Source organism: Mercurialis annua, linkage group LG5, assembly GCF_937616625.2.
Source record: "Mercurialis annua linkage group LG5, ddMerAnnu1.2, whole genome shotgun sequence".
In the NCBI taxonomy this organism is placed as follows: Eukaryota; Viridiplantae; Streptophyta; class Magnoliopsida; order Malpighiales; family Euphorbiaceae; genus Mercurialis; species Mercurialis annua.
The window spans coordinates 37,212,135-37,284,223 of NC_065574.1; the positions used below are offsets into that span (position 1 = coordinate 37,212,135).

Below are 72,089 nucleotides of genomic sequence, written 5' to 3' on the forward strand. Positions count from 1 at the left end.
GAAATTGTAACGCAGCACACTCCTTCAAACATAAGAATAATGCATGGGTTTAATGCATGAAAATTGTATGGGCTTAATGTATGGGCCAAAGTATGGGTTTACACTTTGCATTCATTATATAGGTTTAATAATTCAAACAAAACAAATTGCTCTTCCAATTTACTTATGAAACCTGATTTCTATGGGTTTAAATCAAATAATTTATTCAAACCACTAATCGGACCATGAATTCGTAAGCGACTTCAAATAATAACCGGAAACTCATAACAATAAAAAAAAATTACGGGATACTACAGAAACAAATTCTAACGTTTCACCTTTTTAACGAGTGAAGCCAAACGTTAAAAATGTTACGAAACAAATCCTAATGTTTAACCTTTTTAGTGATCTAAGTCAAACGTTCAAAACGTTACGAAACAAATCCAAACGTTTAAAACGTTACGAAACAAATCCAAACGTTTAAAACGTTACGAAATAAATTTGAACGTTTCACCTTTTTAGTCATTTAACACGAACGTTTAAAACGTTAAAAAACAAATCAAACGATTAAAACGTTACGAAACAAATCCTAACGTTTCACCTTTTGAACGAATTAAGCCAAACGTTAAAAACGTTAAGAAACAAATCCAAATGTTTCATCTTTTTAGCAATTTAAGCCTACCGTTTAAAAATGTTACGAAACTAATCCAAACGTTTAAAACATTACGAAAAAAATCCTTACATTTCACCTTTTTAGCGATTTAAGCCAAACGTTTAAAACATTAAGAAACAAATTCAAATGTTTAAAATGTTACGAAACAAATCCAAATGTTTCACCTCTTTAGCGATTTAAGCCAAACGTTTAAAGCGTTACGAAACAAATCCAAACATTTAAAACGTTACGAAACAAATACTAACGTTTCACGTTTTTAGCGATTTAAGCCAAACGTTTAAAACGTTTCGAAACAAATCCTATCGTTTCACCTTTTTAACAATTTAATCCAAACGTTTAAAACGTTACGAAACAAATCCAAATTTTTCAAAAACATTACGAAACAAATCCAAACGTTTAAAAATTCACGAAAAAATCCAAACGTTTAAAATGTTACGAAACAAATCCAAACGTTTAATATATTACGAAACAAATCAAAATGTTTCACCTTTGTAAAGATTTAATCCAAACATTTAAAGCGTAACGAAATAAATCCAAACGTTTAAAACGTTACGAAATAAATCCAATTGTTTAAAACGTTACGAAACAAGTCCGAACGTTTCACCTTTTTAGCGATTTAAGCCAAACGTTTAAAATGTTAAAAAACAAATTCAAACGATTAAAACGTTACGAAACAAATCCTAACGTTTCAACTTTTTAATGAGTTAAGCCAAACGTTAAAAACGTTATGAAACAAATCCTAATGTTTCGCCTTTTTAGTGATTTAAGCCAAACGTTTAAAACGTTACGAAACAAATCCATACATTTAAAATGTTACGAAACAAATCCAAATATTTCATCTTTTTAGCGATTTAAGCCAAACGGTTAAAATGTTACGAAACTAATCCAGACGTTTAAAACGTTATGAAAAAAATCCTAACGTTTCACCTTTTTATCGATTTAAGCCAAACGTTTAAAACTTTACGAAAGTAATCCATATGTTTAAAACGTTACGAAACAAATCCAAACATTTTCACCTTTTTAGCGATTTGAGCCAAACGTTTAAAGCATTACAAAACAAATCCAAACGTTTAAAACGTTACAAAACAAATCCTAACGTTTTACCTTTTTAGCGATTTAAGCCAAACGTTTAAAACGTTACGAAAAAATCCTAACATTTTACCTTTTTAGCAATTTAATCCAAACGTTTAAAACATTACGAAACAAATCCAAACCTTTAAAACGTTACGAAACAAATCCAAACATTTAAAACATTACGAAAAAATATAAACGTTTAAAATATTACGAAGCAAATCCAAACGTTTAATATTTTACAAAACAAATCACAATGTTTCACCCTTTTAACGATTTAATCAAAACATTTAATGCGTTACGAAATAAATCCAAACGTTAAAAACGTTACGAAACAAATCCAAACATTTCAAACATTTCGAAACAAATCCGAACGTTTCCCCTTTTTAGCGATTTAAGCCAAACATTTAATATGTTAAAAACAAATTCAAACGATTAAAACGTTATGAAACAAATTCTAACATTTCACCTTTTTAACGAGTTAAGCCAAACGTTAAAAATGTTACGAAACAAATCCTAATGTTTCACCTTTTTAGTGATCTAAGCCAAGCGTTTAAAACGTCACGAAACAAATCCAAACGTTTAAAACGTTACGAAACAAATCCAAATATTTAACCTTTTTAGCGATTTAAGCCAAACATTAAAAACATTGTGAAACTAATCCAAACGTTTAAAACGTTACAAAAAAATCCTAACATTTCACATTTTTAGCGATTTAAGCCAAACGTTTAAAATGTTACGAAACAAATCCTAACGTTTAACCTTTTTTGCAATTTAATCCAAATGTTTAAAACGTTACGAAATAAATCCAAACGTGTAAAACGTTACAAAACAAATCTAAACGTTTAAAACTTTATGAAAATTTCAAACGTTTAAAATGTTACGAAACAAATCCAAACGTCTAAAATATTACGAAACAAATCAAAACGTTTCACCTTTTTAACGATTTAATGCAAACAGTTAAAGAGTTAGGAAATAAATCCAAACATTTAAAACGTTACGAATCAAATCCAAAAGTTCAAAACGTTACGAAACAAATCCAAACGTTTCACCTTTTTAACGAGTTGAGCCAAACCTTAAAAACGTTACGAAACAAATACTAATGTTTCCCCTTTTTAGTGATTTAAGCCAAACGTTTAAAACGTTACGAAAAAAATCCAAACGTTTAAAATGTTATGTAACAAATCCAAATATTTCGCCTTTTTAGCGATTTAAGCGAAACATTTAAAACGTTACGCAACTAATACAAAAGTTTAAAACATTACGAAACAAATCCAAATGGTTAAAACGTTACGAAACAAATTCAAACGTTTCACCTTTTTAGCGTTTTAAGCCAAATGTTTAGAAACGTTACGAAACAAATCCAAACGTTTATAAGTTACGAAACAAATCCTAACGTTTAACCTTTTTAGCGATTTATGCCGAACGTTTAAAATGTTACGAAACAAATCCTAACGTTTAACCTTTTTAGCAATTTAAGTCAAATGTTTAAAAAGTTACGAAACAAATCCAAACGTTTTAAACATTACAAAACAAATCCTAATGTTTCACCTTATTAGTTGTTTAAGCCAAACGTTTAAAACGTTACGAAACAAATACAAACGTTTATTTTTTTTTAAAAAAAATCATAACGTTTCACCTTTTTAGCTATTTACGTCAAACGTTTAAAACATTACGAAACAAATCCTAATATTTCACCCTTTTATCGATTTACGCTAAACGTTTAAAACATTACACAACAAATCCTAATGTTTCACCTTTTTAGCGATTTAATCCAAACGTTTAAAGCGTCACGAAACAAATCCAAACATTTAAAATGTTACGAAACAAATCCAAACGTTTCACCTTTTTAGCAATTTAAGCCAAATGTTTAAAACGTTATGAAGCAAATTCCAACTTATAAAACGTTACGAAACAAATACCAGACTTTCACCTTTTTAGTGATTTAAGCCAAACGTTTAAAACGTTACATAACAAATCCTAATGTTTCACCTTTTTAGTGATTTAAGCAAAATGTTTAAAATCTTAGGAAACAAATCTAAACGTTTAAAATGTTACGAAACAAATCCAAACGTTTCACCTCTTTAGCGATTTATGGAAAACGTTTAAAACGTTACGAAACTAATCCAAACATTTGAAATGTTACGAAAAAATCCTAATGTTTCACCTTTTTAGGAATTTAAGCCAAACATTTAAAACATTACCAAACAAATCTAAACGTTTAAAACGTTACGAAACAAATCCAAACGCTTAAAACGTTACGAAATAAATCCAAACGTTTAAAACGTTATGAAAAAAATCCAAACATTTAAAATGTTAGGAGAAAATTCAAACGTTTAAAACGTTACCGAAAAAAGTCAAATGTTTAATACGTTGCAAAATAAATCCAAACGTTTAAAACGTTATGAAACAAATCCAAACGTTTAAAACGTTACGAAACAAATCCTAACGTTTCACCTCTTTAGCGATTTAATTGAAACGTTTAAAGCGTTACGAAATACATCCAACGTTTCCCCTTTTTTAGCTGTTTAAGCCAAACCTTTAAAACATTACAAAACAAATCCTAGCGTTTTACCTTTTTAGCGATTAAACCCAAACGTTTAAAACGTTACAAAAAAAATCCAAACGTTTAAAACGTTACGAAACAAATCCAAACGTTTAAAACGTTATGAAACAAATCCAAATATTTAAAACGTTAGGAGAAATTCCAAACGTTTAAAACGTTACGGAACAAATCTAAACGTTTAAAATGTTACAAAACAAATGCAAACCTTTAATATGTTACGAAACAAATCCAAACGTTAAAAACGTTACGAAACATGTCCAAATGTTTCATTTCTTTTACGATTTCACCTTTTTGGCAATTTAATCCAAACGTTTAAAATATTATGAAACAAATCCAAACGTTTAAAACATTACGAAACAAATCCAAACGTTTAAATCTTTAAGAAAAAAACCAAGCGTTTAAAATGTTAAGAAACTAATACAAACGTTTAATATATTACGAAACAAATCAAAATGTTTCACCTTTCTAACGATTTAATCCAAACATTTAAAGAGCTACGAAACCAATCCAAACGTTTAAAACGTTACGAAACAAATCCAAACGTCTAAAACGTTACGAAACAAATTCGAACAATAACCTTTTTAACTTTTTAAGCCAAATGTTTAAAACGTTAAAAACAAATTCAATCGATTAAAATGTTACGAAACTAATCCTAACGTTTCACCTTTTTAACGAGCTAAGTCAAACGTTAAAAACGTTACGAACAAATCCTAATGTTTCACCTTTTTAGTTATTTAAGCCAAACTTTTAAAACGTTACGAAACAAATCCAAACGATTAAAATGTCACGAAACTAATCTAAATGTTTCACCTTTTTAGCGATTTAAGCCAAACGTTTAATGTTACGAAATAAATCCAAATGTTTAAAACGTTACGAAACAAATTCAAACGTTTAAAATGTTACGAAACAAATCCAAACGTCTAAAACGTTACGAAACAAATCTAAACGTTTATAATGTTACGAAACTAATCCAAATGTTTCACCTTTTTAGCGATTTAAGCCAAACGTTTAAAACGTTACGAAACTAATGCAAACGTATAAAATGTAACAATAAAATCCTAACGTTTCACCTTTTTAGCGATTTAAGCCAAACATTTGAAATGTAACGAAACAAATCAAAATGTTTAAAACGTTACGAAACAAATCCAAATGTATAAAATGTTACACCTTTTTAAGCAAAATGTACAAAACGTTAAGAAACAAATCATAACGTTCCACCTTTTTAGAAATTTAAGTCAAACGTTTAAAACCTTACAAAACAAATCCAAACCTTTAAAACGTTACAAAACAAATCCTAATGTTTCACCTTATTTGCTGTTTAAGCCAAACGTTTCAAACGTTACGAAACAAATCCAAACGTTTAAAACGTTAAAAAAACAAATCCTAACGTTTCACCTTTTAAGCTATTTAAGCCAAACGTTTAAAATGTTACGAAACAATACCTATTATTTCACCTTTTTAGCAATTTAATCCAAACAAATAAAGCGTTACGAAACAAATCCAAACGTTTAAAACATTACGAAACAAATCAAAACATTTAAAATATTACGAAACAAATCCAAATGTTTCACTTTTTTAGCAATTTAAGCCAAACGTTTAAAACGTTACAAAACAAATTCAAAAAATTAAAACGTTACGAAACAAATCTTAACGTTTCACCTTTTTAACAATTTGAGCCAAATCTTAAAAGCGTTACGAAACAAATACTAATGTTTCACCTTTTTAGCGATTTAAGCAAAACGTTTAAAACATTACGAAACAAATCCAAACGTTTAAAATGTTATGAAATAAATTCAAATGTTTCACCTTTTTAGCGATTTAAGCCAAACGTTTAAAACGTTACGAAATTAATCCAACCATTTAAAATGTTATGAAAAAAATCCCAAAGTTTCAACTTTTTAGCGATTTAAGCTAAACGTTTAAAACGTTACGAAACAAATCCAAATATTTTAAATGTTACGAAACAAATCCAAACGTTTCACCTTTTTAGCGATTTAAGCCAAACTTTTAAAACGTTATGAAACAAATCCAAACATTTAAAACGTTATGAAACTAATCCTAATGTTTCACCTGTTTAGCGATTTAAGTCAAACTGTTAAAATGTTAAAAAACAAATTCAAACGATTAAAACGTTACGAAACAAATCCTAACGTTTCATCTTTTTAACGATTTGAGCCAAATGTTAAAAAAGTTACGAAACAAATCCTAATGTTTAACCGTTTTAATGATTTAAGCGAAACATTTAAAACGTTACGAAACAAATCCAAACGTTTAAAATGTTACGAAACAAAAGCAAATGTTTCACCTTTTTAGTGAGCCAAACGTTTAAAACGTTATGAAATTAATCCAAACATTTAAAGTGTTATGAAAAAGATCCCAACGTTTAACCTTTTTAGCGATTGAAGCTAAACGTTCAAAACGTTACGAAACAAATCAAAATATTTAAAATGTTACAAAACAAATCCAAATGTTTCACCTTTTTATGGATTTAAGCCAAACTTATAAAACGTTAAGAAACAAATCCAAACGTTTAAAACGTTACGAAACGAATCCTAATGTTTCACCTTTTTACCGATTTAAGTTTAACGTTTAAAATGTTACGAAACAAATCCAAACGTTTAAAATGTCATGAAACAAATCCTAATGTTTCACCTTATTAGATGTTTAAGCCAAATGTTTAAACGTTACGAAATAAATGCAAACGTTTAAAACGTTAAAAAACAAATTCTAGCGTTTCACCTTTTTATCTATTTAAGCCAAACGTTTAAAACGGTAAGAAACAAATCCTAACATTTCACCTTTTTAGCGATTTACGCCAAACGTTTAAAACGTTACGAAACTAATCCTAACGTTTCACCTTTTGTAATACCCAGTACTTTTGGTGATATGAAGGACAGTTCCACGAGGCATAATTATGAGGATTTAGCATTAAGAATGTCAGAATTAAGTTCAATAAATAAGAATTAGACCAAAGTGGTGTAATAAAATTATCGCAATATAATAATTTAGTTATTGTTCAATAAATTGGAATTTAGCGGAACTTAAATATCGGAATAAGAAAAATAAATAATTAATTGGATCCGAGTAAATACATAATGCGGAGTCTATTATTTATCAATAAATAAATTATCGTCACGCTTTCGTAAATTTACGAAACCGTTTTATAAATTAGACGCGACGATTAATTAAGGATTTGAGCTAAGGTGTAATTTAACCATTTTGAGCCAAATGGTAATTTATCATTAATGACTCACTAACCTTATAAGAGAGGGTTTGTATGAATCATATGATAAGGTATACATGCAAAAGGTTAATAAAACAATCGGACCAATCCGACAATCCAAGTACAATAACAAAAATGATAAACTAGTTCTACTGCGGTCTAAGAGGTAAAACAGTTAACTAGCTTTATTGACGTAAAAACCTCCGAGGAATCAAAGAAACGGAGATGACCAACGCACTCAAATCATAAGCCTGGAAAATTGGGAAAACAACGAGGTCAGATATACTGAGATGAGTTTATAATGCTATTTACATTTATTAAGTTTAAAACCCTTAAAACAGATCCTTTTATACTAATATACTTAAGTTTATGGAAATACAGTATCGAAATGATACCATTGTAAGCATGACGTATAATACTGAACCCAGAATAGACGGGAACAAATCCTCGTCATATACCAGCGTAAGGAAGACATTAGTCTGCCGTTTCCAGAGTACTTACCGGTGCACACAGTCTCGATACAAGCCTATCGAGTAGCTCGTTCCAATCCAGAACCATAATCGCTTAAAACAGTTTGAAACAGTTTATATACTAAAATAATTGGGGTATTTTATAAAGCGGTAAATAACACTACAAACTCACTGCTTGCGTATCCACATGAATCTTGGCAAACAGCCTAAACCTGCTCTGACTCCAAAGCACAAACAGTCGACGAGTCTGGAAACAAAACTTAAGTTAAAAACAAATCATCCCCTAACTCGAAGAATACTAGACACCACATAGGACTAGCATCTCAAACCACAACCAAGGTATACGCCCAAGCACATCATCCATACAAATACATTCCATATTCAAAGTAATACCAGAGTCAAACAATAAGTTAAGCATAATTGAGTTCCCGTTGAAAATATAATCCGGAGTACTTATATAACTTAGTTTAAAACTTTGAAACCAAGTGAAAATCCCAGAGTTGTGAAATAGCCTTCAAGCTTAATCTCACATGTCGGGCGACTCAAGTCTAACCCGACCCAATTATAAGCCAAAGTGAAAACCACAGTTTAAAACCAATCCTTAAATAAAACCAAAGTCATTTGAAAATAAGAACTTGATCCATAGCTTAACAATGCCAACCTTAAAAGCAATAAGTCATATAGCTTGCCAACACTTGGCAAGTTTCATCCAAAGTATGCATCACTTAAAAATTCCACCTTAAATGCAATCAATAGGATTTAAACACTTTTTAAATGCTTAAACTCAAATCTAAAATATTAACTTAGTTAGCCATAGCACCTTTGTAAAATTCACCATAACTTAGATGCCATAACAACCATTAATTTTCAAAACGATCCAAGGTAAACTATCATTTTATAAATGTCCAAAATAGTTTATAAAATGTATTTCCAGCCATTAACAATTTGATCAAAACCAAAATCAAACCAAATCACTCAAATAAACAAATTTGGCAATTTTGCCGAAAATTGCCTAAACTAACCAAACGATTCAAAACCAACAATCGATGAACCAAAGTATGTTACTACTGATTTAAAAACATCAAAACATCATATAGAAAATATTAGATCAGTATACATTGCATTTGAAAACCATTTTGCAATCGTAGCGTTTAACTTTCTAGAATTGTCAATTTCGCAAATCGCAGAGATTTTACAACAAACCAATTTCAATTCTCATTTACAAATAAAAACTTTTTATATCAGTAGCTATTGATATAAGGACACTTAATAATCAATCAATTTGGATTCAAACATTTAAATAATTCATTAAACGAATCCAATTCGCACAAGTCTAGAAATCGCCTAATCATTGTTTAATTACACCAATTCGTTATTGAATCATGCCAAACGCTTTCGAATACTTATAACATCAGATTATATATGTATATCCATCATTTAATCAAATAAGATCAGTAGCTTAAACATAGCATATCAATAACAACGATTTAATCCATCAAAATCCTATATTATGCATTTCTAGGCAAAATCACACAACAATAAATCCATAAATCAATTAGGAGTAAAAACATTACCTAAGAATGATGAACTAGATTATAATTGATGTATTAACTCAAGGTTCAAAGGGATGGACCGAAATCAATTGGATCCACAAGACACCAACGAAGAATATAACGTAGAAACGCGTAGATTTTGCGAGTATGATGAAAAATCAAGTTCTTAACGTAATGAATCGCATCCGGACTTGTAAGAACAAAGGAAATGTGCATTTTCTATGAATATATTCGTTTTAGGGTTTGTAGAAAAGAAAAGAGGGCTGCTCACATGAAAATAAGGGTCTATTTATAGACTTATGCGGGCTTTACATGGGCTTTGATAAATGCCACTGTTTAATTATCATTTTGAGAGTTAGAAGCATCCAAACAACGCGAAAATTGTACTCATGCTAGAAAATACTCTTATGAACAACATACCAAACAATGGGCCTGATCCAAAATTTCAATAGGGAGATATCAACATTTTACTAAAACAGGGCAGTTCTGGAAAACGTGCGAATACTGTTTTGATAAATACCCGAAAATAATTCGAATCAACATCAAACACTTACGAGATCATGCGATACATATAAGACACTCCAAAAGACACAACAAAGGTATCATAAGTGTTACTTCTAACATATAACCATTCAGAATCAAGTTCGAAACATAATAAGAAAAATATTGAAATATAAAATAACAACGAATGCAAGAAAACAACCAATTTGTAACGGATAACTAAACTGACAAATTAAGTTTGAAAACGCGGGGTATTACAGGTGAGGTGTTGAAAATATAAAATTCTAGAAATTTATTAATCAATCCACGAAGGCTACTTCGCCTATACAAACGGACCTCGAACCTTAGTAATCCTAACCCGAGACTGAGTGGGATAGATAGATAGCATTACATATATGAGTTTTATGAAAAATAATAGTACGGTTGTTAAGATAAATTAAAAATTATCAAGGTTCGAAGTTCAGTGAACAATCAGTTAATGATTTTCAGATTTACGCCTAATGAGAGGTTGCCTATGAGGCAAGATTTGAGGATGATAGACATGTCATATTAAGTTCGGGTCTGAATGAAAAACATAGGCGATGTTAAGAGAATATGAATACCAATTCTATTTTGGGTTTTGACGATAATACGTGCTCTGTTTCTGACCCTGAAACAGCAGTAAAAATGTTGGGGGTGTTTTGCAGCCAAAAATTATAATTAATGACCCAAATTTAGAAAGTTATTGTGAACAAACCATAAGTCGAAACTAGTTGAAGTCTTCATGACTTTTGTAGATGAGAGTATGGAGTTTAAGAATATAAAATTTGTTTTAAAAAATAACCGCTGTAAGTGTCCTGTTTCGAGGCCTGAAACAGCAGTGATGGGGATGTTTATGCAGCCATAATCGATTCTTAAACGTTGATAAAGGACAACTGAATGGATGAACGAATCAAAACACAACTCAGATTTATGCCTAAACGATAGAGATGTCAGTTAAGATTGGTAATGCGATGTAGAATGAAAAACAAGAAAAGCAATGAGAATTACTTACCGGATCTTGAATCGAAAGGATTAAGGTGAAAGGAAATCTCAGGAACGTTTGGAGGAAAGATGGCTAGGGTTTATTTTATGTGATGGAAAATTTTAAGTTTAGAAAAGAAAAACGTGAAACAGCAATATATAGGAGGAATAAGGGCTGGTAGGCTGAGTCACGATCGTGCCTCAGCAAAATATAAGGGGTCTCGTTTGAGACCCTTGTTGTCTCGAACGAGACCTCAAAAATAAACAGGGTCTCGTTCGAGACCCTTTGTGGTCTCGAGTTCGAGACCACAAACAAGGCAGGGTCTCGTTCGAGACCGTCTGGTCTCGAACGAGACCAGACCTACATATCTCAGGTCTCGTTTAAGACCTGAGATGGATCGATCGTGATTCAACCACTTTGGTTGAACCACAACTCAAATAGAACCTTAAATCGAACATTAACCCAACCAAAATTATTCAAACCATTAAATTGTCTCCCAAATCCACAAGCGACCCGAATTTCGTTGGCGCAGCGGGAGGCGCGGGTCCGGATCGTATATTTCAATTCAAAATCGAAATTCCAACAATCTGGATCCTAAAGTCTATCATATCAACAACAAATGGATCGTCGTATCATTTAGTAATTAAAGCACGCATCTAGGGATCAAAAGAAGAATACCTATGTCGATTCTCCAACGATTCTTGTAGTCCCAAAAGTACTGCGACCTCAAGCTCGTCCACGAGAGTATGTGTCCGATTGAATCCTCCCCTTCAAGTAATCTGCAAGAGTTCCTCTTGCCGAGTAGCCCTAAGCTCAAACTCTCGCCGTGGTTACGTTCTTGCTCGGATGTATGAAAAACGTCGCCAAGTTTTTCCCGTGATTGATGACTACTTGTACTCCTTCAAGTGCTTTCTCTCTCAACAACTTTGTAGTGAGATGTGTGTTGTGTGGTATATTTTAATGAGCAAGGACATGTTCTATTAATAGGCTAGAGCATGTCTTAAGAATGCAACACCTTACATGCTAGGTGTCACACACAAAGCAAAGGTGTTGCCACCACATGACATCTTTCATGTGGTAACATCACATAGGGGATATCACATAGGTGATGTCATCATATGACATCACATATATGACATAAGCTTATCTCATTACATCATCACCATGACATCATCATTCCATTAGTTTATGATTAATGATTTAAGTATCATTAATTACACTAATTAATTACTTAAGCCTTTTAATCATAAAACTTGGTTAAAATATAATTAGGTTCCTACTAATTTATAACTCTTATAAATTAGTCCCTAATTAACTTGGACATAGTACTATTAGGTTCCTACTAATTTATAACTCTTACAAATTAGTCCCTAATTTGTACTTGTTTTTCATCTTAGATTAATTTTCGAGATATTCTAGTATCCATATGAAATTTATCTTTCGCAAACTCAATTGGTTGCACACTCTATTGTGTGTGACTAACTAGGTTCACATCTACATGGCAACGAGAGACATATGAAACGCCTTTCCTATATTAAATAATTAAATCTCATTTAATTATTAAATCTCGTAGATCGAGAGTGACGTCTAGCAACATATCACGACCCCCAAATAGAGATGAATGTTTCGATGCATTCTTTTTTAACCAATGATCATAATTACCGTACACTCAAAATTCCCTTCATCTAAGATTCCAATCTCGACTAGTGTCACGATTAAGTCAAACAGTGTTTGTCTTGATTATATGACCTTATCTCTCAATTCTAATTCTTGATAAATATGACTTCCACTAGAAACAACTTTCTATGTAAGTCATATACACCTGCGCAGGTTTTATCATCCATCAAAAACAATTCGAGATAGCATAGAATCTTGTCTCTGTTCATCCAGAGTGATGAATCCTTTCTAGGTTAAACCCATATCTCCATATACAACTAATTAGAGCCAACACATCCCGCGACCCTAGCTCATGAAAGATCTAGGGTTAAGGAGTATCAAACTTTAATCACCTATATACAAGATAGTGTCACCGCAAGTCAAAGGACATATGTACAATTATGAACTAGATGACATTAAATTGACTTTAATGTATAAATCATCTAGCATCACTTGTTCGACTCACTCAACACCTTGAGTGTCCACATGTTTATTCTGATCCCCATCAAGTAGTATGAGACTCACTACTTCCTATAATTAGTAACTCTTTACTAATCAGGAGAATAAACAGAGGTGATGATCTTTCCGGGATAATGCGATGCCCTTATTCGTAGGACCCCATCGATCGTGAACGATTATTTAGATCACTTGTATAATAGAATTTGTCACTCATATTCTTAATAACTTAAGAACAGATTCTATCACAATGTGATAAGGACAATACATAATAAATGAACACTTAGTTGATGAGACACTTAGTTCAAATAGAACATATATATCTTTGCCATTGGGATTAATTCTACAAATATACATGATCAAATGGCCCTAGGGCACATACTAATGACAAATTTAATGCCGGAAGCTCATAAAATAAATTTAAAAATTTACGGGGTATTACAATTTCCTTTGAAGATAACCGTGTTATCTATTGGTTGGATAACATAGCAAGCCTTGGAATCGATGTTGACATTATAGCCCTTATCACACTATTGACTTACACTCAAAAGGTTATGTTTTAGACTATTAACAAGCCACACATTTTCTATAGAAGGAGACGAAGAATTACCTATCTTGCTTATCCCCACAACTTGACCTTTGGCATCATCACCGAAGGTGACATTTCCCAACTTTATATGTTCCAATTGGGTGAAGTTGGAGATGTGGCCCGTCATGTGCCTAGAAGAACCGCTATCTACATACCATTTGGTTTTATTCACCACGGTTTCTTTTAGCACCTAGAACAAACAAACTCAAACTTTAGGTACCCAAATCACATTGGGTCCTTGGAAGTTAGCACTATAATAGTCCAAGGGAATTAACCTCAATTGGACCTTTCTAACATAGCAATCAACATTCTTATGACCATATCTCATGTAATAAATACATTGAAGTCTAGGGGACATGTGAGCATAAGATCGATAAGTCTTGGCTCTAGGAGCCTTACATGTGTGAGAATAGCAATATGCACAAGAGTGATCATAAGTGTATGCATGATCATTGTTATGAGAATGAGCATAAGGATATGAATGAACATGATTATTTTTCATACTTCTCTTCTCCTATTTGTGACTATATTGAGAAGCATGGGTATTTCTAGGGGGTCTTGTACCCACTTTGCTCTTAGACTTAGGAGCCACAAATGGCTTAGCCTTGGGAGCTTGAGCATACCTCTTCTTCACCTCCTTTGGTTTGACCAAAGAAGAAGGGACATCTATAAAAGAAGTTTGAGGTGAAGAAGCTTTCACAAAAGTAGTCACACTTGAGGAAGAGGGATTGTGACTATAGCCAAGCCCAAATTTTATGGCTGGGTTTCTTTGGGAATCAAGAAGATTGTCCAAAGATTCCTTCCTTTTGTGAAATCTTGAGATAGAGCTATTTCGAGAAAGAATTTCACTCATTAGTGTTTCATTTTCCTTAGGCAAAGACATTGACATCTTCCTTAGGGATAGATTCTAAAGAAGACTTTAAGTCTTGAATTTCATTCTTCAAATTGAGCATCTGAATTTTAGCCATAGAGGCTTCCCTTTTAAAAATATTTATTTTGGCATGATAGTCACTACATTTGTTGGTTAACTCATTTATCATGTCATGGCATTCATCATCAATCTTATAAACCAAAGAGTCATCAACCAAAGCATTTTCAATATTGACAACATTAGTAGCACTAGCAACCTTTTTCATAACAACAATATCACTAGTACTGTCATGAGATTCTATACCTATGCAATCCCAAGAGATAAAGGGTGGAGTACTTACCTCGGATGGAGACTCATCAACTAAAGCCATGAAGCAAAGATTTTCTCTTGCCTCTTCTTGGCATTTCATCGGATTGATAATCACTTTCATCATCCCAAGTGGTGATGAATCCCTTCTTATCCTTTTGAAAGGATCTCCTATTCCCTTGTCGACATTGCGGTCTAGTATGACCCGGTTGCCACAAGCATAGCAAGTGACATCTCTATTAGGAGTAGGAGTCTCTTGCTTGAAGTTGGATGATCTCTTGAAGTTTGAGGACTCACCCTTTTTCTCATATTTTTGAACTTGAGACTTCTTCCTTGTTCTCCATTCCCTTACTTTCTTAGACAATAGCACCATCTCTTCATCATATTCTTCATCACTTGCATTAACATCCTCTTCAACCTTACTTTCAATTGCTTTCACCTTTAAAGCAATTCCCTTAGTTTTCTCTTCATGAGACTTCTTCAATTCTTGAATTTCTTTCATGTAAGTCATCTCATGAAGAAGTAAGTTTCCGATAAGCTCATCGGTTCTCAAATTCCTTATGTCACGGGATTCCTCAATGGCGGTTATCTTTAGTTTCCAATCAAGGAGAGGCAATGCGAAGAATTTTGCCATTGATTTCACCAAGAGTATAGTGCTTACCAAGCTTCTTGAGATTGGTGGTAATGCCAAAAGTTCACACCATCCATATCAAGATAGTTTTCCATACAGAATTTCCAATTAGGATAATCCGTTCAATCACAGAAAGGACGAAGAGTATGAGTGAAGTTTTCGGTAGCCATTTGGATCGAAGAACTCTCAATTAAGCAATAAGATGAGTAATCTGGCTTTGATACCAATTGAAATCTCAAATGCTACCTTAGAGGGGGGGGGGGGTGAATAAGTTGTTTTAAATTTAAATGGAGTTTAAGAGAAGAACAAAGACACGAGGGATTTAGAGTGGTTCAGATCACAAGTCGATCCTACTCTACTACTCAATCAAAGATTGAGATTTTACTAATTCACTAATATGTGTTTTAAAGCTTATCACAAACTAATACAAAAAGAGATTTTCTAAAGCTAATCTCAAACTTACAAAGTGATTTTTCAAGGCTAATCACAAACCTACAAACACTTAATGGTTAATCAAACAATTGATAATCAACAACAAGAAAGGAAAGCAATCAATGTAACTTGATGCACAATAAATGTTTTAGAAATAAAAAATTGAATGCTTGTAATCTTTGGTCGTTGATAAAGTGTCTAACCAAATAAATGTGGTAGACAAAGGGTATTTATAGCCCCAACAACCTTGCCTTGAAGCTTCTAGATCAAAGTACAAATTTGATCTGAAAAGGTCTTTGTCGCGCCAGTGATGAGGTTTGTCGCACCCGTGATATTTGAACTTTAGGGATTCTTCCAGTGGGTGCAAGCCAAGTGTCACCTGTTGGTAGGGGTGCTCAGAAAGAGTCGTTGGACCTCCAACGGTCACATGCATCGCGCCCGTAATGAATGTGTAGCGCCTGTGATTGAAGTTAAAACCCTAAGGGGTTTAGTTCTGCATGAGTATCACGCCCGTGATGCTTCCTATCACGCCCGTGATGCCAAAGGCATCTCGGGCGCGATATGCTACTTGAACTAGTCGGAATTTGGATTTTTCGATTCTCGCTAGAAAGCTCTGATTCGACCCATGATGGTTTCTATATGTTCCTACACACTAATAAACATGATTACGCTCTTTAATTTTGGGAAAACAATAGGGTCAGATTTACTGAGTAGAGTTTATATAACCATTTACATTTATTAAGTTGAAAAACCTTTAAAACCTTTAATAAAACATTTGTTCATTATGGATTATCAATGAAACCCTAAACCACAATTCTAAATCCATTATCGTGTCGGTGAGATGTATCTCAATAACCAATCCCCGACTACCACTTAATAAAATAGTGAGCCCAAGAGACATATCTTTCACCGGTGCCCTCATTAAGGTGAGACGCATCTCAAACCTACCTCGATACCATAATAATCATACCGGTGCGCACGCAGTCCCGATGATGCCCCTCGAGTAGCACGTTCCAAATCAAATCCACAATGCCGAAAAACAGTTCAAAAGCAGTTTATACATATACATATACAAAATATAATATTTGCTTAATAAAGAGGTAAATAGAGATATAAACTCACTATTTGCTATTCCACGTGATCCTGGAAAGCAACCTAACTATGGTTCGCCCCTGAAGTACGAATAGTCGACGGGTCTAGACAAGGTATAAAATAATAATTAAAACAGACTCTAACTCTAGAGAGTACTAGACACCACGTAGGACTAGCACAAACAACAAGTCAGGTAAAAGTAAAGCTAATCAGAGTAAACGCAAAACTCAAAAAATTATAAATTCAAGAACGAGTCAAGCCTATTGAGTTCCCGCTTTAAAATATAACCCGGAAGGATAAATCCAAATAAAATAAATCAAAATATTATATCCAATTTAATAATTCCAACGTAGTGAGTCAACTGAGTCAACACGTAGCTCAGTTTCTTCTCACATGTCGGGCGACCAATGTCTAACCCGACCCAAATATTTTATCAAAAATATAATCCACAGATTATAACATTGAAAATAATAATAATTTTGATAAAATAATAATTTTGATAAAACAATAATTTTGATAAAATAATAATTTTGATAAAATAATAATTTTGATAAAATAATAATTTTGATAAAATAATAATTTATAATTAAAATAGGACTCAATAGCTTTAAAAACAAGTAACCAATATCTAAAATTAATTATCTAGCCAAAATAATTTACAGGATAAAATATAAATTAGTCAAATTGGCACATCAAGCCAATAATTTAAAATTGACAAGTATCCAAGTAAGTATTCGCTTAAAATATCACGACTAATCAATTTATATTAAAGCCAAAATTATTCAAATTAAAAATTTATAAAACAACTGTCGTTTTCAAATAATAATATCGAATCAAATCAGGTCTTAACCACTTTTTTTAAACCCAAATTAGATTCATCAAAATTTGCATTTCAGTTCGCTAGTTTCAAATTCATAATTCAAAACTACCATTTTGAACCGATATCATATAAACCTTAGAATTTAATTTGAATACGGCTTGCTGAATAAATTTAGGGATTAAAACATTCCATTAAGAATTAGAAATTTAAAATAATTTAATATCATATTCAAATATAATGTTGATATTTGATCAAATAATATTATTAAATATTACAGACTATATGAGGTCGTCAAAAATTATAAACATTTATATAAAGTAAAAACAACTCCACGGTATTGTTTAATGAGAAAAACTGTTGGAACATATACACATAATTATAAATCTTAATCTAATGGCCATTATATCAAAAGCAATAAGAAATTAAGGTTTGAATAGCCAATTATGTAGAAAAAAGACAAAGTTAATGGATATAAAGTGTACACCCAATTTCCTTTATAAACGTATACAAACATGGTGATGACATGGACAAGTGACATGATTAGGTGAGATAATTCATGAAAGTTACAAACATAAGAATGAAAGGTAGAGCATTACCGTATTGTGACTGCACACCAAAGAAACGATTAATAATGAAACTGAGACTTCAGCCTAATCTAGCAGTACTTATAAATAACATATATTTAAAGTACGCTTATCTTAAAATAATATCCAGCAGCATGGCAATAATATCCAAAGATGAGACCGATCCGACCGTTCAATTGTGAGATATCAACGCTTTATTAACACATGGCAGTTTTCGAAAACATGGGAAAACAACTTCAATATATACCCGAAAATGAATCGATCAATATCTACTACCCACACGATACATATAACACATACAAGATACAAAAAAAGACTCAATCAAGGTGTCACAATGCTCAACCCAATCTGAAACCATGTCGAAAACATAACAAAAAAATAAGGGGTATTACAAAAACAAATCTTAACGTTTCACCTTTTTGGCTATTTAAGTCAAACATTTAAAACGTTACGAAACAAATTCTAACATTTCACCTTTTTAGCGATTTAAGACAAACGAATAAAACATTACGAAACAAATCCTAACGTTTCAACTTTTTAGCGATTTCATCCAACCGTTTAAAATGTTACGAAATAAATCCAAATGTTACCAAACAAATCCAAACGTTTAAAACGTTACGAAACAAATCCAAACATTTAAAATGTTACAAAAAAAATCCAAACATTTAAAATGTTATGAAAAAATCCAATCGTCTAAAACCTCATGAAACAAATCCTAACGTTTCAAACGTTATGAAACAAATCCAAACGTTAAAAACAATACAAAACAAATCCAAATTTTTAAAACGTTACGAAAGAAATTTTAACGTTTCACTTCTTTAGCGATTTAACCCAAACGTTTAAAGCGTTAAGAAACAAATCTAGACGATTCACCTTTTTAGCTGTTTAAGCCAAATGTTTAAAACATTATGAAACATATCTAAACGTCTAAAACGTTAGAAAACAAATCCTAGCATTTCACCTTTTTAGCTATTTAATCGAAACGTTTAAAACGTTACAAAACAAATCCTATCATTTCACCTTTTTAGCTATTTAAGTCAACCGTTTACTATGTTACGAAACAAATCCTAACGTTTCACCATTTTAGCGATTCAATCCAAACCTTTAAAATGATACGAAACAAATCCAAACGTTTGAAACGTTACAAAACAAATCCAAACGTTGAAAACGTTACGAAATAATCCAAACATTTAAATCTTACGAAACAAATCCAAACGTTTAAAACGTTACGCAGAAAATCCAAACGTTTCACCTTTTTTGCGATTTAATCCAAAATTTAAAAGCGTTACGAAACAAATCCAAACGTTTAACACATTACGAAACAAATCCAAACATTTAATTAATGTTACAAAACAAATCCAAACATTTAAAACTTTACGAAACAAATCCCAGCGTTTCACCTTTTTAGCGATTTAAGCCAAATGTTTAAACGTTACGAAACAAATTCAAACGTTTAAAACGTTATGAAACAAATCCTAACGTTTCACCTTTTTAGCGATTTAAGCCAAACGTTTAAAACGTTACAAAACAGATCCTAATGTTTCGCCTTTTTAACGATTTAAGCCAAACGTTTAAAATGTTACGAAACAAATCCAAACGTTTAAAACGTTACGAAACAAATCCAAACGTTTCACCTTTTTAGCGATTTAAGCCAAACGTTTAAAACGTTACGAAACTAATCCAAATGTTTAAAATGTTACAAAACAAACCCTAACGTTTCACCTTTTTAGCGATTTAAGCCTTACATTTAAAACGTTACGAAACAAATCGAAACGTTTAAATGTTACGAAACAAATCCAAACGTTTCACCGTTTCAGCGATTAAAGACAAACGCTAAAAATGTTACGAAATAAATCCAAACGTTTAAAATGTTACGAAACAAATACGAACGTTTAAAACGTTACTAAACAAATCCAAACGTTTAAAACGTTACGAAACAATCTAAACATATAATCTTTTTAGCGATTTAAGCCAAACGTATAAAACGTTACGAAACAAATCCAATTATTTTCACCTTTTTACCTATTTAAGCCAAACGTTTAAAATATTATAAAACTAATCCAAACGTTTAAAACTTTACGAAACAAATCCTAACGTTTCCCCTTTTTAGAGATTTAAGCCAAACATTTAAAACAATACGGAACAAATTCTAACGTTTCACCTTTTTAGCGATTTAAGCCAAACATTACGAAATAAATTCAAACATTTCATCTGTTTAGCTATTTAAGCCAAGCGTTAAAACCTTATGAAACTAATCCAAATGATTAAAATATTACAAAACAAATCCTAACGTTTCCCCTTTTTAGCGATTTAAGTCAAATCTTTAAAACGTTACGAAACAAATTCTAATGTTTCACCTTTTTAGCGATTTAAGGCAAACGTTTAAAATATTATGAATCCAAACGTTTAAAACGATACGAAACAAATTTCGACGTTTCACTTTTTTGCTATTTAAGCCAGACGTTTAAAACGTTATGAAACAAATCCAAAGGTTTCACCTTTTTTGCTATTTAAGCCAGACGTTTAAAACGTTATGAAACAAATCCAAACGTTTCCCCTTTTTAGCGATTTAAGCCAAACGTTTTGGAACGTTACGAAATAAATCCAAACGTTTCACCTTTTTAGCTATTTAATCCAAATGTTTAAAATATTAAGAAACAAATCCAAACGTTCAAAACAATACAAAACAAATCTTAACGTTTCACCTTTTTGGCTATTTAAGTCAAACATTTAAAACGTTACGAAACAAATCCTAACATTTTACCTTTTTAGCGATTTAAGACAAATGTTTAAAACATTACGAAACAAATCCTAACGTTTCAACTTTTTAGCCATTTCATCCAACCGTTTAAAACGTTATGAAATAAATCCAAATGTTGAAAACGTTACTAAACAAATCCAAACGTTTAAAACGTTATGAAACAAATCAAAACATTTAAAATGTTACGAATAAAATCCAAACATTTAAAATGTTATGAAAAAATCCAAACGTCTAAAACCTCACGAAACAAATCCTAACGTTTCAAACGTTATGAAACAAATCCAAACGTTAAAAACAATACAAAACAAATCCAAATTTTTAAAACGTTACGAAACAAATTTTAACGTTTCACTTCTTTAGCGATTTAATCCAAACGTTTAAAGCGCTAAGAAACAAATCTAGACATTTCACCTTTTTAGCTGTTTAAGCCAAACGTTTAAAACATTATGAAACAAATCTAAACGTTGAAAATGTTAGAAAACAAATCCTAAAATGTCACCTTTTAAGCTATTTAAGTCAAACGTTTAAAACGTTACAAAACAAATCCTATCATTTCACCTTTTTAGCTATTTAAGTCAACCGTTTAAAATGTTACGAAACAAATCCTAACGTTTCACCTTTTTAGCGATTTAATCTAAACCTTTAAAATGATACAAAACAAATCCAAACGTTTGAAACGTAACGAAACAAATACAAACGTTTAAAACGTTACGAAATAATCCAAACGTTTAAAACGTTACGAAAAAAATCCAAACGTTTAAAAGCGTTACGAAACAGATCCAAATGTTTAACACATTACGAAACAAATCCAAACGTTTTAAATGTTACAAAACAAATCCAAACATTTAAAGCTTTACGAAACAAATTCAAACGTTTCACCTTTTTATCGATTTAAGCCAAATGTTTTAAACGATATGAAACAAATTCAAACATTTAAAATGTTATGAAACAAATCCTAAAGTTTCACCTTCTTAGCGATTTAAGCCAAACGTTTAAAACGTTACAAAACAGATCCTAATGTTTAACCTTTTTAACGATTTAAGCCAAACGTTTAAAACGTTACGAAACAAATCCAAACGTTTAAAATGTTACGAAACAAATCCAAACGTTTCACCTTTTACCGATTCAAACCAAACGTTTAAAACGTTACGAAACTAATCCAAACGTTTAAAATGTTACAAAACAAACCCTAACGTTTCACCTTTTTTGCGATTTATGCCTAACATTTAAAACGTTACCAAACAAATCGAAAAGTTTAAAACGTTATGAAACAAATCCAAACTTTCGCATTTTTAGCGATTTAAGCCAAATGTTTAAACTTTTACGAAATAAATCCAAACGTTTAAAACGTTATGAAACAAATCCGAACGATTAAAAAGTTATTAAACAAATCCAAACTTTTAAAAAATTACGAAACAATCTTAACATACTACCTTTTTAGCGATTTAAGCCAAACGTATAAAATGTTACGAAACAAATCCATTTTTTTCACCTTTTTAGCTATTTAAGCCAAATGTATAAAATGTTATAAAACTAATCCAAACGTTTAAAACTTTACGAAACAAATCCTAACGTTTCACCTTTTTAGAGATTTAAGCCAAACGTTTAAAACATTACGAAACAAATCCTAACGTTTCACCTTTTTAGCGATTTAAGCCAAACATTTTAAACAATACGAAACAAATCCAAGAGTTTAAAATGTTAGGAAACAAATCCTAACGTTTCACCTTTTTAGCTGTTTAAGCCAAACGTTTAAAACGTTACAAAACAAATCCAAACCTTTAACCTTTTCAGCGATTTAAGCCAAACGTTTAAAACGTTACGAAACAATTCATAACGTTTAACATTTTGAGCGATTTAAGACAAACGTTTAACCTTATGAAACAAATCAAACGTTAGAAATGTACGAAACAAATCCAAACGTTTAAAATTTATGAAACAAAACTAAACGTTTCACCTTTTTAGCTGTTTTAGCCAAACATATAAAACGTTATGAAACAAATTCAAACATTCAAAACGTTACAAAACAAATCCTAATGTTTCACCTTTTTAGCTATTTAAGCCAAACATTTAAAACGTTACCAAACAAATACTAACATTCCATCTTTTTAGCGATTTAAGCCAAACATTTAAAACGTTACAAAAAAATCCTAACATTTCACCTTTTTAGCGATTTTAATCCAAACGTTTAAAACGTTATGAAGCAAATCCAAACGTTTAAACGTTACGAAACGTTTAAAACGTTACAAAAAAATCCAAACATTTAAAATGTTACGAAAAAAATCTTCAATAACCCCAAAAGTTTTAAATAAGAAAATGATGCCATGAGAATTATTATTATTAATAATATATAGGGACTAATCGGAAAAAGATCTCCGAAAGTTAAGTACGATGGTTAATTGAGAGTTTGAGCTAAAGTGCAAATTAACCATCTTGAGCTAAAGTGGACCTTTAGCCAACAACTTATCAAGTAAGGGAATGAATTTTTATTCATTTCACTTATTATAAATAAATAAGAAACGAAAGGATTTCCGGAAATCGAATGGAGAATTAAGCTCGACGGAAAGTCGTTTTGAGAGTTAAGTATGTCGGTTTGTTATTTGAGTTAAATTGGAATTTTGGCCACTAAGTGAGGTCATTTACTTAGCCACCAAGGGGTTGACTAAGTCATTATTCCAATCTCAAGAGGCAAAATATAAGAAAAAGAAATTAAAAAAAAAGAGAGATGGAGCTTTTAAAGCAAAACAATTCAATTCTTAAAGGTAATCAAGGTAGGGTCATTATTTAGTGAATTGTTTGGTTAACTTTTGAAGAATTTTGAAAAGAAAAGTTAGGGTTCATGGACATAAATTGGGGATTTTGTGTTCTTAAGGTTCAAAGCTTACATTGAGGATGTTTGATGGTGGTTTGTGATGATAAAGGTTTCGGCATTGTAATAACCCATAAATTGTTAAGGAATTAGATAGTGCCACGTGTCATAAATTATGAAATTTAGGTCAAATAGGTCAGAAATAGAAATTTAGTTAAGAATTATAGTCGGAATAAGATGATTAAGTTGATCGCAGAATAATAAATCTTATTGGTAATTATTATTCGTTAGAGGGGGGATTAGTGAGATTAAGAAAGAGTTAAGAAAATTAATATAAAATAAAATGTACGTCCCGGGCTAATAATTTTTGCGCCATCATCCGTAAAATATTTTTAAGAATTTATTGACAAAGTTTCGTGTAATTCTGAGACTGTTTTAAATTTGGACGCATATGTTGATTAAGGAATTGAGTTAAAGTACAAGTTTGAGCTGCTTGAGCCTAGTTGTATTTTAGTCAATGAATATATAAGTCTTCTTCTTCATTTGATAAATGAAGTTACAGATCAAAACTTTATCAATTTCACGATCAACTTTGCATCCACCTAGGTCTTTCGTTTCTCATCCGAATTTGACAGTTTTTGTTGCAAAACGATCATAAATCGAGTGACTATCAAGGTGAGCTAATCATTTAAAGGTTTATATGGATTAATTTGATGGGTGTTTGACAGAAAGGTTAGGGTTACTGTGAAACTGTAACATTTACGTGTATTCGATTCGTTTCAAGCTTGGATTATGCATTATTGTTGTTCCTAAGCGTTGTGGTGTTGATGGATATGTGCAACTAGGTCGGAATGGAGTAGGAAACACGTTGCAATCGTGTTAGGGGTCGGAAATCACGTCCTCACGACGGTCGTGAGGGGACCCCCTCACAACGTGAGGAAGGCTTGGCATGATGTGCCAAGCTTGTTTCGTCACGGGAATACCATCCCGAGACCCGTGCGGAGTACTTTGGCTTGATATTGACCTACGGACTCCAAAAACGTGAAATTTGGACATAGAACATAAGAATATGATTAGGGTTTTGAAATAAAGAGTCATATGTTTAGGTTTAAAATTAAAATTATAAATCTAAAGCAAAATAAAGATAGTATCGAAGATCGATAACCAAATATGGAAACAAGATTAGACGCGATTAGAACTCGACGAGTTACGTATATGTTTATATCTCGAGTCTAGAATGTATATAGAATTATATTCTTACTCGAGTTATGTTTAGATCCGGCGAGGCAACCAGCTGCCGGACAAGGAGTTTGTGAAACTTGACGGGTGTCGTTTAACCAAAGTTTTTGGAATAGCAAGCAGTGAGTTTATATGTGTTTACTTTTGATGTATTGAAAATGCATTGCTTTCTAAACGCAAAGTGATTTATATGAATTGCATAGCATGATTTACTATCAAAAATGTTTTGTATGAAATACACACATCATTATCTTGAAACCATTATTGATCCGATGAAACATGCTTTCCTATTGGGCGGCAATAGGAACTACATGATCACTAGTTAAGTTCAAGATATATGCTTCTTCGATTGTTTTTGAAAACGTCTCTCATGTGTTTAGATACAAGGTCAGCTCGATGGAACTATCCCGCTACCTATATCTAATGAGTCACCTCAGTTGAACTATCCCGGGACTCATTTCGATCATTGGATTCGAGTGATGGTACTAGTCACCTTGGTTGAACTATTCCAGGACTGTACCAGATGGTATTGGTTAACTCGGTTGAACTATCCCGGAAACTAACCATCAGGATTAAGTTAATCATTTTTTTCATAAAGAAGAATTCAGTTAAGAAGACTCAATGAATCGAGGATTAGGGTTTCAATCGGAAGTTATATTCGAATGCATATAAATGAATGAATTGTAGCATTGTTTTATTTTATAGAATACTCGCTTGTAAACTTATGAACTCTCAGTTTTGACTGACCCCGTTGTTTTGACAACTTTCAGGTAAATAGTCTTTTGACATGACGGACTTTTATCCTTGCTTCAGAAGTCTATGTTTTAAAGTATGTAATAAGAAGGCTTCAATCGATTGCGCTGCAGTAGTCTAGTCCTAGTTGTTATATGGTCAAACGGTTTAATGTATTACATATGCTCTGATATTTTTGTAAACTTGTATAGTTTTATCTGCGCATAAAAGTTCGTTTTTGATGTCCGAAGCGGGGCAGTGCTTGATCTGGCATCGCACTATAAGACCCTAGTTTCTATGTATTTTTTTCAGAATGCGAATAGACGTTGGTAATCGAATCGTTTTAAAAGATTTTCTGAAAACGTGTTGCATGATTGTTTATTTCATTAGATCACGAATAGCTTAGAGTGGTTTTAGGCTTGCTATGGGTTTCGGAGCTAACACTCCCATTCCCTAGCGCCGGTCTCGACTCAATAATTTAGGTCGTGACAAAGTTGGTATCACAGAAATGGTTTAGTTTCCTAGGCCATTGCATGTATGTGCTATGTGCTATGTGATCCTAGGATTGATGAGTTCACTAAGTTGAACTGGGAACTACTGCAGCTATATTATTTGAGTAATGTCATTGATATGTCCTCATTTGTTTTCAAACCTTCAACACTCCTCTATAGGATGTAAGTCCGTTATGTGAGTGTGATAGAGATTGTGCGATTAGATGTGTTTGCATATATGTTTAGTTTTGCGCTAGAAGTGAGCCGTACTTGTCGTATGGTTATTGATGGTGGAGTTAATTGCTTTGGTCAGGATGGTTGACTAGAGATAAACTAGAGCGCGCGCCGTAGTGGTACTAGGAGTGGCACCAAAGGTATCTGAAGAGGCTTAAGATGAGTCTTCTATCCAGGGAGGACACCGACAACCGGTAGGAGCAACCAGAAGAGGTAGAGGCCGTGAAAGAGGCCGAGGCAGAGGTAGAGGCCAAGCTGCAAATGTTCAAGAAGTAGTGCATGCACCAGGAATGCCTCAACCAGCGAATCCCGGGGGATTCAATATGGACTAGTTTCTTACTGGATTGCAATTATGGCAACAGCTCAAGCGGAGAACCAGAATATGCAACGAGAGCAGTTCAGGGACTAAATAGGAAATATGGAAAACGTTTAGGGACCAAAACGTACTTTTAAAGATAGTTTTTATTTTGGTTGAATGAGTTGCAAGGCAGCAGATGTATATGATGATCGTGCAAGATATGACGGGTGCGATCATACCAGCGCTACAGCACCAGATCCCATCAGAACTCCAAAGTCAAACATGTTTGGGTGAGAGAAGTACTAGGATGACCTCCTGGGAAGTCCTAGTGTTGCGTCCCTTTTTTTTGCATTTTTAGCGGTCCACCCCTGCATTTTTTATTATTATTATCGCCGAGAGATAAACGAGTAACGACGAATTGCCGTTCAGGGACAACGGGAAATATGAAAAAGGTTCAGGGACCAAAACGTACATTTAAAGATATATTTTATTTTGGTTGAATGAGTTGCAAGGCAGCAGATATATACGATGATCGTCCAAGGTATGACGGGTGCAATCATAACAGCACTACTGCACCGAATCCCATCAGAACTCCGAAGTCAAACGTGCTTGGGCGAGAGCAGTACTAGGATGGGTGATTTCCTGGGGGAAGTTCTCATGTTGCGCCCCCTTTGTTCTGCATTTTTAGCGGTCCGCCCCTGCATTTTTTATTATTATTATCGCCGAGACATAAACGAATAACGACGAATTGCAGTTCAGGGACTAAACGGGAAATATGGAAAAAGTTCAAGGACCAAAACGTACTTTTAAACGTAGCTTTTATTTTAGTTGAATGAGTTGCAATATAGCAGATATATGCGATGATCGTGCAAGGTATGACGGGTGCTATCATACTAGCAATACAACACAGAATCCCATCAGAACTCCAAAGTTAAACGTGTTTTGGCAAGAGCAATACTAGGATGGGTGACCTCCTGGGAAGTCCTCGTGTTGCAACCCTTTTTTTGCATCTTTAGTGGTCAGCGCCTGCATTTTTTGTTATTATTATCGCCGAAAGATAAACGAGTAACGACGAATTGCAGTTCAGGGACTAAATGGGAAATATGGAAAACGTTCAGGGACCAAAACTTATTTTTAAACATAGCTTTTATTTTGGTTGAATGAGTTGCAAGGAAGCAGATATACACGATGATCGTACAAGGTATGACGGGTGCGATCATACCAGCACTACTACACCGAATCCCATCAAAACTCCGAAGTCAAACGTGCTTGGGCAAGAGCAATACTAGGATGGGAGACCTCGTGGGGGAAGTCCTCGTGTTGCGCCCTTTTTTTTTGCATTTTTAGCGGTCTGCGCCTGCATTTTTATTATTATTATAGCCGAGAGATAAACGAGTAACAGCGAATTGCAGTTCAGGGACTAAACGGGAAATATGAAAAACGTTCAGGGACCAAAACGCACTTTTAAAGATAGCTTTTATTTTGGTTGAATGAGTTGCAAGGCAGCATATATATACGATGATCGCGCAAGGTATGACGGGAGCGATCATACCAACACTACTACAACGGATCCCATTAGAACTCCAAAGTCAAACATGCTTGCGCGAGAGCATTACAAGGATGGGTGACCTCCTGAGGGAAGTCCTCGTGTTGCGCCCTTTGATTTTCATTTTTAGCGGTCCGTGCCTGTATTTTTATTATTATTATCACTGAAAGATAAAGGAGTAACGACGAATTGCAGTTCAGGGACTAAACGAGAAATATGGAAAAAGTTCAGGGTCCAAAACCTACTTTTAAAGATAGCTTTTATTTTGGTTGAACGAGTTGCAAGGCAGCAGATATATACGATGATCGTGCAAGGTATGACGGGTGCGATCATACCAGCACTACTGCACCGGATCCCATCAGAACGCCAAAGTCAAACATGCTTGGGCGAGAGCAGTACTAGGATGACCTCCTGGGAAGTCCTCGTGTTGTGTCCCTTTTTTTTGCATTTTTAGCGGTCCACGCCTGCATTTTTTATTATTATTATCGCCGAGAGATAAACGAGTAACGACGAATTGCAGTTCAGGGACTAAACAGGAAATATGGAAAAAATTCAGGGACCAAAACGTACTTTTAAAGATTGATTTTATTTTGGTTGAATGAGTTGCAAGGCGGCAGACATATACGATGATCGTGCAAGGTATGACGGGTGCGATCATAACAACACTACTGCACCGAATCCCATCAAAACTTCGAAGTCAAACGTGCTTGGGCGAGAGTAGTACTAGGATCATAACAACACTACCCATTTTCATGAATCGTGACCAGCGCTAGGTTATGGGTATGGTTGTACCAAAACCCGTAGCTAGCCTTGCGGATAACCAATTTATAACATTTAAAATAATGTACCTGCATAAAACCACATGCTCAGGGGCAACCGAGACTTTAGCCTAGTCTAGCAGTACATATAAACAATATATATTTAACATACGCTTATCTCAAAATAATCTCCAACAGCATGGAAATATATAATACCAAAGTTACTGTAATCATATCAAAGCTGATAAATCATAGTTGGACTATACCAACAAACAATAGTCTAAAGACTAAGTCATAAATCAACTAATACTACTATTGCGGTCTAAGAGTTAAAATAGTTCGACTCTTTTATTCTAAAATAAATAAAGAACCTCCGAGAATGAAGAAACGGAGATCGACCAATGCTCAAATCATAAACCTGGAAAATATGGAAAAACAACGGGTTCAGATTTACTGAGTAGAGTTTATATAACCATTTACATTTATTAAGTTGAAAAACTTTTAAAACGTTTAATAAAACATTTGTTCATTATGGATTATCAAAGAAACCCTAAACCACAATTTTAAATCCATTATCGTGTCGGTGAGACGTATCTCAATAACCGATCCCCGACTACCACTTAATAAAATAGTTAGCCCAGGAGACGTATCTTCCACCGGTACCCTCACTAAGGTGAGACGCATCTCAAACCTACCTCGATACAATAATAATCATTACCGGTGCGCACGCAGTCCCGATGATGCCCCTCGAGTAGCACGTTCCAAATCAAATCCACAATGCCGAAAAACAGTTCAAAAGCTGTTTATACATATACATATACAAAATATAATATTTGCTTAAGAGGTAAATAGAGATATAAACTCACTACTTGCTATTCCACGTGATCCTGGCAAGTAACCTAACTATGGTTCTCCCTTGAAGTACGAATAGTCGACGGGTCTAGACAAGGTATAAAATAATAATTAAAACAGACTCTAACTCTAGAGAGTACTAAACACCACGTAGGACTAGCACAAACAACAAGTCAGGTAAAAGCAAAGCTAATCAGAGTAAACGCAAAACTCAAACAATTACAAAGTCAACAACGAGTCAAGTTTATTTAGTTCCCGCTTTAAAATATAACCCGGAAGGATAAATCCAAATAAAATAAATCAAAATATATATCCAATTTAATAATTCCAACGTAGTGAGTCAACTGAGTCAACACGTAGCTCAGTTTCTTCTCACATGTCGGGTAACCAATGTCTAACCCGACCTAAATATTTTATCAAAAATATAATCAACAGATTATAACATTGAAAATAATAATAATTTTGATAAAATAATAATTTATAATTAAAACGGAACTCAATAGTTTTACTAACAAGTAACCAATATCTAAAATTAATTACCTAGACAAAATAATTTAAAGGCTAAAACATAAATTAGTCAAATCGGCACACCAAGCCAATAATTTAAAATTGACAATTATCCAAGTAATTATTCGCTTAAAATATCAACACTAATCAATTTATATTAAACCCAAAATTATTCAAATTAAAAATTTATGAAACAACTGTCGTTTTCAAATAATAATATCGGATCAAATCAGATCTTAACCTTTTTTTTAAACCCAAATTATATTCATCAAAATTAACATTTCCGTTCGCTAGTTTCAAATTCATAATTCAAAACTACCATTTTGAACCGATATCATATAAATCTTAGAATTTTATTTGAATAAGGCTTGCTGAATAAATTTAGGGACTAAAACATTCCATTAAGAATTAGCAATTTAAAATAATTTAATATCATATTCAAATATAATGTCGATATTTGATCAAATAATATTATTAAATATTACAGACTATATGAGGTCGTCAAAAATTATAAACATTTATATTAAGTAAAAACAACTCCACGGTATTGTTTAATGAGAAAAACTGTTGGAACATATACACATAATTATAAATCTTAATCTAAGAGCTATTATATCAAAAGCAATAAGAAATTAAGGTTTGAATAGCCACCAATTATGTAGAAAAAAGACAAAGTTAATGGATATAAAAGTGTACATCCAATTTCCTTTATAAACGTATACAAACATGGTGATGATATGGACAAGTGACATGATTAGGTGAGATAATTCATGAAAGTTACAAACATAAGAATGAAAGGTAGAGCATTACCGTATTGTGAATGCACACTAAAGAAACGATTAATAATGATATACACGGTACTGCTATCCGCCGTAATAAAAAACTCAAATGTGAGAGTTTCTTTTTACACTAGGGTTTTAAGAGAATACACGTGTATATATATAGAGGCAATTTTGGATTTTATCTTTAAAATTAATCTTCCATTATTTCTTTTTATTTTATTTAATTACCATGATTGTTTTAAAGTAACTTGTAGTTATACTCGTTTATTATATTTAATAATTTTATTTATTTTAAGATCAATATCTAGTCGTACCCGCTTATTTTATTTTTATTATTATAATTATTATTATAGACGTTACACTATAAATGTTGAATTGCTATAAGGCCCGTAAGTGACAACGGACCGAATCCAGAGTATATTCAACAAGTCAAACGGGACAAACGAAGCACAAAAATAATTAACCCAACGGCAGAATTTATAACAAAAAGAAAAAATACGGGGTATTACATTCTCTCCAACTTATTAAAATTCGTCCTCGAATTTAGAACGCAAAAACGACTAACGTAATACACAACATAAAATTACATACAAAATGCACATAATTCCAACGTAAAACTCACGAACCAGATACCCAAGGTAATCAAAGACAACAATAATAATAATTCTGCATAATGAACTTCGTCTCTTAAGAAAATTCCTCAACCAAGTAACCCATAAAACCAAAACCATACAGCAGTTAAGCCCTATCGAGTTCCATTTGAAAATATAATTCGGAAACCTTTTTAAACTATTTGGTAAAACAACTTCAAAGAAAACAAAATGGTACTTAGCAGAGTCAACCAAGACTTCTAAACTTAAATCACTTGTCGGGCGACCCAAGTCAAACCCGAACCAAAGAAACCCCAATATAAACCAATGTTTAAAATCTGAAAATTCATTTGATAAAACAACATGAAGTTTGAAAAGCAACGAAACTCAACATTACTTAGATAATCAACAATTAACAACGCGCACCTAGAGTGTTCAATAAAAATCCAAAATATCAAAAATGCTAAAAATGGCACCACAGGCCACAACATAGTAATTCCGTGCTTAACAAGTTAAGCGCTTGCATAAGCAAAAGTCGACAGGTTGTTCGTCGAACAATAACTCAATACTACAACTTATACACTAAATAGTCTCAAATCGTCACAAAAAGTAATAACACTAACTTTCACTTGACATAAACGATAACACAAATCTAGGTGACATTAATGAGAGAAAACAAACTCTCCCACTAAAGTTTTGAATAAAAACTTAAAATAATCTAGAATGAAACCTCGAATCTCTCGCAATGATAACTCCAAACAAAATTTCCACTCGGGAAGGTCAACACAAGACGAGACACGCCGAAAATATATGGGGTATTGCATTCTCCCCAACCTATGTAAAACTCGACCTCGAATTTTTAAATCTTAAACTGACTCGCAGTTTAAAAGGTCACAACACACTTATGCGCAAAATTCTGATTTTAACAATTTAGTGCCCCAACGATCACTCGATCAACATAATGTAAATAATCAACAATTATCCAATTGAGAGCCACAAATACTCTTTAAAAAGTTGGCTTCCAAAACTAACTTAAATCTATATGATTACTAACTCCACATCATCAAAGGGCAAGAACAAGTCCTAAACTCAACTATAATTCTTACAATTTCAAACTCTATCGCTTCATACAGGGTATTGAAAACACAAGGTGATAAAACCTTGCGTTCTACAACACCTGCTCACTTATCCACTTATAACGAACTCGACATCCAAAGCAATCGATAACAATACTCCACAACAACTAAATAATATTTTTGGCAAAAAAAAACCACTATTTGAATCATTTGTTCCAACGATTTACACCAATTTCGATAATACCATTAACTTCGTGAATCATAAATACAAAACTATTACCGTTATTCAAAACAATGCGTAAACTTAACTCATGATAAGAGAATCTCCAAATTAGCAACAAAATCTCAATCCTAGTTATTACTCCAATAACTCAAATATAAAATAGGTCGTAATACTCTAAATATCTAATCATTAACTTGCATCCTAACTATGTCTCACAGAATTAACTTTATTCCATACAAAAAGATTTTAATATTCGAACAAAATGATATCAAAACTCTCAACAATTAAACTCTCAATCTACTGTGTCGATGAACCAATTTTGTTGTCAAAACTCACCAAACACAATCATCAGATTTTTTTTCTTTTCAAATCAACTAGTTCATATACCCAAATCAAATCTAAATTCTCAAAATTATTCCATCGATTGACTATAAGCTCGTATACAATAAGAAATCACTACGACCAATTTACCCGACCGGATTGTTGGTTGTGCTCAAAACGAACCTATGGAAGTATAAAATTTTCAAATACGCAGAACATTTATATTTAAAATTTTCCACCTCTCTTTTAAAAGACTTAACATTTTACACCTTCTTTTTATATATCAAAATCGAAGTACCTTTACCGTTGGAAAACCATCAGTTTGTAAACCCGTGAAAATTTTCAAAATATTTGCATTTTTAAATTTGTTGATTCCCCTTACTTTTAAATAAGTTTGCAATTTGTGAAACCGTTCAATTGGTAAAATTTATGTGATCTGTAAATCAAACTTGCTAAATAATTTATCCTTTTCTCGTAAATAATCAAACAGTGGAAAAATCCTCTGTATTCAAATTACACATTGAAGTTTCAAAATATCCAAAATTTAAGTAGCTCTTAAGTCTTACTCTCAAACAAAAACACGATTTGAAGAATCGTTCAACCAAAAAATTAATTATTCCTTTTTAATCAAATTTGACAAAATTGCTTTCTTTCCACCCGACGTAAAATTTAGTAATGCATCTCTTTCTTTACAAAAACACCTTTATATCAATATACCGAAACATTTGAATAAACAACTTACTTTTAAAATTTCAGTGTAAAAAAAAACAAAAATAAATAAATAAATAAATGGAGCATATAACCAAATCCCTTAATCTAACAATCCTCTAATCAAAATCGTAAATTTTCCACAAAAGTTTTCTAATCTACTTATAACTATATAACTCATTTAGCACAACTAAATTCTCGCATGCAACTTTAAGATATTCCTTCAATTCCATACTTACAATCTATCAAATCATACGATACCACAAAAAAAAATCAAAACGATATCTTCACTAAAACTCATAAGCATAAAGTAATTTTAAATAAAACTCCAAATTAACTGAAACTTAATTCAGAAAAAAAAAATCACGTGCATTTCTACTATACCTACCACCAATTTCCGCATCACACCGAATGAACTTAATTAAAAACATCAGCGTATTAAATATCTGATTTATCATCTCGTGTCAGAATTTCCAATATCCTTTTCCAGGGTAATCAGAAATCACCAACCGTTCCAAGGAAATAATTTCCTTAACTTTCTCGATATCGAAACCCAAAGATTTCGACCCACAAACAAAACACCAAATCCATCGAAACTAAAAATGAAGACAAAAGCAACTGGGTCTAAATAAAGATCTTACTCACAAATTAAGACCATACAATAAGGTAAGCCATCCATGACCACGTGAATTAATTCGTCTCACGTGTTACTATGAACGGAAAGACAAAATAAAAACAATCAAAATAGTTTAACCAAACATGACATTCAGCAAAATCAGCCTAACATACTTAAAAGACCAAAATCAAGACATGCTACAACAAGCTTGAATTTTCGTATCAAAATCAACTTGTAATTATATCATCTTATAAGAGTGAACTTTAATTTTTTTTTTAAAATTTAAAGTCAATCATAAAACTTTTCAAGTCCAAGTTTGAGCCTCATGTTTTTTTAATAAAAAAAAATTCATTTTTCGAAAAAACCTCCTATACAAGTTAATTGCTTTAAAAGTACCCAAGTATCTTAATTCGTAAAACCATTGAGCTAGCAGAGTCATTACAACTTCCAAGCTGAACTCCTAAATTTGGGTGACCCAAGTCAAACCCAAAACAACCGATTATATAACGTATTCTAAATATTTGTAAATCCGGAAAATGCACTTAAAATAAAATCTCAATTTTTTTAAATAGAAAGTTTGACGTCACCCAAATAGCAACATAGAACTCATCACTTAAGTGACAAAAAGAATTAATCTTTAACAAACTTTTAAAAAACGCATACTTCAGCCATATGAAACCAACGACACCAAAGTGTAAACAAACCATAACCTGGTAAAATTACAAACGTAATATTAATTCTTCAAAACAGTATCACCTTTCAAAATAATTTTATTAAAAAAATCACTCTTTTCGAATCATTAGTCAAAGTAAGTTTTGAATATGAGAAAAATTATTTTACTGGCAACGTAATGAAAATCACATATTAGGGTATCATGCTACTCATCCGACGTTTATGTCAAAACATCAATTAGACAAAAAATAATTTTTCTTAAGGAATTACAAAACCAATACGTGGTCAGCAACGTAAAGTCACAAAACGTGATGTAAGATTTTACGATCAAAATCATTTAATCCAGAAAAAAGACCCAAGCCTAACAAAATATTATTTTCAATAATCCATGTTCTCGGCCAGTCAAAACTACTCACCAAGTAACCCCGCGTTATTACAATCATTAAATGCAACTAAGTCAAAAATTATCTTCTAAGTGAAATGCAACATCAACAAGATAAGGTAAACAACATCATACTCAAGTATGAATTTAAACAAAATACCAATATAAGATTTTCCGAAAAATCAAAAGCAACAATAATCACTCAAGTGAAACAACAAAAATTTAAGATATTAGCATCAAATAAACATAATACAACTAACTCGACGAAAACCTATCGTTGTAGGCAGAAGGTTTTAAAAGTCAAAAGATGACTTTTCAAAAGACAAGACTTGAATCCTAATTCCGCAGTAGTTCCTAAGACACAACGACTACTTATCATGCCAAAACAATAAACACATAACATGCAAAAGGCCTTGGTTTGATACCAAGTTTGTCACGACCAATTTTCATGAATCGTGACCGGCGCTAGGGTATGGGTATGGTTGTACCAAAACCCGTAGCTAGCCTTGCGGATAACCAATTTATAACATTTAAAATAATGTACCTGCATAAAACCACATGCTCGGGGGCAACCGAGACTTTAGCCTAGTCTAGCAGTACATATAAACAATATATATTTAACGTACGCTTATCTCAAAATAATCTCCAACAGCATGGCAATATATAATACCAAAGTTATTGTAATCATATCAAAGCTGATAAATCATAGTTGGACTATACCAACAAACAATAGTCTAAAGACAAAGTCATAAATCAACTAATACTACTACTGCGGTCTAAGAGTTAAAATAGTTCGACTCTTTTATTCTGAAATAAATAAAGAACCTCCGAGAATGAAGAAACGGAGATCGACCAATGCTCAAATCATAAACTTGGAAAATTTGGGAAAATAACGGTGTTAGATTTACTGAGTAGAGTTTATATAACCATTTACTTTTATTAAGTTGAAAAACCTTTAAAACGTTTAATAAAACATTTTTTCATTATGGATTATCAATGAGACCCTAAACCACAATTCTAAATCAATTATCGTGTCAGTGAGACGTATCTCAATAACCGATCACCGACTACCACTTAATAAAATAGTGAGCCTAGGAGACGTATCTTCCACCGGTGCCCTCAGTAAGGTGAGACGCATCTCAAACCTACCTCGATACCATAATAATCATTACCGGTGCGCACGCAGTCACGATGATGCCCCTCGAGTAGCACGTTCCAAATCAAATCCACAATGCTGAAAAACAGTTCAAAAGCTGTTTATACATATACATATACAAAATATAATATTTGCTTAATAAAGAGGTAAATAGAGATATAAACTCACTACTTGCTATTCCACGTGATCCTGGAAAGCAACCTAACTATGGTTCGCCCCTGAAGTACGAATAGTCGACGGGTCTAGACAAGGTATAAATAATAATTAAAACAGACTCTAACTCTAGAGAGTACTAGACACCACATAGGACTAGCACAAACAACAAGTCAGGTAAAAGTAAAGCTAATCAGAGTAAACGCAAAACTCAAACAATTATAAAGTCAACAACGAGTCAAGTCTATTGAGTTCCCGCTTTAAAATATAACCCGGAAGGATAAATCCGAATAAAATAAATCAAAATATTATATCCAATTTAATAATTCCAACGTAGTGAGTCAACTGAGTCAACACGTTGCTCAATTTCTTCTCACATGTCGGGCGACCAATGTCTAACCTGACCCAAATATTTTATCAAAAATATAATAAACAGATTATAACATTGAAAATAATAATAATTTATAATTAAAACGGAACTCAATAGCTTTAAACACAAGTAACCAATATCTAAAATTAATTACCTAGCCAAAATAATTTAAAGGCTAAAACATAAATTAGTCAAATTGGCACACCAAGCCAATAATTTAAAATTGACAATTATCCAAGTAATTATTCGCTTAAAATATCAAGACTAATCAATTTATATTAAAGCCAAAATTATTCAAATTAAAAATTTATAAAACAACTGTCGTTTTCAAATAATAATATCGGATCAAATCAGATCTTAACCATTTTTTTTAAACCCAAATTAGATTCATCAAAATTTGCATTTCAGTTCGCTAGTTTCAAATTAATAATTCAAAACTACAATTTTGAACCAATATCATATAAACCTAAGAATTTAATTTGAATACGGCTTGCTGAATAAATTTAGGGACTAAAACATTCCATTAAGGATTAGCAATTTAAAATAGTTTAATATCATATTCAAATATAATGTCGATATTTGATCAAATAATATTATTAAATATTACAGACTATATGAGGTCGTCAAAAATTATAAACATTTATATTAAGTAAAAACAACTCCACAGTATTGTTTAATGAGAAAAACTGTTGGAACATATACACATAATTATAACTCTTAATCTAAGGGCCATTATATTAAAAGCAATAAGAAATTAAGGTTTGAATAACCAATTATGTAGAAAAAAACAAAGTTAATGGATATAAAAGTGTACACTCAATTTCCTTTATAAAATATAAAAAACATGTTGATGACATGGACAAGTGACATGATTAGGTGAGATAATTCATGAAAGTTACAAGCATAAGAATGAAAGGTAGAGCATTACCGTATTGTGACTGCACACCAAAGAAACGATTAATAATGATATACACGGTACTGCTATCCGCCGTAATAAAAAATTCAAATGTGAGAGTTTCTTTTTACACTAGGGTTTTAATAGAATACACGATATATATAGAAGCAATTTAGAGTTTTATCTTTAAAATTAATTTTCCATTATTTCTTTTTATTTTATTTAATTACCATGATTGTTTTAAAGTAACTTGTAGTTATACTCGTTTATTTTATTTAATTATTTTATTTATTTTAAGATCAATATCTAGTCGTACCCGCTTATTTTATTTTTATTATTATAATTATTATTATAGAAGTTACACTATAAATGTTGAATTGCTATAAGGCCCGCAAGTGACAACGGACTGAATCCAGAGTATATTCAACAAGTCAAACGGGACAAACGAAGCACAAAAATAATCAACCCAACGGCATAATTTATAACAAAAAGAAAAAAAATATGGTGTATTAAACTTTAATTTTGGTTCAGTGAGTTGCAAGGCAGCTAATATATACGATGATCGTGCAAGGTATGACGGGTGCGGTCATATCAGCACTACTGCACCGAATCCCATTAGAACTCCGAAGTCAAACGTGCTTGGGCGAGAGTAGTACTATGATAGGTGACCTCTTAGGGGAAGTCCTCGCGTTGCGCCCCTTTTTTTTGCTTTCTTAGCGGTCCGCGCCTGTATTTTTTATTATTATTATCGCCGAGAGATAAACGAGTAACGGCAAATTGCAGTTCAGTGACTAAACGAAAAATATGAAAAACGTTCAGGGACTAAAATGTACTTTTAAATATAGCTTTTACTTTGGTTGAATGAGTTGCAAGGCAGGATATATATACGATGATCGCGCAAGGTATGACGGGTGCGATCATACCAGCACTACTACACCAGATCCCATTAGAACTCCTAAGTCAAACGTGCTTGCGCGAGAGCATTACTAGGATGGGTGACCTCCTGGGGGAAGTCCTCGTGTTGCGTCCTTTGTTTTTAATTTTTAGCGGTCCGTGCCTGCATTTTTATTATTATTATTGCTAAAAGGTAAAGGCGTAACGGCGAATTGCAGTTGAGACTAAACCGGAAATATGGAAAAAGTTCAGGGTCCAAAACGTATTTTTAAAGATAGCTTTTATTTTGGTTGAATGAGTTGCAAGGCAGCAGATATATACGATTATCGTGCAAGGTATGACGGGTGCGATCATACCAGCACTACTGCACCGGATCCCATGAGAACTCCAAAGTCAAACATGCTTTGGCGAGAGCAGTACTAGGATGGGTGACTTCCTAGGGGAAGTCCTCGTGTTGCGCCCCCTTTGTTTTGCATTTTTAGCGGTCCGTGCCTGTATTTTTTATTATTATTACCGCCGAGAGATAAACGAGTAACGACGAATTGCAGTTCAGGGACTAAACGGAAAATATGGAAAAAGTTCACGGACCAAAACATACTTTTAAAGATAGAATTTATTTTGGTTGAATGAGTTGCAAGGCACCATATATATACGATGATCGTGCAAGGTATGACGGGTGCGATCATAACAGCACTACTGCACCGAATCCCATCAGAACTCTGAAATCAAACGTGCTTGGGCGAGAGCAGTACTAGGATGGGTGACTTCTTGGGGGAAGTCCTCGTGTTGTGTCCCTTTTGTTTTGCATTTTTAGCGGTCCGCGCCTGCATTTTTTATTATTATTATCGCCGAGAGATAAACGAGTAACGAGGAATTGCAGTTCAGGGACTTAACAGAAAATATGGTAAAAGTTTAGGGACCAAAATGTACTTTTAAAGATAGCTTTTATTTTGGTTGAATGAGTTGCAAGGCAGCATATATATACGATGATCGCGCAAGGTATGACGGGTGCAATCATACCAGCACTTCTACACCGGATCCCATCAGAACTCCAAAGTTAAACGTGCTTTGGCAAGAGCAGTACTAGGATGGGTGACCTACCTCGTGTTGCAACCTTTTTTTGCAGTTTAGCGGTCTGCGCCTGCATTTTTCATTATTATTATCGCCGAGAGATAAACGACTAACGGCGAATTGCAGTTCAGGGACTAAACGGGAAATATGGAAAAAGTTCATGGAAAAAAATGTACTTTTAAAGATAGATTTTATTTTGGTTGAATGAGTTGCAAGAAGGCAGATATATACGATGATCGGGCAAGGTATGACGGGTGCGATCATAACAGCACTACTGCACCGAATTCCATCAGAACTCTCGAAGTCAAACGTGCTTAGGCGAGAGCAGTACTAGGATGTGTGACTTCCTGGAAGAAGTCCTTGTGTTGCGCCCCCTTTGTTTTGCATTTTTAGCGTTCTGCGCCTGCATTTTTTATTATTATTATCTTCATGAGATTTACGAGTAACAAGGAATTGCAGTTTAGGGACTAAACATGAAATATGGAAAACGTTCAGGGACCAAAATGTACTTGTAAAAATAGCTTTTATTTTGGTTGAATGAGTTACAAGCCAGCATATATATAAGATGATCGTGCAAGGCATGACGGGTGCAATCATACCAGCACTACTACACCAAATCCCATAAGAACTCCACAGTTAAACGTGCTTTGGCGAGAGCGGTACTAGGATGGGTGACCTCCTGGGAAGTCCTCGTGTTGCAACCCTCTTTTTTTCATTTTTAGCGGTCTGCGCCTGCATTTTTTATTATTATTATCGCCGAGAGATAAACGAGTAACGACGATTTGCAGTTCAGGGACTAAACGAGAAATATGGAAAAACTTAAGGGACCTAAACGTATTTTTAAAGATAGCTTTAATTTTGGTTGAGTGAGTTGCTCGGCAGAAGATATATACGATGATCGTGCAAGGTATGACGGTTGCGATCATACCAGCACTACTGCACCGGATCCCATCAAAACTCCGAAGTCAAACGTGCTTGGGAAAGAGTAGTACTAGGATAGGTGACCTCCTGGGGGAAGTCCTCGTGTTACGCCCTTTTTTGGCATTTTTAGCGGTCCGTGCCTGCAGTTTTTTTATTATTATCTCCGAGACATGAACGAGTAACGAGGAATTGCAGTTCAGGGACTAAACTGGAAATATGGAAAACGTTCAGGGACCAAAACGTACTTTTAAAGATAGCTTTTATTTTTATTGAATGAGTTGCAAGATAGCAGATATATACGATGATCGTGAAAGGTATGACGGGTGCGATCATACCAGCAGTACTGCACCGAATCCCATCAGAACTTCGAAGTCAAACGTGCTTGGGCGAGAGCAGTACTAGGATGGGTGACCTCATGGGGGAAGTCCTTGTGTTGCACCCCTTTTTTGCATTTTTAGTGGTCCGCGCCTGCAGTTTTTATTATTATTATCGCCGAGAGATAAACGAGTAACGACGAATTGCAGTTCAGGGACTAAATGGGAAATATGGAAAACATTCAGGGACCAAAACATACTTTTAAAGATAGCTTTTATTTTTGTTGAATGAGTTGCAAGGCAGCAGATATATACGATGATCGTGCAAGGTATGACGGGTGCGATCATACCAGCACTACTGCACCGGATCCCATCATAACTCCGAAGTCATTGTGCTTGGGAGAGAGAAGTACAAGGATGGGTGACCTCCTGGGAAGTCCTCGTCTTGCGCCCCTTTTTTTGCATTTTTAGCGGTCCGCGTCTGCATTTTTTATTATTATTATTATCGCCGAGAGATATAGGAGTAACGAGGAATTGCAGTTCAGGGACTAAACAGGAAATATGGAAGAAGTTCATGGACCAAAATGTACTTTTATAGATAGCTTTTATTTTGGTTGAATGAGTTGCAAGGCATCAGATATATACGATGATCGTGCAAGGTATGATGGGCGTGATGATACCAGCCCTACTGCACTTGATCCCATCAGAACTCCGAAGACAAACGTGCTTGGGCGAGAGCAGTAATTGAATGGGTGACCTCCTGGGAAGTCCTCGTGTTGCCCTTTTTTTTTGTATTTTTAGCGGTCCGCGCCTGCATTTTTTATTAATATTATCGCCGAGAGATAAACGAGTAACGACGAATTGCAGTTCAGGTACTAAACGCCAAATATGGAAAAAATTCATGGACTAAAACCTACTTTTAAACATAGATTTTATTTTGGTTGAATGAGTTGCAAGGCATCAGAAATATACGATGATCGTGCCAGTTATGATGGGTGTGATCAAACCAGCACTATTGCACCGGATCCCATCAGAACTTCAGAGTCAAACGTGTTTGGGCGAAAGCAGTACTAGGATGGGTGACCTCCTGGGAAACCCTCGTGTTGCCCTTGTTTTTGCATTTTTAGCGGTCCGCGCCTGCTTTTTTTATTATTATTATCACCGAGAGATAAACGAGTAACGACGAATTGCAGTTCAGGGACTAAACGGAAAATATGGAAAAAGTTCAGGGACCAAAACGTACTTTTAAAGATATCTTTTATTTTGATTGAATGATTTGCAAGGCAGCAGATATATACGATGATCGTGCAAGTTATGACGGGTGCGATCATACCAGCACTACAGCACCGAATCCCATCAGAACTCCGAAGTCGAACGTGCTTGGGAGAGAGCAGTACCAAGATGGTGCCACGACCCGATTCTAATGTTCTGACAGTGAGACGGATCTTGACTCTCCTCAAAACGTAGTGATGACTGTTTTTGCTTACAACTATTAAAAGTCAGACAAATACTTTCGCGTCGATACCGATATCTTGTTACTGTCTCGATGTTTAATTACTTGATTAAAATTCCATCACATCTATAGGCACTACTTACGTTTCCTGACTCTCGATATGTTCTCTTTCAATCACTAAGGTCGATAATTCTATGTTATAGTCTTTACTTACACCTACGTGTAATGACCTATTCAATTCTATTCTTTACTTCGATTCTTATAAATTTGCACAATTCTCGTTCCTGTATAACTTCCATCCGTTATTCGATATTGTCACAGAGTTTTCCTGTCCAAACATACTTACAAAAATAATACAAATCAAACAATTTTTCTTTTGCCGGCATTTCAAAAATCCTTCTATCGAAATCAAAATCAAAAATAACTTTTGAAAATCTTTAGTACAATTGTGCCTCAGGATGATGACGCCTCTCATCATCAAGGAGTTGCTATCACAATTCACATCTATCTCATATTCCGCACACGTATGATGCATGATCTATGTTTTGAAAATATATTTTTATATAGAAAATACATATATAGATATACGTATGCAATCCTATCGTGATGTGAATAACATGCCATATGCTATGTCTGAGCACAATTGCACCTTTCAATTTAAAATCATAAAAATCTCCTTCGATCATAAAGTGTAAGTTATTCTGGACTAGAACTCTGACACCCTCAATTTATCTTTTCTTCATGAATTATGAATAATATAATGCTCTAGATTTTCCCAATTCACACAACTATGTTCGATCTCAATCCTAAACTATCTCATCCTATAAAGTATATACTTAAACAATTAAACAGTTATATATACGCAAAATATAATACCTGGAAACGCCTGATGTGAAAAGCTAGGCTCCCTAATAACTATACCGTGGTTGTTCCAAGTAGCACGAGCTCGATCTCTAAGTACTGGGTAAAACTCGCGCATGAAAAAGTAGGGTCGAATAGGATTGTTGACCCTCTCGCGGTCACTCGCGCCCTCGCTGAAAGTGATCCAAAATGCTCCTCAACATGGTCATAAAACTCTACAAATTCGGGCCCTAAACCCCTAACATATCTACGGTTCGTCTCCTCGTTGCCCCGAGTAAGCTCAGGAACCTCCTCAATCATACGTAAAAAGTCCGAGGAGTATAACCCAACTGAATACATACCCGTCGAGAAGGAACGCATCTGCCTCCTAACTTGATTCAGGACAACCTCTGCCTGATTATTTCTCACGTCTGCATCCTCTCTCAGACTATGGTACCTCTGTACATCAGATCAGAATCGTTCACCTCTATATTCCTCAACATCAGATTCATCTGACAAATCTTCTTCTGGAGAATCTTCTTCTAGATCCTCCTCTAGGTCCTCCTCAGATAACTCATTAGTGCTCCACAGTATAGGCGACTCAGATTGCTACGAACCACGGCTAGACGTTGCTATGTTACTAGGAGGAATATACCCACTCTGGTGGATCTCAGGTGACCTGTCATCAGCTGTCAGAAAACCATTCTGATATATAGGGGTTGGGTTCCCCTCGTCCAATGTAGCATGTCTCTGAGCTTCACTGGGCCCTGACATGCTGAAACGTAAACATTCCAGATATAAGCTTCTAAATAACGCATTCGTCACCCCCCGCTGTATATGCATTTAGCATATACCACACATAACGATCACGATAGCCGAACATTTATAACTTTAACAAGTAACAAGGCAGGATAGACGAAAGAGTTTATAAGTTAGACAAGTATCAAAACTAGACTCGATTCCTATTTTGCTGCAATAGTTCCTAGGTTACCTAATGACTGAGTACCTAGGGTCATACAAACTTTAATCATATCAGTGGTATCCGAGACCAACTTCACACCAATAGAATAATAGCAGAGGTAACTTGACCAACTTTGTCACGACCCGATTCTAATGGGCCGAGACCAGCGCTAGGGAATGAGAGTGGTTGCTCTGAAACCCGTAGCAAGCCTAAAACCAATATAAACTTTTATTTTATTTTCTTTTATCTATTTCAATTGACCGATAATTAAAACGATTTAAACACGTGTTTAACTGTAAGTAAGTTTCATCTTAAACTTGTACGTTACCATAAATCATTTATTTACATATAAAGCCAATATCGTCGTATCAGCGCAAAAAGATAATCATAAGAGTTATACAACGACTTGACAAAAAGCATATACAAAGACAGCAGTTCTACGTCTGCACAAATATAAACGCCAAAACGATCCTATCATCACAGGTCGTAGTCGATCATACTCTGACTACTACAGCATCTAAAGGAAACGTACAATGTACAAAAGAAGACTTCCAGATGAAGGATGGAAGTCCCGACCGATCAGAACACTAAACACCTGAAATGCATCAACAATGGAGGGGTCTGTATATGGGGATATACTGAGTGAGTAAGCACATTACTAATAGTATTGCTAAAACATAACATCGAATACGATAAAACATATAAACGTAAGTCAATAATTGATATCAAAGTATAACACAATATAATAACATGAAGGGCACGTTGGCTCTTCACTTGTGCACGACGTGCGGGTGCACGTCGTGCCCTTTGATGGAGCACGTGGTGCACCAGCGCGACGTGCAGAAATTCAGCACGATGTGCCCCTTCGGGTGCGACGTTTTTGACACTTTCGGACCCTTTCCGAAGCTCCAAAACTTCCTAATCTCAAACTAACACATACCCAACTCATGTAAACACTTAACTTATCATTTTACTCCTTAAACACATAAAAAACAACTCGATTTCTTGACGTACGATCCAAGCTTAACCTTTTTATGTAAAACAACCCATATAAACTGAATTACAGCACCAAGAACTGAGAGATTACCTTGATACGATGCCTTAGAACAATAGAGGATTCAATTCCGGAGAGATCGGCGCAAGAATCGCCGGAAACGATGAAGAAACGGTCAAACCCTTAATGTACGAAGCTTGGATCGATGAAAAATGATGAGTTTATGGATTCTTCTTTCTTTCTCTTTTCATATCTCTTAATATATATATAGCTTGGATTATGTACCTCGATCCTTGCTTTCTTTAGTTGATACAATCCGTCCATTGAATTTTTCTTTTGTTCAAATTGATCGGTCGGTTAATCAATCAATCACTTTAATCATTTTCCGTACATATCATTTATATCCGAATATATAATATAATCATTCCTTTCTGATACTCTCTTTTAATAACCGATATCTATTATAATTATAATTTCCTATTAATATTCATGACTTTTACTTGTTATTAAAAATACTTCAATTATACTTTCCTTTAGTCCCGATACAACTCTATTTTCAATAAATCTCAAAGTCCGACTTTATAATTAACTTATTTTAGATTCCTTTGGTCGAAATATAATTTCCTTCAATATACCGACAAATTCTTTATTCTCAAGCTTCTTCTGTTTGAATTAGGACATGTGGTCCAATTGAGCGACTTAGACGTACAGGATATTACATTCTTCCCCTCTTATAAAAATTCGTCCTCAAATTTTCTTATAAACTTATTTACTTTCATCCACTGGTAATCTTACTCCTTTCCATTAAGGTCTTATTCTATTCATGGAATCGTTATTCCAATTCTTGCACGATGATGTTATAACATTAATTGTCACTTCAAACCTTTCTTGAAATTTACGATATCTACTGTATTTGCTGGTAATTGCGATCTTTCTGTCCTAGATTTTTTCGTCTCATCGGATGTATAAATTTCTTTTACTTTCTTTCATTTAACGCTTAACCATATGAACTTATACTCTTGTAATTAAACCAAAAGTTTAACATTTAATAACCAATTACGCGTTACCTTGTTGTTACCGTAGACGATTACTTTCGTTGTTTGATTACTTCTATTCATCGGTGGTCCATGAAGAAGATCCTGCCTTTACAGAACCATCATCGTTTGGTTCAATTCATTAAAGTGATGGGAACTCGATTCTATTATCATTCGTTTTCTTGTATCACATTCTGTTGACCGTAACAATCAATCTTCCTCCTTATTATCACCATCCACTAACAGTAGTTTACAATAAGCTCTTGTTATTCATCCTTATCAGTTCTTCATGTTATAATAGTCATATATCTTTCCACTACATATTAATTGACATATTCGATGCACTTCTGATGCCGCAGTTTTATCTAATTCAGTAAACTTTGGCTGTTGAATTCTCATCTCGAGAGTTCCAATGAAAATGTTTAATCATTCCTCCATTTGTTCACCCAAGAAATGCCCATTGGCGTTGTTCTTCTTGAATTACACTTGATTTCTTCATTCATGCCTTTCATGTCATTGTTTTATCCGATCGATTTAATTACTCACTTCAAGTGAGACTTTCCGATCTTTTTAGCTTTTATTGCAAGTATTGCCTTTGGAAGTATCATCACTTTCTTTACTCTATCATAATTACTTGTCTTTCATCGATCTTTGGGTTTACTATTCCATTCCTTGCTATCTTCTTAAGGTCATCTTTTTACTTTTATATATGTTCTTGCTAATTCTTATAGCGAACATCCATATTCTTGATATTAAACGTATCATTCTAACTCTTGTGATCACTGTTATACTCGAGTTCTTATTGCCACAGAGTTGGCATCTTGTAATGTATTTGTACTAATTCCTTTGTGATATCACTCTTTCTTTTCTTGCATTCCTCACCTCTCACTTTATCGTGTTTCATCTCTTGGGACTTCAATGTTAACCGTAGTAACGATTCTTAAATTATACTCGTATTAAATTTAGCTTACACTATTGTCGTCTCATCGATATCGTTTATCCTGCGATCCGTAGTTAACTTTTAATCTTCGGCATCAAGATCCATCTTTATTCCATCCATGTCGTAGCTGCATCTCTTTTGATCTTTATCCATTAGGATTAGTAACATATGTACTATACTCCTATAGAACTTCTTTCTTACTTTTCTTACTCTTGCTTCTATCATACATTTTGACCGTTTCCTACCAATTCTTATATCTCTCTTTATCGTATCTCGTTCATCATGTACCTCTTTTTTATATATCCTCAATATCGATTATCGGTAGAGGGTCACAAACTACTCCGTTCAAACTCCTCGATGTGCATAAGGTGGTGGTTGTTTTATCACCAGGATTCACCTCCGACCATGTCTTTATAATTCACGTGTTTCTCTATAATCTTTATAATGTCAAATCGTAGGCGTTTATAGATATTCTCTTATCTATTATAGATTTACTTAGCCCATTATTATTATCCTCAAACTTTAAAACTGTCATGCTACTTAACAGCTTAACAATGCTGAACTCTTTGACAACTTTTGTTCCATTCCTGCAATAATACATTCAGATCATCAATCGTCTTGCGATTACTCGAATACACTCAACATTTAATAATCTTTTGGTAACGATAAATAACTTATTATCGTTTCGACTTCTTCTTATAACTTCTCTTTATCGATATTGTTTACTTATCCATCTTACACATAATCACTTCTTTGTATGAATTGTCAATCCCCTATCATCTTTCTTAATTACTTCAACCACTTAGTACTTCTCTTAGAAGTGTTCCCCTATTTATCTCTCCTCTTCACATTCCTTTGTGTAGCTCCTTTTTTGCGTACACGTCTTGCTCCGATATAGTCCCTCCGATCGATGACAAACTCCAATTTGTATTCTCTAATACTCTGTCGATCATTGCGTTGACGCACGTAAGTTCTCATGAATTGTGTCTATCAATGACATCTGTTATGTCAGTTAGACGAATATTGACTCTCCTCGAAACGTAGTGATTACTTCTTTTGCTTACAACTACTAAAAGTCAGACGAATACTTTCGCGTCGATACCCATATCTTGTTACCGTCTCGATGTTCGATTACTTGATTAAAATTCCATCACATCTATAGGCACTACGTACGTTTCCTGATTCTCGATATGTGCTCTTTCAATCACTAAGGTCGATAATTCTATGTTATAGTCTTTACTTATACCTACGTGTAATGACCTATTCGATTCTATTCTGTACTTCGATTCTTATCAATTTGTACAATTCTCGTTCCTACATAACTTCCATCCGTTTTTCTATATTATCACAGAGTTTTCCTGTCCGAACATACTTATAAAACAATTACAAATCAAACGATTTTTCTTTGCCGTCATTTCATAAATCCTTCTATCGAAATCAAAATCAAAAATCAATTTTGAAAATCTTTAGTACTCCGTGACACCCTCAATTTATCTTTTCTTCATGAATTATGAATAATATAATGCTCTAGATTTTCCCAATTCACCCAACTATGTTCAATCTCAATCCTAAATTATCTCATCCTATAAATTATATACTTAAAACAGTTATATATACGCAAAATATAATACCTGGAAACGCCTGATGTGGAACACTAGGCTCCTTAATAACTATACAGGGGCATCGTCCCCTAACTCGTCTCGTTTTATCCCCGCCCCTTTGTACAAATACGAGGTTATTCCAAGTAGCACCAGCTCGATCTCTAAGTACTGGGTAAAACTCGCGCCTGAAAAAGTAGGGTCGAATAGGATTGTCGTCCCTCTGGCTGTCATTCTCTATCCTATGAGCCCTCGCAGTAACTGATCCAAAATGCTCCTCAACATGGTCATACAACGCTACAAATTCGGGCCCTAAACCCCTAACATATCTACGGTTCGTCTCCTCCTTGCCCCAGTTAATCTCAGGGACCTCCTCAATCATACGTAAAAAGTCCGAGGAATATAACCCAATTGAATACATACCCCTCGAGAAGGAGCGCATCTGACTCCTAACTTGATTCAGGACAACCTCTGCCTGATTATTTCTCATGTCCGCATCATCTCTAAGACTACGGTACCTCTATACATCAGACCAGAATCGTTCACCTCTATATTTCTCAACATCAGATTCATCTAACAAATCTTCTTCTACTAGGTCTTCTTCTGGAGTATCGTCTTCTGGATCCTCCTCTGGGTCCTCCTCAGACAACTCATCAGTGCTCCACATTATAGGCGACTCAGATCGCTGCGGACCACGGCTAGTCGTTGCTATGTTACTAGGAGGAATAGACCCACTCTGGTGAATCTCAGGTGACCTGCCATCAGCTATCAGAAAAGCATTCTGATATACGGGGGTTGGGTTCCCCTCGTCCAATGTAGCATGTCTCTGAGCTTCACTGGGCCCAGACATGCTGAAACGTAAACATTTCATATATAAGCTACTAAATAACGCATTCATCACCCCCCCCGCCGTATAAGCATTTAACATATATCACACATAACGATCACGATAGCCGAACAAGTATAACTTTAACAAGTAACAAGGCACGACAGACGAAAGAGTTTACAAAACAATTAGACAAGTATATAAACTTGACTCGATTCCTATTTTGCTGCAGTAGTTCCTAGGTTACCTAATGACTGAGTACCTAGGGTCAAACAAACTTTAAACATAGCAGTGGTATCCGGGACCAATTTCACACCAATCAAATAATAGCAGAGGTAACTTGACCAACTGCTCTGATACAAACTTTGTCACGACCTGATTCTAATGGGCCGAGAACGGCGCTAGGGAATGGGAGTGGTTGCTCCAAAACCCGTAGCAAGCCTAAAACCGATATAAACTTTTATTTTATTTTCTTTTATCTATTTCAATTGACCGATAATTAAAACGATTTAAACACGTGTTTAACTGTAAGTAAGTTTCATCTTAAACTTGTACGATACCACAAACCATTTATTTACAAATAAGGCTGATATCGTCGTATCAGCTTAATAAGATAATCATAAGAGTTATACAGCGACCTAACAAAAAGCATATACAAAGACAACAGTTGTACATATGCGTAAATATAAACGCCAAAATGATCTTGCCGTCACAGGTCGTAGTCGATCATACTCTGACTACTGCTGCATCTAAAGGAAACATACTCTGTACAGCAAAAGAAGACTTCCGGATGAAGGATGGAAGTCCCGACCGATCAGAACACTAATTACCTGTAATGCATCAGCAATGGTGGGGTCAGTATATGGAGATATACTGAGTGAGTAAGCACATTACTAATAGTATTGCTAAAACATAACATCACATACGATAAAACATATAAATGTAAGTCAATAATCGATATCAAAGTATAACACAATATAATAACATATATTCCATTATTAGATCGGATTGAAACCCTAATCACGATACTCAATACAATCTATAACTTACATACGATTTATAACGATAATAAACAATTCGATCGATCCAATTGGTAGGGTACCGAGATAGTTCAACCGAATTAAATCCACTGGATGCGGGTCCCGAGATAGTTCGACCGAGTTAAACCTCGTATCCAATTCGATACATATTCCAACTTTGATACGATACGATAAATGATGTTCGATATTCGATATTCGATATTCAATATTCGATTCAATTTCATAATACGATAACAAGCCAGACACGCTAGACTGACATACTCACCGCTGATCACACAGTTCTATTGACGCCCAATAGGTAGCACGTTTCGTCGGATCACACACTGGTTTCAAAACTATAATAATTCGATAAACGATACTATAATCGATAATAATAGCAAACGATAATCGATAAAAGCAATTCGATAAGCGATACTTCAAACCATATATTATGCGATGTGTTTATTTATAATATATTAAAATAATAACTTTAAATAACAATATACAAAAGTAAAGTACCATAAATTTTCTATTGTGATAAAATTATTTTGTCAGATACATATTTATTGTGACGAAAATGTATATCACAAGTAATCAAATGTTGTCAAAATTTGCTGTAATATACATCGACTTCTAGTGACAAAACACTAATAACGTGACAAAGAAATATTTATCACAATTCATATAAATTTGTCACTACATACACCGAGTTATTAGTGACAAAAAGATTATATGGTGACAAAACCATATTTATCACAATTAATATACATTTGTCACTACATACGCCGAGTTATTAGTGACAAAAAGATTGTAAAGTGACAAAAAAATATTTATCACAAGTAATCTATCATAAAGTGACGAAATTATTTGCCATAATAATTAATTAGCTTTGATAAATTTAATTCATCACAACAAGTAATTTAACATAATGTGACGAGATTAATTGTCATTATAATTAGTTAGTTGTGATAAATTTAATTTATCGCAAGAAGTAATTTAACATAACGTGACGAAATTAATTGTCATTATAATTAGTTAGTTGTGATAAATTTATTTTATCACAACACGTAATTTATGATAATGTGATTAAATTAATTGTCATTATAATTTGTCAACAGTGACAAATTTAATTTATCAAAATTAGTAATTTATCATAACGTGACGAAATTAATTGTCATTATAATTTGTCAACGGTGACAAATTTAATTTATCACAACAAGTAAGTTATCATAACGTGACGAAATTAATTGTCATTATAATTAGTTAGCTGTAATAAAAATAATTTATCATAATAAGTAATTTATCATAATGTGACGAAATTAATTGTCATTATAATTTGTCAACGGTGAAAAATTTAATTTATCACAACAAGTAATATATCATAACGTGACGAAATTAATTGTCATTATAAGTTGTTAACGGTGACAAATTTCATTTATCACAAGAAGTAATTTATCATAACGTGACGAAATTAATTGTCATTATAATTAGTTAGCGGTAACAAAATTAATTTGTCACAACGAGTTATTATTTCCATTTTTATCGATACTAAAATAATTGAATACGGTAATTTGTTGCTAAAATCAATGAATTAAAAACAAAATCAATTCAAATATTACATAAAATTATCAATGAATAAGTCTTTTATAATACTAAAATAACCAATCGTATGCAAACATGTAAACTACTTGCTATAAAGAAAAGAAACTAAATTAAGTCTAACTTTTGATATAGGAGACGTCCATATTCTTTCATTTCAACAATTCCCATCTGCAAGAAAAAAAATACGTTTATTATATACACTTTTATTTTCAAACTGACATAATTAAGTGAATACTTTTGAAATTATAAAAAAAAAGCGTAACGAATTAAAATATATATTTAAGTAAGCCGTCACATACCAATCATTAGATGGTTCGTCATCAAGAGATTTTTCGCAGCCATCAATGTATGTTTCGTCGCCATCAATAGATATTGCCTCATCATCTTTTGCATTCAACATTTGTTGAACAAGATGCTTGAGTTTGCTATATGATTGAGAAATGTTGTCAATTTTCACCTGTTCATTTTGAATTTGGTCATTTAGTTCTTTAACTTACTTTTCAGTCTCAAACTTCTCCGCTTGTAAACGAGCTTCAAACTCTGATTCTTTAGCTGTTATCCGTTTGGCTCCATATCCGAGTCCACGAGCATAACCAGACTTTGGTATATCCAAAACCTTTTGTAGAATTTTCCTCCCATAAATTGCAACGCCTTCCTCGAGTGCTTTTGAGCGAATAGCTTCCATTTGTTCATAAGAATAGAAATATGCTTTAATAACACTTTATAAAATTGTGTTTAGATAACTATATATATACAAAAGAACTTATGTATTTATCTCCAGCTTGTGGGTCAATCCATGAGCCGTCTTTTTTACGGTGTGTTTGACAGTAGAGCCTCATTTCAAGTGGCTCTTCATCAATGACTTCAGATGTTTCCTATGACGTTCATACAATTGATTAAAAACTAAAGAATAAACAATTTAAATACGAAATCAAAAAAAGATTACATATAAATTCATATTTACCATTTCATACAAACGTTGGCAATAAGACTTTGATCCCGAAGTGTGAGAAAAGGTCACTTTCTTGCAATTATTAATGTTGATAGTGCTTCGAGCCTATTATAATAAAGCCAACATATAAAAAATTTAAAGGTACATATCATATTATCAATAATAAAAGCTTTATATAGTTAGAAATAAACTATTTTAACAAAACTAGCAGCGTTATTCGTATCTCAGAAGCATAACTCGATAAAATTCCAAATACTCGGCGAAATTCAAGCATTTCCTCGAGTTACGTTAACTATGGAGACATTTGAACTCGAGGTAAGGCATAAAACTCAAAGAGTTTCAAGCCTAACCTCGAGTTTGAACTTCTCAGATATGAACTAACTCGAGGAAGGAAAAATACTCTACGAGATCATTCATTCCTCGAGTTTTTCATTTTTGGAGAAGCTCATTTTCGAGGAGAGGCTTTAAACTCGAAGTGTTTCAAGGCTAACCTCGAATTTAAGCTTCTTCAGAGATGAAATAAATCATGCAAAGGTTAAAAATCGTTTAATATTAAAATGCTTTGAACAAACCTTGTATTGTCGTTCAGAACACAATATGTGAATCTAATTTAGATATAATTGGAATCATACTAGCAACTAATTAGATAATAAACTACTCATTTTTAGCAAACGATAATAGACAATTGTATATAAAATTGAAATGTTATCTTAAAGTGTGCATGTTCATCAAAATGTTCATATAAGTTCTTCCAATCGTTAATTTTTACATCCTTGGGTGGATGTTTTTCAGCTTCCTCACGAGTAGAGAACGTCTTATAGTGTAAGTGACATTAATACTTGAAGTTTCTAAATCGTCTAGCCATCATTCCATATACTACTTCTCTTGCATATGGATCACTTAAATCAATCTCAAATTCACCCTATCAATAAAAAAACATATGAATAGTCACATATTATAAGAATATAATTAATTGAAATAACAAGTATGCTATAAAATAGTTATTAATTTTACCTGAATAGTTGTAAGTAAAGCTTTTTTTTGTTCAGCGCTTATTTGAGACCAATAAAGTTTACCTAGGGGTGCCATTAATCGAGTGACAATACCAATTTCCATTTTAAATATCTTTTTTGAATGACCAATTGGTAATCTGTTTGTTTTTGCAATCAAAATTCCACCAATTTTTGAACCATCTTTAGTCATTTTTTTAACTTCAAATCCTCTAGCTTTCCCTCTACCATTCTTTTTTGGAAGAGGACCTAAGAAGTACAACAGTTTACCTCATGTTAGTTTGCTTTTTGTTTCCAAATTGATATGTACTTTTTTAAAAAATTATTTATATGCAGTTTTTTAAAAGTTATAGTGACTGAATATAAACTACGTCTCAACCATATGTCAACCTCAGAAAAAAAAACAAACAAGGAATAGAAGAATACGTAAGAAATACTAAACTTTACCTCATACTAGTTTGCTTCTCTATTAAATTTTATATGTAATTCTCATACTATTTTAAAATTTCATATGTATGTCTTATACTATTTTAAATTTAAATGCAGTTTTTAAAAAGTTTTTGTGACCAAATATGAACCTTATGTCAACCGCATGAAAAACAAAATAGAGAAACAAATACGAATAGCAGAAAAATATATGGTAAAGATAAACATGAAAAACAATCTTTCCATTCTGGAAAAAGCATTAAAACACTTTTTTTTTGGGAAGAAGACCTAAGAAATACTACAGTTTATCTCATGTCAGTTTTCTTATCTATTCAAATTGATATGTATGTCTTATACTATTTTTAAATTTTATTTAGATGCAGTTTTTAAAAGTTTTTGTAACATAATATGAACCTTATGTCAACCGTATGTCAACTTTATGAAACACAAATTAGAGAAAAAAAACGAATTGCAGAAAATATATGGTAATAAATAACTTGAAAATAATATTTCCGTTCCAGAAAAAGAATTGAAACACAATTCCATTTGCTAATTGTATCAATTCTCTAAGCAAAATAAATTCAACACAAAATAAATTCAACCTAACCTTCATCAATATTTTTTGGTTCAGAGGACATGGCTTCAGCTTCACCAACTGTATTAACTTCAGCAGCCACTGGTCCTTGAGTTGTTGAATCATCACGGTGGTTGTGATGTTCAATAATATTTTGGTTTTTAATTGGAGGAGACGGAGATGTAGTATTCACCAAAGGAGGAATAGGTTCCGACTCAGTTTCGGTAGTCTGAGATTGTTGTGCTATCTTTTTCATCAATGATTTGTCATTCACCTTCCTCAAATGAGCTTTCAGTCTAACTGATTTTTGTAATTCGCTAAACGATATAACTCTTTTTCTAGTACTAGGTGACATTGTTTAGAAAATCATTGAAACAAATTAAATTGAAGAACAAGTATGGTGAGAATTGTTTGTAATTCTTTCTATGATCGATATATTGATAAGAAATAAGAAACCACTTTATTTTGTCATTCAACAGCGTGATTCATGCAATTATGGTTAATGCCAAACAAATTTCCTTTTAGAGGGAACTTTCATTAATTAAAAAATTAAATAAGGACAAAATTATTTTTGTTTCCCTCTTTTTTTTCGTTTCCCTCCTATTTTAATATTGTTTTCCTCCTACTAAATTCGTTTTTCACTTTTCCTGATTTGATTTGTCAAAATCTTGGCAAATCTAATCAGTTTGAGATATATTCTGAAAATCTTGTTGCAGAAAATTTGTTTGTTACTCGAGTTAGTCCAGAAACTCGACGAGTTTTATATATTTCATCGAATATATGCTCTACTGAACTCGTAATAACTCGATAAAATAGCAAATATTCGACGATTTTAAACAATGTCCTCGAGTTATAATCTGTTTTTTTTTTCAACTTAATCCAAATATCACCACTTTCCTTTAGATATCTAGAAGCAAAATGGAAAATAAAAAGTCTTTGTATCCCATATTAAAAGCAAAATAAAGAGTCTAAAGTTGATAAATGGTTGATTTTACGGTTATTTATGGTTACTTATAATTAATTTATGTGTTATTCAAAGTAATAGTTGACCGCGTCATTTCTATCGCTCTCCCATAAATATTTCAAAACAATATTTTGTCTTAATATTTTTGGAGGTAATATATGTCTTTTGTTAATAAATTGAAACAACAAGAAATTTTTTCACTTTTGCCTATTCTTATAATTTATTTTAATGTTTTGAATTAGTATAATTTGAATTTTTAATAGCTAAATTTATTCAGTTGAATATGATTTTACTCGCATAACCATTACTGAAATTGTATTTTAGGGTTTAGGGTTTAGGATTTAGGGTTTAGGGCTTAGGGTTAGGGTCAGGGTTAGGGTTTAGGGTTTAGGGTTTAAGGTTTTGGGTTAGGATTAGTGTTAGGGTTAGCAAAAACAACATTTAGCAACATTCAATTTTTTTTAATGACCGCTAAAAAAATAAAACAACATTTAATTTTTTTTAATGGCCGCTAAAAAAATGTGGCAAAATTTACGTGAAGTTAATTTTATAACTTTCCACAATTTTCCAAGGACCTCCATTTTTCATATCGCTGACATAAAAAAACTCATGTATACTTGAGAACTCAACACGAAAGAATTATTTGTATACCATTTACGGCTCAAATTAACAGAAACTAAGTTGCCATCTGTTTTAATTCCATTGTTACATTAGAAAAACAATGTGGCAAAATTTACGTGAAGTTAATTTTATAACTTTCGATAAAAATTAAGAAAACGTAAAATATATGTTACATGTGTCTCAATTTACGTTGCATGTACCTCAACTTATATGAGATGTAAAAATAAACCTACAAATTCAACCTACTCGTAAAATAAGACATGATTTCATCACAATTAAACCTACTTGTTTTCAAGTACATAGATGTCAAATTCATGTACATATACTGAAACCAGGCACTTCATCTGCAATTTTGAAAACAGATTGGTTCAGACAATACACACTTTAATAATCACAAGTTATGAATAGCACACACAGATCATGTTATTATGTCATTGCATTCTATAAAGTTTATACATTTTAATAATGTAATTTAAAATTTTATGAAAAAAATTACCAAAAAAATAATAATTATCTAGATCATATCCTAATATATTAATAAATTTCATATTTAAATATTAAATAATCGACTCAACCGAAAAATAAAAGTTTAAAGACCGATGTAAGAAATAAATTACATATTTTTAATATTTAAATATTTAAATTTGTAAAATATTAACATTTATTCAAATTATCTAGATCATATCCTTTTTTTATACGGATTTAGATATTTAAATATTAAAAATTGGTTCAATAGAAAAATAATAGCTAAAAGACTGATGTAAAAAATTAATTACATATTTTCAATTCATAAATATTTAAATTTATCACTTTTTATTCTTTGCCTTTATAAGAAAACTTAATCAATAAAAGTCATCTAGCTATCCTAATTTATAATAATTTAACAAACTTAAATTTTAAATTTTTACAAAAAACATATTAGTGTACAATGATCCAGAATTAACAAGTGTTAATATTCAAACTTGATAATAGCATTTAGACCTGTTAATATTCAGACTAGATAATAACATTTCAGACCTACTAATAACACATGAGTTTATCACAATTAAACCTATTCATGTTCAAATGCATAAACCTCCAAATTCAAAATACCAAATCAGTAATCAACAATACAATTTCAGCTCCACATCTTCAAAACTGCATCTCCAAGTCTTCAAAACAACATATCCAGAATTAGACATTTAGAAACAGCTATGCAATTATACAGCAGCCACCCATCTTATCTGCAACTTGGAAAACAGATTGGTTAAGGAAGAAAAGTAATGCCTAGAAACCAAATGAATGACATAAACCAACTGATAACATTTGTATGCATGATAGCAGACAGATATGAAATAATCAAAATAATTTGTTTGTTACTAACCTTAATTCTCCGTTGTATGTGGAGGTGAAGGATCATGTGCTCCCAAGGTGCCGAAACAAGCCTTCCATCGGCGATGTGACCTTCGTGGTTCTCGTTTAATCTCTTGGATAGATGTTTCAATATTAGTCAACCTCGACTTTGTTTCATTTAACAAAGAAAGTACTTCCTCTTCAAAAGCTCCCCTTCGCTTCGGCTTTTTTGGTCGCCTCACTTACTCCTCTCTTGGTTGATCTAAACCGACATCATCCCTCACCACCTCATCGTGAGCATTCTCGGTTTCGAGTTCTCTACTTACATTTTCCTCATCTCTGTCAGGGTCATCTTCAATTTCTTATTTTCTTCCCTTTCCTCTTCTCGGCTGGCCGGTTTTAATTAAATAACAATTTCGGTCCTTTACATTCATTAATTCTCCATCCAGATCAAGAATGTCGGCTTTACGGAGTATAGTTTCATTAAGGTACGCATCCCCCAAACATTCCATCTTCTGCAAATCATCATCATCAATAGCACTATGAAGCAAGGCTATACAAGTTACAAAATGAACATTTCCAAGTGCAACTTTAGATGATGTGACCATGGTCATCTTGCTTTTAAAAATTAAGTGTATGAAATCAACACTTTTTGCCGAACGTCGCACTAAATAGTCAAGTACTAGTAAATCATCCTTCGTTACTCTATTCGACTTTTTTTTACCACATATAGAATGACAACGGAATTTATGAAATATAAGATATGATGGTTCAATTATGAGTCCATTAGGAGCTTGTTGTAAATCGACCGAGTCTTCACCAGTCAATTGCTTCCATACTCTATTAACATCAAAATTTGAAGGACAACCTCTAATGCCACCTTTAGGCAACTTCAATTTCTGATTAATAAAATAATACCCTATGATATAATCAACCCCTTTTATTATAATTCTTAGAGGCATAACTCAAGGTGGTATAAAATTCTCTAGTTAACTCTTTATAAACTTGATACTTACCATGTGCAAGAAAATTTAAACTCATTCTACCAACTATTTCATCCATTTTTATTTCAAACCCAACCTAGTCAACAAAGCATAATCAAAATATCTAGGTATAACAATAGGCTTGCGTGAAATGGTTTCGTAACGAATACCTTTTTCGTCGGAGAAAATTGAAAATGGATAATCATAATTTGAGGACAAATCTTCTCTTCTAACAAATTTCAGAGGCATAGTTGAACTTGAAGATTTCCCTTTTGAACCAACTCTTTTATCTCGTCCCTTTGTTGATACCATGATTTTGGTTGATGATTTGATAAGATTATGATAGAAATTTGATGAATATAGAGGCTAGGGTTCGGGTTGTGGAAAGGGGAAGATTAGAGGATTTTTTTTTTTCACTCGTTTCGATTCTAGGTTTCTAAAGAAAAGTGGGAGGTTTATTGTTCAATTGCAGTAATTTTCAAAATAACTTGAGGTTGGGATACATACTCGACAAAAACAAAGCCTGACATCGAGTTTGGCATAACTGGACAAGCACAAACTCGATGTTAGGTTTAAACTCACCGAATATTAACCCAGCATCGAGTTTATGCAGAACTGAACAAGAACAACTCGAGGTCAGGGTTAAAGCTCATCGAGTATTTAGCCACACCTCGAGTATTTTCTTGTCCAGTTCTGTATATGCACAATTAACCCTAATCAAAATAATCATTTTAATGTTTTTAATTATTAAAATTATACCAAATCAATTAAAATCTTAAAAGTTTATATTATTGATTTAATATTTTTCCTTCAAAAAGTACCTCTATTGAAAACATTATTTTATTTTCAACACCCTTTAAATTTGTTATTCCTATTTTATCCCTATCTAAGGTATATGTGTCTTAGTGTGTTTCTAATGCACCAAATAATTTACCTCCTTTTCTTTTTCATGTAGCGGGAAATGGGTATTTTATAATTTTACAATTGATTTCATTCCTAATCAAAACTCTTTCTTTCTTTCCTAATTGACCTTGTTTTTCTTATGACCTAAATCCATAGTGACTACACGCGGTGCCACTGATAATGACGACAACATCAAAATCGCAGATATGGGTAAGAAGGCCGGTGCAAAAAAAGCTTCAAAAAAGACAAAGGTGGTGTCAACTGGAGAAGCTTCAGTTCCTCCATCTCCAATATATTTGAATAAGAAGAGACATACAGACGATTTACCTCTGAAATTGAAGAAACACAAAGACATTTCCAGAACTGAATCCAAGAAATCTGCTCCTAAGGTATGATTTCATTATTTTATAATATGAACATTAAGAACCTGCTGCTTCATTTTTGTTTGATGTCTTAGAATAATAAATTGATTCTGTTTATATGATTGTTTGAAATTCTGTTTTAGTATGAGTGTTTGGAATTCTATTTATATAAAATTCTGGTTAGGTTGGTTGGTAGTTAGTTTTGAAAGTACAGTTCTGAAATCTATCTTTTTAGGGTTCACATAGTCAGTTTTTGAAGGTTAATTCCACCATTCTACTGGGTTTGACAATGAAATTTCAGGTTTTAATTTGGTTATTTTTGGGCATTGTTTTGAGAGAAATGTTAGAGGTTGGATTTACAAAGTTGGCAATGTTTCTTGTATGCTATTTGATAAGAACTTAATGTGTTTGGTTGTGCTTTTGAATAATTTATTTTCTATTTAAGTTTGAACACCAAAACAGAAAAAGAGTTGAATTTTGTTTGGGTCAGATTTTTGATATCTAACAGTTTTCACTCTAATTTCCATACAGCTATGGCAGTTTAAAGTAAACCGAGAAGATCGTGTTCACTCGATGATTGATACGCGCATGTCATACGATGTCATTTGTGATATCAAATCGACTCTTACTCCAGGTGAATTGGAAAAGTTTAGACACTCTTACTTTGGCTACTTCCTTGATATTCCTAAGATCAAAGTGCAAAATCAGATCATAAATTGTTTATTATTGAGGGAGGTTGAGCAGCTAAACAAGTCTGAGTTGTGGTTTGAGGTTGCCGGTCATAGGCTGAAATTCGGAATCGACGAATTTGCTTTGATCTCGGGTTTAAACTGTCAAGGTGACAACAGTAAGTATGCCTATACAAAAGTTGAAAATGGCATTTTGGATAAGTACTTCAGCGGGTTGCAATCTGTTTCTAAACAGACCCTTCATGATTTTTTTAAAGCTAGGCGTTGGGAGTCGGAGGAGGATGGGTTTAAGATAGCATTTATGCATTTTTTTGCATAACTTCTTGCTTGCTTCACCGAAGACTGCTCGTATCCCTTTGAAGGACTTTGACGTAGTTGATTCGGCTGATTTGAACGACTATTAATGGGGTATTGACATTTTCAAGTACACGTTTGATTCTTTGTCGAAAAGAGCTATTCTTAGTCCAGGATCTCTTATTATTGAAGACAACATTTACCAGTATCGCCTTCAAGGTTTCCCATATGCACTGGTATGTTGGTTCTACGAGTGTTGCCCGGCGGTGGAAAATACCTTTGCTCAGCTAGTCAACAAAGCTGATATCCTGCGGATTATGAGATGGCAAGCATTCGCTCCTGCAAAATACATTGATGTTGACAGGGATTTATTTGTTGAGATTGCATCCGATGAGGTTCATATGTGTAAAATTTTCAATTTTTCAAAATTAATTTATCATTTTCTCTGTTTTCATATATGGTTTTCATTTGTTATGTGTAGATGATTATCCGATCGATTGTTCCAACCCCGGCAGAGAGCAATGTCCTTCGTCTAGGTGACTTATTCAAAAAAATTAAGGGAAACGAGGAGGGTTATTGTCCGGCATTTGATATATTGAAGGACGGTGAATCAACGTCGAACACTTCAGATTTAACTGTTATGGAAGAGAAGCTGGAAATTTTGATGGCTGGTCAAAAGACGATGAAGGATGATATAATTGATTTGAAACGTTTATTCACTTCCAAATATTCCGAACTTTTGACAGTTGTCAATTCACTGAATGCAAGGCTAACTCTTATTGGTGATTCTAAAACGGTAATTTGTTTTGATTTATGTATTTTGTACTTTTATCACTTAGAGTTAAGTGAAATATAATTTATGTTATTTCATATTATGTTATTGTAACTTGATGTGAACCTAATATGAACTCCATATCTGTATCAGGTTGAAATTGAGAAACAAGATGTTTCTGATGGCTTGTAGACAAGTGTCGACAAAGAAAAAAAGGTTGTTCTTCCTGTAGAGGAGATTTCAAAGAAACAAAGTCAAAATGGTACTTCCATAGTAACGAAACGAGAAGAAAGGGATGGTAGGGAGTTTGTTGTTCCTGTTTCTGCTAATACTAAAGCAACTTCCGGCAAAGAAAGGGATGGTAGGGAGTCTGCTGATGAAGAAGAAGGTGCTGAAAAAATCGAATTGGAAGATTTGGTTTGCGAGAAGGCTGTACTTGAAGGCAAGGATGACCGTGGTGAACCTTGTGTTCTTGTTTCTTCAGAACACGTTGATGTTATCTCTCCGACTTTTGAGGTATATTTACTAATTTGAAATTAAGCTATTTTGATTAACTATATTAATTTATTTATTGTCAATTTACTAGGTTTTGCGACAAAGCGAGGTGAATTTAAAATCTCCAGCAGATGACACCATTAATCAGACTAACAAAAATGCAAGTGAATCTATTGCTGAATTTAAATCAAAGGAGGTATTGTTTGCTTTAAATTCTATTTATTGTTTAATTTTATATATGATGGTTCACATAAAGTATATATAGAGTTGATATCAGATTACTTACTGTGTCCTCTCTTATGTTTTTGGTAGTCTGGTCTTTCTTCAAGGCGCATCATACCGACGCAAACTGGTTATAAAGTCTGTATTTGTCCATTTGATGCTAATCACATTTTATTTAGTGATGCCACCAAACAAGAAATCATTCATAATTGGATGGAGAAGGACGTCCTGAAGGCACCAAGTTCGCATCTCAACTTACTTTATTTTCATTTATTTTTATGCTCACTTATTTAATTATTTTTTTCTTTGTTTGTTTTGAAGGCAAAGCTGGTTATACGATTCAAAGATTGACATCTTCCATCCCCGTCTTTATCTTGGCGTGGTTGATATTGAAACGAAATCCTGGTTTTACCATCTCTACACAATATACATGAAAAAGCAAGATGTGTCACTTGTTTCTTCGAAACATATAGTGGCTGTCTACATTAAAGGTGGTTTTATGCGTTGCAATACCAAGTGGGCTAATGTTGACGTTGTTTTTTTTCCGATAAATTGTGTTAACGATTGGCATTGGATCTTGGCTCATCTGAATTTCAAGGAACGATGCATCTATATCTACAATTCGTTGAGGTCGGCGCAATATGACATATCAGCAACTGAATATGTTACTTGCTATACTGTGTTGCTTCCACTATTCCTTCAAGCTACCAATTTTTATGATTCTCGAGATGACATCGATACAACTGCCGGTGCTTACGAGGGAAAGAGAATAACTGATCCGTTCAGAATAGAGATTGTGGAAAACATGCCTATCCAAAATGATGTGTAAGTCTATAATTTGTTTTTAATTTTATTTAGTTGGGGTATATTAAAGAGTTATGGTGACAGAATATGACCTTAATGTCAACCATATGTCAACCTTATGTCTTATTTTTTTATTTTAACTCACTTTTCGTAGTGATTGTGGAGTTCATATGTTTTCCGCTGCTGAGTTCTTTGTTGATGGGAAAGTTATGGGGCATGATTATGATGTCAAAGAACACCGTGCTCGTTACGCCTCGTCATTATATTTGTATGCGCGTTGGAAGGAAAACTCTTCATGTGTTAGTGAAGATGAAGGTCCTCTTAAACTCAAGTGAACATCTGCTTAAGGAGTGAAGAGGAAGCTAATTTATGGAGGTTCAAGATGAAAAATGTTATTGTTTTTTGTTTGTAAAGAACGTCTTTCCTTTTTGTCACACTTTTATTTCGCTTGGAGGACATAAATGTCCATTTATTTCTTAATGCAAGTCTATTTTAGGGTATGTGTAAAAACAGGTAATTACAATAGGGGGCTCTTTCAGTCGATTTATGTAAATCGTCCTTCGTTACTCTATTCGACTCTTTTATACCACATATAGAATGAGTAAAGTTATTTGTGAACATCAAGCCCAATTCTATTTAGTTTTACATATCAAGCATACATGATTCAAGTTGTGTACTATTTAGCCTTGATATTGTAGTCTTTTGGCAAATCTTTCAAAATTTAGCAAATTTCCGCAAAATAGTGAATTCTTAATAGTTATATTAAAAGGCAGAAGTTCAATTCAGTTTTTCAGTTCGGTTCCATATTAGAAGTTAGAAAAAGTTCAATTCAGTTTTTGGTATTACACCAAACCATAAAATCAAACTAAACCAAAGGAATCAATTGAATGTTTAGCTAATATCTCATAATTCCATACATTCAAACTCGATGTGTGGCAAATATCTCGACGAGTTTTCATCGACACATCGAGTTTCTGCTATCCAGTTTTCCACAAACTTCATGTTGTGCTTCAATTTCAATCATTCAAGGCAATATCAAAACATCGAGTATATATCCAATCATGGAGTTTACGCATAACTACTGCCATAAAACACCAAAATGCAACAATCTACATTCAAGGCAATATAAAAAAGTACCTCTCAGTAAAATTCATACTTACAAACAAGCTATAAGAAGCCAAAAAGAGTTCAATAAGCGGTAAATTTCAGTCACTAATCATCTTCTTCGTCTTCATTTTTACTGTCATTTGAGTCTTCAAGTACATCAGTGTCGGCATCATCATAATTGATTGTAATATCATCCTCCTCACCGCTATAATAAATCGGGTTTGAGTTTTGAACTTGAGACATTTGACCAACATCAACTTCATCCGGTAATACATCTACAGGGTGCAAGAGTTCCAAATTTTCACCACCAACTTGATCGACTTCATGACAATTATCTGCCTCGTACTACTGATAGGGCTCATCATTCAATATTGAATCTTCATTGCACACTTTTTCCTTTTTTTGGCACATCAAATATATTCATGGGAAATGATTTTTGCACAATTTTCCAATGACCTCCATTTTTCATATCGCTGACATAAAAAACCTGCTGTACTTGAGAACTCAACATGAAAGAATCACCTGTATACCATTTACGACTCATATTAACAGAAACTAAGTTGTCATCTGTTTTAATTCCACTTTTATCGCCAACATCCCACCAATCACATTTAAAAAAAAAACAGATTCCCATTATCATATTGGAGGTCAATGATATCTGTTAGCACACCATAAAACTCGATTTCTTTCGACTTATGCTCTCCCGTTACTGAAACTCCATTATTTTGAGTCTGACGAAAATTATCACGCTCAACTGTGTGAAACCTAACTCCATTGACAATTATCCCACTATACCTAGCAATTCGTATATCAGGACCTAATCCTAACACATATATATGATCTGTTGATGCAACCAAACCAGTAGCATGTAGGCGTCCAACCTGAAAAATAAGTTTAATCGTGAAATTAGAGGTATAATTCAATATTTAGTACTTTTATAGCATAATACTTACACACTCCTTGAACCAACTGGCAAATCCTGTTTGGTGTCTTTTTTGCAAATCTATAACACTTTCCTTTTGTAATTCTTCAATGTGAATCATGCAGAACTATTATAAAATTATATAAAAAGTGTAAAATAAAGCTATTTTGAAACTCTAAAGTCTTTGTTTTTTCAAAATAAAATAACCTACTTCAGATATTCATCCACATCCTCACAATTATTAAGCACATACCACTGTAATTTTTCAAAATCAGAATGGGATAACGTTTTATATTCTGCATCTCGTAAAGGTCTTGCATTGTTTGAAAATATGGAAAATCCATTTTCCACTCCTATTTGCACAGGAAAATTATTTCTCTCAACGCGATTATATATTGTCTCAACCCCATGAAAATACAGTGAACAAAAGTTCAAACATTCTTTAGTGATATACGCTTCAGCAATTGAACCCTCCGGTCGAGCTAAATTACGTACATAATATTTCAAAGTACGTAAGAACCTGCACAACAAATTTGTTGTAAATGTGAATAAACCATATAGTTATATAAAGAAATAGTTAAAACTGCAGCAAGAAAACGAAAAATAAAATTTCCTTATCAACTAACCTCTCAATATAGTACATCCACCTATAGTGAACAGGGCCTCCTAATTCTACTTCATGTGGCAGATGAATTGCCAATGCATCATTAAAATATGGAGGATATATCATCTCAAGTTTACATATTATCAAAATAATATCGCTCTGCAACTTTGTAGATCTTTTTAAAGTCTTCGAACAAAGCTCCGTAAAGAAAGAGCTCAACTCTGGTAATGCAGTGTAAACCTCACTACGTAAAGACCCACAAATTGATGCTGGAAGTAACAGTTGCAAGAATATATGATAATCATGGCTTTTCATCCCCATAACTTTGCACACTTACACATCGAGAAAGATTTGAAGCATATCTGTCTGGCAACCGGATTGACTGCAACCATTCATAAAACTTTCTCCTTGCAGGCTTCGGTAATGTATAACAAGCAAGTGGCATAAGAAATTTATTTCCTTTTTGATGTAAATGTAACTCTTTTCTTATACCCATTGCTTCTAAATCCATTCGAGCCTTCATGTTATCCTTAGATTTTCCATCAATATTCATCAACGTACCCAATATATTTTCACATATATTCTTCTCAATATGCATTACATCTAAATTATGACGTAATTTTAATATTTTCCAGTAAGGCAATTTAAAGAATATACTTCTCTTTGTCCAATTGAGCTCTTCAAGACCACGTGAACGTTTTTTTTTTGTTAGGTGTCTTCCCAAAAACCAGGTCTTTAGGAAGCAAATCTAATTGCCTTAGAACTTCATCTCCTGACAACTCTTCAGGCTTTGACCCGTGCTCTGGTTTGCCATCAAATTTTCTGCTTTTTCTCCAAGAATGTTGGGCATGTAAATATCTCCGATGACCCATGTAACATTGCTTCACTCCAATTTTTAATGTTAGCGAACACGTCCACTTATTACACACAAGACATGCCAATTTTCCTTTTGTGCTTCATCCAGATAACATTCCATATGCTGGAAAGTCATTTATTGTCCATAATAATGCATCATGTAATTGAAAATTCTTACCGCTATATGCATCATATGTTGTCACACCGGTCTCCCATAACTCTTTTAACTCATCAATTAATGGCCTTAAATATACATCGATATTATTTCCGGGAGATTCCATACCAGGAATAAGCAAAGATAACATCAAAAATTTCTCCTTCATGCATTTCCATGGTGGTAAGTTATATGGCGTCACAATCACCGGCCACATGCTATAACTCGTGCTCATATTTCCAAAAGGGTTAAATCAATCACTAGCAAGCCCAAGCCGCACGTTACGAGCATCTTTGCCAAACCAAGCATATTTCTGGTCAAAATCTTTCCATTCCGTAGCATCAGCTGGATGTCTAATCGTATCATCATCTACAAGTTTCTCCTTATGCCACCTCATATTTTCACCAATATCTTTAGACATAAAAAACCTCTGAAGTCTAGGTACTAAAGGGAAGTGTTTAAGAACTTTTTGAGCAACCTTCTTGCGTTTTCCAAAATCTAATTTCCATCTAGGGGCCTTACAAGTTGGACACGTGTCAAGATTTTCATTTTCCTTCCAAAATAGCACACAATCATTTACACAAGCATCAATAGTTACGTAACCGAGTCCTAAATCACGCATCAATTTTTTAACCTCATAACTTGAGCTTGGATGGGTTTCTCCTTTCGGGAGTGCATCCTTGAACAACTCCAAATTCGAAAAAATGACTTATTACTAGAATTTGTGAGTGCTTTGATATTAATCATCTTAAGAAGAAAATAGAGCTTTGAATATTTTTGACTTCCAGGATATAGTTCACAGTGAGAATCATTCTACAATTTAGCAAATTTTGCTACTTCTCCTTCTAGCATGTTATTATCTTGATTAACAAGTCTGTCTTCAATGTCGGTGTCTATAAAAGTTGCATTATACATATCATCTAACATTTCTGAAACATCATTTCCACTATTCTCCAATTCATTGTCCGAATTAATAGAGCCATCAAAACTATCACGAGGTTGAGAAGTCTCACCATGGCACACCCAGTTTGTGTAGTTTTCACTAATTCCATATTGATATAGATCCATTTTGACTTCTTGCAATGGCTTCAAATAAATATTGATGTAGTTCTTGCATGGACATCAAACTCTGCCATTTGAATCAGTAAAGTCTTTTGCAATATTCAGAAAATTTTTGATCCCTTGAATATAACATGAACTAAATCGGTACGACTTCATCCAACTTTTGTCTGATGGAGTCCCTTTAATTCCAAAATAATATATTAGGCAACATCAATATTTGGTACAAATCTATCAATTGAAAATATAATTAAAACTTACCTATTACAAATTAGATATCGTTAGCTATTTTAAACTTATCTCCAATTGCTTTCCCTGAACTACCTGCGGTTCTGAAACAAAACTAACATTTGTTTAGGGTTACTGTAAAAAGAAGAGGAACCTCTCTAATGAGGTATTATTAGCCAGAAATTCTGTTTAAACTTGCATAGGTTATTATACCTTAGAAATTTCATGCCATATCAGTTATAAACATACTCGAGGTAAGGCTATATAATCGACGACTTTTACACGTTACTCGAGTTTATACGTCTCTTGCAATGTTAAAACTCGATGTCATGCTTAAGACTCGACGACTTACATCCTTAACTCGACTTTTTTTTATCTCTGTTAAAGCACAAACTTGATGCAAGTCTTAATACTCGACGAAATGGAAGCATAGCCTCGAGTTCTTGTTTTCACTGAGATAACAAACTCGAGAATAGGTGATAATTCGTCGAGTTTGAAGCCCTACCTCGAGTTTGTACGAATTAGTTGAAAATTTAAATTATCAATTAAACAAATAAGCAATTTGAATGTGAAATTCATCCTACATTAATCAATTTAGTCTTTTTTCTTAAGTTAAAAAATATCTGGACAAATAAGCAGCAACAAACACAGAATCGATGAAAGTGCGGTGGCGTGAGAAGTACAACAATGGAATTGATGCGGTAGTGTGGTGTCAATATTCAGCAAAAAAAGTTTTTCCCTAATGAAGAGTGCTTTGATAAGATAAAAAGTTAACCTAATTTGGATATTTGAATCTTAGTGTCACATACCTTTTTCTATCAAAATAAAATATAATTTCATAACCCATTTAATCCTATTATCATTGATTGTTTTTTAATTACATAGTGACCAAACATTTATTAATCACACTATCATTTAATTTTGCTTAATTGCTGGAAAATAAAATTATTCACACTATTTTTATATATTATGATATAATTTATTTTATCATAATAACTGTATTTTTATATACAGTGACAAAACAGTTTTTGTCAAAATCTATTGTCACAACAAACATAATTAATTTTTATAGTGACAAAAATATTTGACACAATATTTAATTATCACAACATTGTATAATTTTAATTAATTGCTGTAAAATAAAATTTGTCACAAAAGTCTTTAAATATTATACTAAAATTTATTTTATCATTATAACTTTATATATTTTCTTCTTTACCATTTATTTTCAGCAATTCGTTTTTCTTTCTCTATTTTATGTGTATTTTGTGTTTCCTAAGGTTGACATATGCTCGACAAACGGTTCATTTACAGTTATTATAACAATAGTTTAAAATACAGGCACATAACATTTATTTTGGCAAAATACTTTGTCACAAAAATATTTTTACTTTTTTTTATAGTGACAAATAAATATGACACAATAAACTATAGTGTAAAGATTATTGTTTGAGTTATTATTTACCATATACTTTCTGGAATTCCTTTCTTTCTATATTTTGTGTTTATTTTGTGTTTCATAAGGTTTACATAAGGTTCATTTTGAGTCATTATAACTGTCTTTTTAAAATACGGGAACAAAACATTTGTTTTGGCAAAATATTTTGTCACAAAAACATATTTACTTTTTTTATTGACAAATACATTTGACACAATAAACAGTAGTGGAAAGAATGTTTTTCGAGTTATTCTTTAACATGTATATTTTCTGCAATTCCTTTTTCATTCTCTATTTTGTGTTTATTTTGTGTTTTATAAGGTTGACATAAGGTTCATATGCGGTTGTTATAACTGTACTTTTAAAATACGGGAACAAAACATTTGTTTGGGCAAAATACTTCGTCACAAAAACATATTTACTTTTTTTGTAGTGACGAAAAAAATTGACACAATATTAATTTATTACAATATCATTTAATTTCACTTAATTGCTGCAAAAATAAATTTGTCACAACATTTTTACAAATTATGATAAAATTCATTTTATCATCATAACTTTATTTCAAATATACAATAATAAAATGTGTTTTTTGGCAAAATACTTTGTCACAATAAACATAATTAACTTTTATAGTGACAAAATATATCTAATTGCTGCAAAATAAATTTTGTCACCACTTTTTTAAATATTATGATAAAATTTAGTTTGTCATAATAAAAATATTTTAAATTACGGCGACAAAATATTTTTTTGTCAAAATAGTTAGTCACAACAAAACATAATTAATTTTTATAGTGACAAAAATGGTTGACACAATATGTATTTGTCACAATATTATTTCATTGAACTCTTATTGTGACAAAATATTTTGTCACAATTAACCTATTTATTATGACAAAATATAGTTTGTCACATATTATTTTGTCACAACAAGTCAAATTTTTTGTAGTGAGTTAGCTACGAATAGCAGTTCTTGGCCTACGGAGAGGCTGAGGCAATCAAATGATAGGAGCATGATGACCTTAGAGCAGATCCAAGAGTTAGAGGCGATGAAAATGAAGAACTCTGCCCTTCAAGCTCAAGTGGAGTTATAAAAAAGGAAAGTGGGACAAAGGAATGCTCCGATAGTAGTAGTGCAAGCAGGATGTGAATTCTGTGGTAATTTTTAGCCACTCAGGATGAGAATGCTTAGTTACAGAACA

At 33.1% G+C, this 72,089-nt stretch overlaps 1 non-coding gene and 16 pseudogenes across 1 annotated transcript; all 17 read left to right on the forward strand.

Moving 5' to 3' along the window:
* The first annotated feature begins 27,265 nt into the window (after positions 1 to 27,265).
* On the forward strand, positions 27,266 to 27,380 carry LOC126685156 (5S ribosomal RNA; annotated as a pseudogene).
* A 208-nt stretch (positions 27,381 to 27,588) lies between these two features.
* On the forward strand, positions 27,589 to 27,709 carry LOC126685144 (5S ribosomal RNA; annotated as a pseudogene).
* Positions 27,710 to 27,920: 211 nt separating this feature from the next.
* On the forward strand, positions 27,921 to 28,039 carry LOC126685146 (5S ribosomal RNA; annotated as a pseudogene).
* A 209-nt stretch (positions 28,040 to 28,248) lies between these two features.
* LOC126685140 (5S ribosomal RNA) lies at positions 28,249 to 28,369 on the forward strand (annotated as a pseudogene).
* A 209-nt stretch (positions 28,370 to 28,578) lies between these two features.
* On the forward strand, positions 28,579 to 28,699 carry LOC126685162 (5S ribosomal RNA; annotated as a pseudogene).
* A 208-nt stretch (positions 28,700 to 28,907) lies between these two features.
* LOC126685148 (5S ribosomal RNA) lies at positions 28,908 to 29,022 on the forward strand (annotated as a pseudogene).
* A 10,203-nt stretch (positions 29,023 to 39,225) lies between these two features.
* Positions 39,226 to 39,346, forward strand: LOC126685131 (5S ribosomal RNA; annotated as a pseudogene).
* Positions 39,347 to 39,556: 210 nt separating this feature from the next.
* On the forward strand, positions 39,557 to 39,677 carry LOC126685145 (5S ribosomal RNA; annotated as a pseudogene).
* A 206-nt stretch (positions 39,678 to 39,883) lies between these two features.
* Positions 39,884 to 40,004, forward strand: LOC126685137 (5S ribosomal RNA; annotated as a pseudogene).
* A 211-nt stretch (positions 40,005 to 40,215) lies between these two features.
* LOC126685155 (5S ribosomal RNA) lies at positions 40,216 to 40,336 on the forward strand (annotated as a pseudogene).
* A 528-nt stretch (positions 40,337 to 40,864) lies between these two features.
* On the forward strand, positions 40,865 to 40,986 carry LOC126685164 (5S ribosomal RNA; annotated as a pseudogene).
* A 211-nt stretch (positions 40,987 to 41,197) lies between these two features.
* LOC126685125 (5S ribosomal RNA) lies at positions 41,198 to 41,316 on the forward strand (annotated as a pseudogene).
* A 210-nt stretch (positions 41,317 to 41,526) lies between these two features.
* Positions 41,527 to 41,647, forward strand: LOC126685154 (5S ribosomal RNA; annotated as a pseudogene).
* A 207-nt stretch (positions 41,648 to 41,854) lies between these two features.
* Positions 41,855 to 41,975, forward strand: LOC126685107 (5S ribosomal RNA). Its single transcript, XR_007643259.1, has one exon. It is a non-coding gene; the product is annotated as a 5S ribosomal RNA (ribosomal RNA).
* Positions 41,976 to 42,183: 208 nt separating this feature from the next.
* Positions 42,184 to 42,301, forward strand: LOC126685153 (5S ribosomal RNA; annotated as a pseudogene).
* Positions 42,302 to 42,513: 212 nt separating this feature from the next.
* LOC126685152 (5S ribosomal RNA) lies at positions 42,514 to 42,632 on the forward strand (annotated as a pseudogene).
* A 208-nt stretch (positions 42,633 to 42,840) lies between these two features.
* LOC126685135 (5S ribosomal RNA) lies at positions 42,841 to 42,959 on the forward strand (annotated as a pseudogene).
* The last annotated feature ends 29,130 nt before the right edge of the window (positions 42,960 to 72,089 follow it).